The sequence below is a fragment of the Ceratosolen solmsi genome, unplaced genomic scaffold, assembly GCF_000503995.2.
Source record: "Ceratosolen solmsi marchali unplaced genomic scaffold, CerSol_1.0 scaffold6, whole genome shotgun sequence".
Classification (NCBI taxonomy): domain Eukaryota; kingdom Metazoa; phylum Arthropoda; class Insecta; order Hymenoptera; family Agaonidae; genus Ceratosolen; species Ceratosolen solmsi.
Genome location: NW_011948414.1, coordinates 11,624,944 through 11,697,032, shown reverse-complemented (window position 1 = coordinate 11,697,032; position 72,089 = coordinate 11,624,944). Strand labels below are relative to the sequence as shown.

The following is a 72,089-nucleotide window of genomic DNA, read 5'->3' as shown; positions in this document are numbered from 1 at the left end:
TATTTATTTTCTTAATTTGTATTAGTATTTTTGTAGATGAAATTGAAATAACGATAAATTGTTAAAATAATTTTTTTGTCGCTATTATAACTTTCATTTTTCATCTACAGAATTTATGTATAATATTAATAAATTTTAATTTAATTTTTGCACACTATTAGATAAAATAAGATTACCTTATTATTAATATATTAAATAAAATAAGATTATCTTATTATTAATATATTAGATAAAATAAGATAAAATTAGATAAAATAATTAGATAAAATATTACCAAGAAACTGAAAATTTTACAAATAGACAATTTAAAATTTTTTTTTAATTCACTAACAAAAATGTATATAGAATAGAAAGAAAACCTGATTTAAATACAATCGCTCAATTTATTATATTTTTAATTTGGTCTTCATTATTCATGTATTGCATTGATTAATATCGGTTATTTAGTTTAAAATAAATATATACAACAAAAATTTAATACAAATCAAACATTTAATAAGAATTTGCATTCTAATAAAAAATATACAGATAAATATAATGATTCCCATCTTTAGTAATAAAAAGAATTTCTATTTGGACTTTAAATAAATTAAAAAATTCCATTGCTCCTTAATATACAAATTAATTTAATATTATTAAAAATACATAATAAATAGAAGTATATATTTTTTTATATCTTGATTATTGTAAGACGAACAATAATATTTTATAAATATGTTTATAAAGAACTATATGCAAACATTAATATTAAATAAATAATTCGAATAATCTATACTACTAAAATGAAAAATTTAAAGAATTTGACAAATTTAATACAATATTAGTGGTTCTAGATTTATAAGTTATAAACAACATACGCATATTTTGAAGATTATGAATATAAGAGACAAGAAAAATAAATGTTAAGCACCAAAATTTTTTGAAATATTAGATTTATAATTTATATATATATATATATATTTAGAAGTCCTTATACAAAAATATATTAGGCAATTAAGTATATATACTATTGTGAATTAATTAACTATTACAATTACTACAAGAATTATATTATTTGTAATTGATTATATTTTAGATATGGGAACAGAATTACTAATAAATAAACCTATGTTGTTTTGTATAGATTAGAGAATAAGATTATACATAATATTATTAGTCTTAAATATATTTAATATATATTATAATGAAAGAAATTATAATTTCTTACTTGTTTAGTATTATTTGGCTTTACGTTCTTAAATAAAAGCATGCTATTAGTTTCATATACCAAATCATAATAAAGTAGTAACTGTTTAAATAATCAAAAGATAAAAGGTATTTTGAATCAAATCTTTAGTATATGATAGCTAAATATTATATACTATTGTATCTTTCAAGATTGTATTATATCTAAGCATTGCTATTTTACTTATTTATTTATTCAGAGAAAATACGTATGTATAATCCATACTTTATTTCATTTAAATATTATGGGCTTTATATTTTTAATGTAATAAAATGTTTTCTGCTATGATACCTATTACTAGATTTTAAAATATCCGAAACTCATTCTTTTAAAGCAGTAATAACAAACATTTGAAACTAACCCATAAATAGATGGTATGTATTCCTCTTGATCTTGTGCAAGAATTAATGTTGCACAACCAACCAAAATTATCACAAATTCTTTCATGGTTCTTGAATGCTGACACATAAGGCAAATAATTTTCTTATATAGTTTATCATCTATTTCTTATCATCCCAAATATATAACATATTAGTATTTTGGAAGAAACTTAAGTACACTTAATCATATGTCAATCTAGTTAAAGCGTAAAACAAGTTGCACTATTATACTACTTTATTCAAATTTTGTATACTGTTAAATTTAAGGTTATTATTTTAAATAAATCTTATTTAATTACGATTTTAACAATGTACTATATATTAGAGATAAGTAAACGTTATTTATTAAAGTAAACAATATTCTATTTATATTATGTTTAATTATAATTTAAATAATTTTACGTTTAAAGTTTAACCCATATTAAAGTTACGCTCTGTATGAAGTTGAGAAAATAAATAATTTCAATTATTATTACAACGTTAATTTTTACTTTAAGTTATTACTTAAAATAATAAATAATAGATAATAAGTCGAATATAACAAATAATGAGAAATATTTTAGCTTCAAAAATTGTTTAATATGTCTACTTCCATTACAACTATACTACTATAACTAGTTGTACTCTATTAGACATTATCTTATACAATATTTATAAAAGTTTTAAAACAAATTTTTATAAAATATTTCTAAAATTATTAGGAAAGTATGTTTTATATTATAATAAATTTTTTTATGTTTCTAGTTAATATTCTTGTGGATATTTATTATATTTTATTTACATTATGTTTAAAAATACTAATCATGTTAACATTTAGCTGTAATATATAATATATTAGACTGTTTTTTTTTTTTTTTTTTTTTAATAAACTCAGGTAATAATGACATGAAACTAATTTATATTTTCTAAAAATTATAGAATAAATTCATTTTAAATATTATATTAAAACATTTTTTTTAAATATTCTTATATAGAAGACAAAGTCAGTATATATTTATTTAAATATAAACCCAAATAAAAGAACTATATATGATCTTATTTGCTGTACCATTACATGAAGAGTGTAATTAGATACCGAAGAGTTAAATTGTATTACGTCATACGTAAAAATTTGTACGTTAAACATTTTTTAACTTTCTTATCATTATATACAGTTGTTTGGTTAACAAATTTTAATATCTAAGGTGCATATTCATTACATTAGTATCATTGTACATATATAACATTCTTTATATATGTAAATAATAAACATGATAACAATTTTATAATACTAATCTATAAAACAAAAAATTTATATTAATTGACAAGCATGCATAATAATACTTTTTTTTTTCTTAAATTACATGTAAAAAATTATAAAATATAATTATAAAAATAATAATTGACATATAAAATAAAAAATATAAAATATTTTGTTGACTTTAAGTACTTACAATATTTATGATTATTGTTTATTAAATTACTTATACATTTTTTTAATACATTTTATTACGTATAATATTTTGTTATAATATCTAGTTAATTTATAAAATAATATAATAGGAATATAGATCTTATCAAAGTAACTAATCCAAACTATTATTATAAAGCTATCATTATTATTAAAAATGTATATCAATTTGCACGAATAGAATGGTGGTCTTGATTGTAAATAATATAAAGTATATTACTAGGTAATCTATCTAATATTATTCTTACTGATATTAATATTATATAATTAATATTACGTCAAATTATATTATAAAATTGTATATAATTAATAATACGACAATTTATAAGAAAATTTATATATAGCAAATAATGTAAAAATGTAATAAAGGCTCCATATATCAAGTTATGAAATATTACAAAACATTTTGTGATTCATATTTTTTACATCAATTTCATATAAAAATTGAATCAATTTTGAAAAAAAGTAAATAATTGAAATAAATTAGTAATTATATTATATAATTATTATTATCAGAATAAATTACTTAAAAATTATTATTAAATATAACTACTGAAATAATGCATAATATAAATCCATTTTGAATTTTTTTAGTATTTTAGAACTAATTCATAAAATTGCTTTATTACTTTAAATATAAGTTAAATTACAAACTGCAATTATTACATAAAATTATTCCATAAAATAAGTATTGAATATAAATAAATATTAACTAAAATGTTAATAATGTGTTTCATAAAAAGCATTTAAAATATGGTAGTGTCTATGCTATACCATATATAAATTGAGTTTTATAATTATATTACTAATAAATATAAAATTTGAAAGTAAAAACTTTTTTTTAATAAGCATATAACTTTGTAAATTGTAAAAAATGAGAAGAATTTTATATTTACAAAATAGTAATATAGTAATGCTTAGTTTGCCTTAAAGTATAAACATTTATTGGTGATCTTTACTTCAGTGAAAGAAATATTTACCTACAAATAATAAAATGCTTATGAGATCATAAATTTGTATTTCAGTGAAACCATGATACCAGATATCTGAGTGACCCTTATTTTATGATGAATTTATACTATATATAAATAATAATATTGTTTATATATTACAGTTACTTATAATTGATATTTAAACAATTTTCAATTTCGTATTTTCGTTTGACACACCAAACTTCACATTAAAGATTTTCGAACTCAATATAGTTTATTATAATCCTACTATAGGAACACGCTTCAACTTCGTAAATTTGAAGATCAAATATTAATATACATTTATTACATATTCAATATTTTCTTAAAAGTACAAACATTTATATTTTAAATATAATGTAATATGTAAATAAATATTTGAATATACTTTTATCAATTCTCTCAACAATATATTAATAAAAAATTTGTCAGTGGAGAATTTTCAGCTGTATAAATGTAATTAAAATAAATGGGTCTAATTATCATTTTAATAAAATCTATCTTTTATATCACTACTGATCAGAAATACTAAAAAATAATTCAATTAATAAACTATTAAAATTAAACCAATCAAAAAAGAAAAAAAATTCTACTAGTTACATAAATTTATCAATTTCTATAATATTCATAACATTAACCATTAATAATACTAATAATTAAAAATTAAATCAACGATTACTTTTTTAAATCCATGTCATAACTAAAAATGAATACACAATTGTTTTTAATTAAATGAATTATACCGATAAAATTGTATACTAACTAATATTGTAAATAATTATAATTATATTAAAATTCGAATAAAAATTAAGAAAACATTAAATATCGACTAAACTCATTACCATTCTAATGCTTCTAAAGTTGTTCTTAATTTATTTAGTTCTTTCTATCTTCAAAAACTAATCTCAATATGAAAAAAAATGTTGTAATGAGTTTTTAGATATTTAAGAAATCTTTTCGGAATTGTTGTAATATATATACATTTCCTATAAAATAATATTATATTTCTAAATGTTTTTCATTACTGGTGAATTTCATTGTCCTAATAAGTGGAGACAATTTTTAAAATTAATTTTATATTAGTTAAGAAAAAACTTTGTTAAACAAATATGTTTTCAATTATCATTTTATCAGTACAACCTTTTTCGGTAAAAGTTCTTTAGGCATTAATTTATCCAACAAAATCTGACTTCTTCTTTACTTATTACTTATGACTTATGATAACAACCTATAACAAAGTTAAGTTCAAGTAGGTGTATACTATTTAATATACATTGTTCAATATTTGTAGTTAAAAAAGTAATATTTTAAATATATATTTATAAGGTAAAGAAATTCAAATAATTGGTAAAGGGCAATATAGATCTACTTTGAACTTAAATAACTAATATAAAATGGAAAAGGAAGCTATAAGCTAAAAATTACTATTTAAGTTTCTGTTTATATTCACACGTGTGTAAATTCAATAAACTTCTAGAAGTAATGTTTTTGTACAGATAAGTTAAGTAATTAAGAGTCAGTTATGAATCACAATGATATTTAATACAGACAATAGAATTGGAGATATAAATTTGAACTAATCTAAAATTTTTATTTTAAAGATAAAAACTGTCACTTATTTTAAAAATAGACAATAATTTTATTTATATGATCTAAAAACTAGTCAGAAATCGATTTTAGAAACAAAGTTTTTCTATTCAAAATTTTATTTACGCTTATCAACAGTATTATTGAGAATTAAAATATCTCTTTTACCCGAATTAATAAGCTATACATATATGAAAATTTAATAAATCATCTAAAGATTCATGTATGAATTATAGAATTAGTTTGAAACAGAATGCTTGTATATTTATAGATTCTGTTTTAACTCGAAAAAATTTGAACGATACTTGGATATTTGAAACAGCACCAACTGTTCTGAGATAACATTAAAATGTATTTTATACCTTATTACCAAATGATCTAACAACGATAATTAAACAACAATAAGATTAATAATAATACAATTATAGTTTTAATACATCTATATTTTATTAGAAATATATATATCATATATATATAATTATATTATATTATATTATATTATATTATATTATATATATATATATTATTAGTTATTGTACTCACTTAAAATCCAACTGGAATAGAATCAATTATTTACATGTTTCTTAATGTAAGATTCGACTACCTCTGTCATGAAAATAATTGTTTTTAGAAACAAAATTTATATCATTATTATTCGATTTTATACTTAAAAATTAACTTTACGAATGATAATATACCTTTCCTTTTGTACTTCGAGAAAAATAGAGGAAGAAATTTAATTTTTAATTCCTGCTAATGTAGATTTATTTTATTCTGACGAATAAAATAAATCGACTACATTCTTCTCATCTAATTCTTTTTTAATTGAAAATAAAAAAATTATATATTATATAAATTAAAAATTATAAATTATATATTAATATAAATTAATGAATATGAAGTTAATGTTGTGCAGTGCTGCTATTTGGTGCAATCACGGATGATTCCTACATTCACGAGTAATACATTGATAGCACAACTGAGTAAGTACTTCCAATTTGAAGGATATTATATGCATCACTATTATTTAAAATATAATTATATTTTATTAATTAGTAATAACAAATTGAAAAAATATATTTTATAAAGTTAAATCAATTTGATTTGAAAATATTATCTCACTTGTTATTCATGAAAACTAATAGAAAACATTATGTATCAAAGTTTATATCAATAATATTTTTTTCAAAATAAGAAATGATTTTAAATGATACTGCACTTCTAAAATAGTTTGTACAGTCTTATACGTAATACAAATATTTCTTTAAAAAGTATCATAAAGTAGCAAAAAAATGATGTAATAATAAGAAGCTTTATAAGTTGATTTCCAAATTTCTTAAAATAAATTTTTTTCACAATTTGAAACGAATTAATAAGTAATATAATATTTGCAATTGAAATAATATATATATATATATATATATATATATATTATTAATTTAAATTAATTAAAATTAAAGTATAAATATCAAATAATGTATAAATTGAAAAGTAGAATACATTTTTTTAAGAATAATAAAATATTTTTCAATTAATAATTAAATAAAACCAGCTACTTTCAACAAAGTATACTTTTTACTTCATATTTATTAATAATGTCATTTGGAGATATCATATCAATGCATTAGAAAAATACGAAAAGAAATGAAAACTACAATTTCTCTATAGAATTTTAACATGACTTGGTGATGCTATAGTTACCCTTCAATATTAAAAAAATTTAAACAAAAGATATTATAAAAATGTCTAAAAATACAAACATTAATCAGTCTGTGATATAAACATATATATAATTTCGATTTATACACATTACTCAAATAAAACTACCCATCCCCTCAATAAAATTGCTTATAACATATAAATTTAAAAATAAATAAAAGTAATGACAAATTTTTATTACACTTGAAAAACATTGCATATTAAGCAGTGCTCTATATTGTCAGAATTTTTATATGTAAAATTAATTGTAAGAAATGTAAATAAAAATTTATTTACTTCAATTTAAAACGTAAATACAAAATGGAATATTTCATGAACTATTTATATAGTATATACTTTATATATACTATTTATATATACTAAAACAATTAAATAAAATTCAAATAATTATATAACATTTTATTTAGTTTATATTATTTTTGTACAATATGAACTATATTCAAATATTATAAATAGGTATTATTATGAAAAATAAATTGACAATAATATATCTAAATAAAAAATTTAGATAAATAAAATTAAAACTGTTAATTAATGAAACATTGAAGAAATAAAATTAATTCATTTGAAAATGTTAAATCTGACATGTTTTTAAACAAACAATTATAATATTTTGACATATATAAAAAAAAAATAAATGCACAAATTTCGGAATTAAAAAATCAGAAACTAAACAAATATATATATTGTTAATTTTTCTAAATAAATAAATGTGAATATAATTAATAAATATTAAAGAGATAACACACAAAAAAGAAGTTGAAATTGAATATAAAAATATTAATTATGCACAATGAAAGTCGTAATAATTTTATCAAAATTGAATCAATTGCTACAAAAAAAAAACGCTTATAACGAAGTTTAATAAACAAATAAAATCAAGAATTAACTATATGTATGCTAAATGAAAAATTATCATACTATATATATAAAATATAATAAATTCACTTTGGAATAATATATTCTTTACAATTTATTAATACTCTAATTTAATTCGAATATATAAAAGGTATAATTTTAATAAATACAGAAACATGAAAAAACTAAAATATATAGAAAATAACGACATAGTCTTTGTATATATAGGTATTAAATCTTCATAATATATTCAACGATTATAGAAAATCAGTAAACTTAAAATCACTATATTCATTAAGATGACTAGATAGTCATCTTTAGTTATGAATAAATAAAATCTTGTGTCAGAACAATGTATAATGAGGTCACGAAAACCTAATTCATGTAAGAAATCTAATTATTTTAATCATATCTACATCATAAAACGAATTGCATGAGAAAATATAAAGAACAATAATTTTCTATATCGTATTGCTCAAGAAATATAAATATTGTTTCAACTGAAATAGATGTCAATAAAGCAATACACCCACCAATACAACTTATTTATTATGGTTCGTAAAGAAACAAGGAATATAAAAGTAAAGAAAGAAAAAATGAAAAAATTTGACTCTTAACATTACTTTACTATACATTAGTTACAAATTTGTAATAATAAATTAAGATAAAACAAAAGTTTAAAGGTGCAAATATTATTAAAAATATATTTGTATAACATAAAATACGATAATTATTTTTTTTATTTCATCATTATTATTATTATTATTATTATTATTATTATTATTACAAATTGATTAGTTTTATAAATTAATTTTATGAGACATGAATTTTATTAAATGGAAATAGATCTTGGAATAAATTTTAATAAGTAATAAAAAATAAAATCTTTTGAAAATATTTGATTGGATCAATATAGAATAATTTAAATCATAATTAAAATTGAAATTACATCTTACCAAAGTTGCATTATTCAAATCATAGAAGTTATACTATAATCAATTTGCTAATAAAAAATCATTTTTAAGCTTAAAATTAATTAACTAATAGCAATACATTTCATTACACCCATAATCTTAACAATGTTATTTTTTTAAAATAATATAGTAAAATCGAAGTGATATAAATATTTTTTAACTTTAAAAACAGTATATATATATATATATCAAAATCTATTAAAGGCAGACACAACCGAACTTATTCATTTAACGTTCTTTTATTGATAATAAAAAAATCGAATATTTTTTACATTTTAAAGAAATATACTAGTAAAAAAATATCTAATGTTTTTGTTATTTTTGGCAATAATCTAATATTAAAAATATTATATCATATTATTTGATTTTGTATAAAAATATTATTAAATTAAAATATATAAGTATTATGCCTATAAACTCCCTTTATTAGTTTATTCCTATAAATATAACCAATACATACATAATCAATTTTTAAATTGTTTTTCAATTTACAAAATATACGCTATTTTCTAATCGTTAGTAAATAGTATTTTACGCATTACAATGTATTGAGTTAATTTTATTATAGATAGACAAAAGTAGATGTTAGTGGAAGCACAACCAAATTAATGGAACTTTGGAAGCAACGTAATTCGTTATCCTTATAATATATTGTCAATAGAAATTAAGTTCATATTTTGAAAATATTGATATAAGTCTTATACAAGAGCAAAAAAATAAGATAATAAACATATACCGTGAATATATAGGCTGGAATTATATTTTTTTATCCGTTATAGCTTAGCTGTGATATTCTTGTTATTAAAAAAAAAAGAGGTGGGGCAACAGTACGAATGAAAGAATACAAAACCCTGCCCAGTGGGCTGTAATTTGTCCAAAAAGATAAATTGGAGTTCAAGGCGACAAATAATCACAATTTATGTATACAAGCTGTCTCCTCCGCAAAATTAGCCGTTTTAAAAAGGCCATACGAATTATTATCTCTAATTTTAAGCGTTATGAGTGGCCAACAATTGAATCATCAATCATTAAATTTGGCCTATTTGAAGACGCAAAATTATTTTTATGATTGGATGTTCCGAAAAAATTTTGCACATTTCAATATATAATAAAATTATTATAAAGCAATATAGATTATAAATATAATAATGAGTTAGGGTATTTTTTAAGTATTTAAAAAGACCTTATATTTTGACAATAAAAAGTTGCTATATTTAATTTGGTTTATCTATATTAATTTTGTAACTATTGAATATATTTTTTATTGATTTGTTACATGATTATTTTATTATAAATTTAAACTTTTAAAAAATTTAAAATAATTAAATAGCTAAAATGACAAAATTTTCCACTTTTAATTTATACAACTTAATTCTGATTTAAACAGAAAAAATGAGAAAATTGAGAAAATTCTAATTTTATTAATTTCATAATTAATTTTATCTGCACGTTATTAATTTTAGTAATTGAATTTGTTATATTACAGATTTACAGACACTGTCCGAAAATTTACAGAATTAATAGGTCTATACTGAATAATCACAACTGCAAATAAAAGTAAAAGTATTTTCTTTGATACTCAGAATCATAATTTATAAACTTGATATTTCATGTCTAATGTGAATAATGTAAAATGATAATTTACTTAATTTTATAGTTGTGATACGAAATAATAATTTCTGTATCTCGATTATTAATTCTCATATTTATTATGAAACAAGGACTTAGATTTTTTATCATTGAAATAGTTTTTACATCCTTTTGGATTTACAAAGCCAAATTTTTATATCAATTAAAAGGTTATATTGCCGGTACTATTATAATATCATCGAAATATGCTCATAGAATGAGTAATATACTCATGAATCATTTTATTGCAATAAAAAGCCGATGATACCTTATAAATAATAACTACATGTTAATAAACGATAAATTATAATTGCATTATGTAAAATAGGAAAATTAGCTAACAAAAAATTTCCATTATCAAAAACTACAAATTTAATCTCGTAACGTTTTGTATTTAATAGTTATTTATAAAATGCAATTATTAGACCCATTAATTTATTAAAAATAATTAAATTAAATTAAATTTAAATACTACGAGTTATTTAAATAAATACATTATATAATATAGAAAAATGCTTTTCGGAATTATTTGAAATTTTTTAAATATTGTAAATAATTATTATATAAATTGCATTTAATTTATATCAGATTCGGAAATTTAATAAAGAAACTGATAATATCTATGATTATGTTATCACTTAAAAATAAGGTATAAATCATAATATTTTTCATTAATGGAAATAAATAATTTATACTTAAAATAATAAATAATATTTAAAAAAAATGTATTTTAGCAATAAAATAATTAATAAAGCTATTAATAAGTATTAAACTTAGAATTGTATTTAATATATGTATTAGATTTAATAACATTGATTTATAATTATATATAATCCTAATTATTTAATTAATTTATATACATAGAATAGTTTTGATTTTTTTTCAATAATACATGCAAATATACTAACTATTAAATAACATACAAAATACATTATAATAAGATTTTTTAAATTATCAAGACTTCAGTCAAGATATAAAAAATGGATATTTGCATGCTCTCTATTAAACAACATTTTAATTGATATTGAAAGTCAACGGAAAATAAATTAAAAGTGCCAAATAAATAAAACAATGTCTGCGGTGTTATGATTAAATGTCAGTCGTAAAATTAGAATGTAAATAAATTACTTGCACAGCACTTCGATTACTAGTAGATGGTTTAGTCGTATACAAAATGTGGCTGCTAATTCAACTACTTTTTGTTACTTTTTTATCTAGTGATACAATCGGACAAGTACTTAAAGATTATGATGGGTAAATTGTCGTTCAAATTCCCAACTATGATCTAAATCATAATTTATGAATTATTTGTTAAAACATTTTATTATTAATTTTAACATTGAAATTGTGACATATAATAACAAAATTTTAAGCGTTTAAATGAGTTAAAAATATACAATTAAAATGCCACATTAACTTCAATAATCATATATTAATAATTTCCTCAAATTTATTACATTATATATATGTTTTATATATATATTATATTATATATTATATTATATATTATATATTATATTCAATTGAATTTATTTTAATTTATTAGTATAATATAAATTTATATGACGTTTAAACACACTCAATAACAGTAATTAATAAAATAATAAAGTGCTGAGATTTTTATAAGTTGAATAATATACGTATATAGATTAAATATATACTTATTTAATTCCAAATTATTGTTCAAGAAGATAATATAAAAAGCACATTAGTAATTTGTACGCAGTTGTACATTTGTAAACATTTGTAAACAGTTAATAAAATGTATTTATTATTACTTTTACTAGTATATAAAACATTGTACGAATTGTTATATTTGTAAATTTGATTTTTAATATTTAACTGTTAAATTAAAAAGATTCAAAAAATTATCATAAATAAATAATAATATATTTTATCATTTATTTTACATATCATGAAATGATAATAAGAAATAAAATGTAAAATTAAATCATAATAATTACATAGCATGGTTCATAAAATGATTTATATAGTGTATAAATTTATAACAAAATTGTTTTTAAAATAACATTTCATATTTAAAAATGTATTTATATACACAGATAGATATAATATTTTACTAATTTACCAAACAGTTGCACAAATTAATCCCAGTTAGGATACAATTAATAATATATACAAAACTATTAAAATATGTAATAAAATGTTTTTGAAAAATATTTTCCATTAAAATTAACAAAATTTTCAAAGTTATATCATATATTATTAATAAAAAATTATTAAATATCATTTACAATTTTTACAAAGAAGTGAAATGAAAATAAAATCTATTACAAAATAAAACCATTAAAAAATTTTAAAAAATTGAACAATTTAAATTGTAATTAATTTTAAAATAAAATATATAAATTCCATATGGAATTGTATTAATAATAAGATTCAGAAATTAATTATTCTAATTTCACATGTTGTCAAAAATTTTCATAACCAATTTTTGAAACTATAACTTTATAGTATATTTATCAAGAACTCTATTAAAGTAGCTATCAATGAGATCGATAATAAACAATGACAAAAATATTTAATATCAACAATTCGGTCATTTATAATCCGAATAAAATTTTTAAAATCACATCTTTTTAATTTATAGAAAATAATATATCTGAAAATGGAAATAATCAAAAATTTAACCAAACAATAAATTAACAAATAATAGTTGATGCTATTCATAATATACAATTTGCATCAATATTCACAAAATATAAAATTTCCATAATTGTAAAGTTCTACTATTGATTAATACATACTAATAATAGTGGATTTTCCTCTATTAATTTAACAAAATAATTATTTGTCCCACTATTCAATAATTATATGAATATGCCCCGCGCCCCTCTTTAGCTATCTAATTGAAATCCACTCTGTCCAGACTCCTATATTTCAAAGTTTCCTCTGCATTCGCACGTATTCAAATACTTATCAAATTGTTTATAAATAAATTAAGTAATATCAATTAATACACATAAAGATAATATATAGTATACTATTAAAAAAAATAATAGAAGATAATTATACTTACGCAATGTATTGGAAAAGTTGATGATAAATATAAATTTTAAAGCTTGATCTTAAAATAGAAAATTATAAAAAATTAGGAAACAATTTAGTTTGTACAGCAGCACACACAACAACCATATTCATAAAGTATATATTTAAAATAAAGAATAAGAAGAATTAGACATTTATTTATTTATTTTGGTCAGTAGAATACTCTTAATCATAATCATACTTTCAAATTTTTAAACAAGTAGGTATACGTTTGAGATTAAATGAATGAGTTTATTGACAATGAAGAAATTGGATAGTATGTCAAGAGTATAATTTTAGTAAATTGAAAAAGTACATTACTAGTGCAAAAACAATTGTCAGGATAATGTAGAAATACTCGCTAATCAAATAATTGTAATTTTATTCATTAAAATATCATTTCAAATGTCTTAAAATGATTATTCGAGAATAAATTATCAGTGTGAAAAAACGTTAAATCTTAAAATATATGAAGCCTGCTTTCCCATTATATTTTATATTTGATGGATTTATATCTTAAATTTTTGAAATTCGTTATTATCTAACAAAATACTTTGTACTTTAGTAAGAAGTACTATTTAGAATGTGAAGATATAGACTGCTATGAAAAATCAAAAATAGTTCTAAATCACAGAAAAAATCCAAATCCAAAAGAAATGGACCATTACTGCTTTTAATATTGTTCTAAAGCAAACCAATTACTATTAACAAATAACAGCAAATATTTTGACAACCACAAGACATTTTATTAAAACTAAGGCAGTAATAAATTATAGTAAAAATACATTAGTAGCTTGAACCAATAAAATAATTAAAGCTACAATTAATTATCTGAACCGAAATCAAGCACACTACAGTAATTCTTATAAAAATAATCATTTATAATATATTTGAGTATTTCCATATTTAGAGAAATTTGAAGAAAAATAAGAAAAACATTGCTTCTTTTTAAGCCTGTATATGAATTAACTGTGGTCCATTTAGTTACAAAAATTTTCCATGGACATAACAATATATAAAATGTTACCTAAATCAGATTATTTTATAAGCTCATTTAAAATGTAATTTGAGCATAAAAAATAATTGGTTGATTGACAACAGCTGATATTTTATATACCAAGATGTACTGAATAACCATATGTAAGTTAAATATTTAATTTATTCATAAAAAGAACTTAAAAATTCAACAGCATTTTTCTTAAAACGGCATTACTAATGTCAAAAAAAAATTCAAAAAATCATTAATTAATTATTCGGAAAATTTATATAATAATTAATTTTTAATGTAAAAAAATCTGAATTTGATCAAGTTTTTTATGTTGATATACACTTTTTTTATTTTATGTGGCAAAACGGAGTGTTTTAAAAATTTTATTATTTGAATTATGACAATTACTATTTGGATCTGTATTAATTTTTTTAATAATCTATTACGTATGAAATCATTTTATATAGAAGGTAAAATTTGCTTTCATCTGTTTAGATTATCCGTCTTCAAATGATAAATTGCACGACCAAATGCCTTTTTTAGAGATTGGCTACATTATTATCGATACTTAAAATGTTAATAGTAATTATTATAATCTATACTAAATATTCAAATGTAATATAATATAGTAGATATTAATTTTTAAGAATATAAGAATATATATAAAATATATATAAAATATAAGAATAAATATAAAAAAAAAAATATATAAGAAAATAAGAACAAAATTAATAAAAAGTAGATATATTACATTCAAATGTAATATAATATAATAGATATAATATAAATAATAAAATTATATTTTAAAAGAAAATATAATTTTGTAACTCGTAAAACTAATTTTAAAAATTTGATTTTCCTAACTTCCTCGAATTCCTAAAAATAATTTCGAATGTTATATTACTTTACACATTTTTTATTTAATATATTACATAATATATTATATTTAATATTTAATATATCACCTATAATCATCAATATAAAATCAAAAATCTAAGTAAGGCATTTCCATAATAATTAATAAATATTATTTTATAAAATATCCCAATGAACCATCAGGCATTTTGTTTAAAATGTAAGAAATGTTAGTCAAATAAAAATTGATATTATTACCATGGTATCTGCATATTTAAAATATTGCTGTCAATTAATTATATTGTTATGCAGGATTTACATATAAATCGATTTATAAAAAAAAAAACTATAATACTATCTATTTTTTCACTTAGAAGTACATTTAAAATATCAAAATGTCTGTAGAAAACATGTTAAAGATATTTAGCACACTTTATTGGCAGATTAAAAGTTAGCATAGAAAAGTTTAGATGGTGGTAAAAAATAACGATATATTGCAAGTATTTTTGTACAAAAAGTAACTAGATAATATCTTAGACAGAAGTTATATAAAAATTTTGTCCCTGTAACGTATGTGATCCCTTAAATTGTAAAAACTTTCGTTTTAGAATCTAAAAAAGATATGTAAAGAACAATTGGATGTACCGAAATACAGCGTTTCTCCAGCGTTCTTCCTACCAATAATAGTTGTAGGCAAACAATATAAAAAAATAAAAGAACTATATAAAAACAATAAAAGATTAAAATTTTAAAAATTAGTTTAAACTACTTTGTTAACATTTTTTCATTTATCTAGAATTTTTATTAGATTATTAATTAATAATACACGTGATTAGAATCAACTTTTGTTGAGTACAATTATTATAAATTGTAAATTTGTGTTATAAATTATAAATAATATCAATAATATATACATACAGAATTTTTATATACAATCTTGAATTTCTTCAATTTAGGTGAATTAAAAATTGAATTTGATCGAGGCATCGTATTTATTATAATTGGTTTTATTGATAAAAGTTAAATTCTGTATTGAAAAAATAATATTATTGCTTTCACAATTTGAATCTATCGGAAAAGAATTAAATGAAATATTTAATTGTATAACAATTTTTTTTATTTATCTGTATAAATCGGTTCAACGTATTTTAATTGACAAAACATCTTACTTTTAGGTTTCAACAAAGCTTGTTATTAATTCTGTTATCGTTTGTATTTCTGTTACAGTTATCTTTATAGTAGAAAATTAATTTTACATTAACAGAATTGATAATTTAGTACTTCTTTTTGTCTTAAGTTTTTTATAATAATGTAATAATATACCAACCAAATAATATACGAAATGAAATAACTCTTTTATTTTTAAATACATTTGTTTTTATAAAATTCTAATAATTTAATTTTTAAATTTTATATAATTATTTTAATTATACTGTTATGCTAAAATACTTTTTCACTTTTATTCGATCTAAGCTTCACCTTTTGGCATCATGGAAAAATTAATAAAAGTCAGATATCGCACAAAGAATAATTTATTTTGTCACAATGACAATTACTTAATGTAACTACACAATCAATCAATCGATTTATGTATATGCAAAAAAAAAAAAAAACTAATATAATGGCGTACTTTTAGAGTGCAAAAATTTATAATATACATTATACTACATATAATTACCACGCTGTACTGCATAAATCCTGATTTTGGCACCATATAGCTAAATGGAGTCATCGAAATACAGGAGAAGAGATTTTTTGTAGAACTTTGCTCAACAATATATTTGCTGCTATCACTTACTTCTAAATTATTTTAAATAAATATTTGAAATTATTATAAAAACCATCCGTTATTATTATAAAAAAATATTTATAATTGTTTTTTTTTCTTCAGAATATTATATGTATATTAAGATATTTAATAAACATAAAAGAATTTGAAAATGGATTAATACCTTAATTTTTTTAAGAGTAAAATTGAAAATACCTTAATTTTTTATTCATAAATTTTTATTAGTATTCTCATTAAAAGAATCATTAGATCTTAAATACATTATGAACATAGTTTATTTTTTCATTTCAATTATATTATAAATTAAATTTTATTATTCTTTATTACTTAAATTTTTCATTAAATGTATTATTTATTACCTTTTCATTATTCCTTTTCAATTCATAAATATTTAACAATTAAAATATTATTGAAATATTAAAATAATCAAAAATTTAAGCAAGTATTAAGTTATAATAAATTATTATTTGTTTAAATGTTAGTTGTATACTTAGCATTACTTAAAAACTAGTAAGTTTTATTTAAAAATAATATAGGCTTATTATATCTAATAATATAAGCTCGTTTGAGTTTCTTTGAATAAAACTATTTTATAAAATATCATACATAGTTTTGAAGGTAATCAAAAAAATATAATATATTAAGTAAATACACTTTGTTTACTTTTTCTTTAAAAATTAAATGACGATTTTGTTAGATGGATACATAAGTTTGGAGATATGCAAACTAAGGGTGCAGAATGTTTGTTAATTGACCGATTTCAATAGTTTTCCATTTGACATACATATCACAAATAAATTTAAATAATACTATTAGTTAATATATGTTAATAATTAATTAACGAATGGTAATTGTGTTTGAAAGCTTGCATTCTATGAATAAGTAGAATTATGTAATCATAAATCAGGTAAGTTAAATGTAATTGTACTTCTATCTTCCATATGGAATATTTTTTTATAATACAAATGGTGTTTTTTTATTCATCTATAGTACATTTATCTATAGAGTCTATCTCCTCTCCTCCCCCAAATACATATATAAAATATGTATACGTAAGTGCATACATAAGACAATGCATTTACCAACATTAATGCAATACTTAATTGTATACAATATATTTAAGTATATATTGTCAATATTCTTTTATAGACAACAGTTATAATAAATTATAGGAGTATAAAAACTTTTTTACTTTTTTTTAGGTATAAATTGTATAAAGCAGATCTAAAGTCAAGCGATAAACGCGAAATTTTAAAAAAATTTGAAGGAGCCGAAGATTTTGCTGCTTTAATATCATCTGACCACAATGACTCGCATTTTTTGGTATCTCCTCGACTCCAGAAAGAATTTGGCAAGATATTGCTGAAAAATAAAATCAATTCTACAGTAAAATTTTTTAATCAAATCATTATTCAACTAGTTACTAATAAAACACATAAAATACAGAATTATATAATAATATTAAATTACCAACAAAAAAAAAGTTATATATGCATTATAAAATGTGATAATATACTACAATATTTTTATGAAAGTAATAATTGTTATTCATACACATTTCATAAGTTTAAATTTTAAAAGAATTAAACTATTATAATTTTTTTTTAATCGTAAGAAAAAAATCAATTTTTTTTTGTTTGTAATTCTATGCAATTAATAATTTTAAAAAGCATTACTTTCTGTATTAAATACGATCTTATTATACTGAACATTTACAAAGAATGAAATCACATACATTAATCAAATTCATGATATAGACTACAAAATATCTAGTATAAAAGAATTCTTTCATATAGAAAGAAATGTGTTTTTTATTTCAAGATTATCAATGAAAATGTTGGCGAATCAGTATTGCAAGAATATGAACAAAGAATGAAAGCTGTTACAAGATCATTTGAGCTTACTAAATACGATTTCGGTCATTTCCCCCGATATTATGAAATAATCGAATATATGAAGATTCTGGTACAGAACCGAAGATATAGTCAAATTATAGAAATTGGCACTAGTTCAAAAAACAAAGTAATTTATGCTATGAAAATAGAAAAATCTTCGAAAAATCCGGTAAGCTAATCCTATATATCTTATAAATTGTATTAAGATAATCTTATATATTAAACAAATTTAAATAATTATTATAGTAATTTTAATTACATTAGTTAAAGTAATTATGTTTTACTTATTATTTTAAGTAATATTAAAAACTAATCAAATATATAAATATTTTATAATTCAATTATTTATTTAAAAAATTTAATTTTAAAGTAATTATAAAATGATCTGAATTAAAATGTCTTAAATAATGTTAATAATTTTTTTTAATTAAGGAAATCAAAGAAAAATTTATTGATGTAGTTAGTTAAATTACATTACACACAGTAGTACACATAGAAAAATGAAAGTATTGAACAAAGACATAGGTATTATTATAAAATTAGTATTATTAAAAAAAAAACATAATAATAATGTTATAAAAATAAAAAGACGAAGGATAAATAGAGCCAAGAATCAGGAAAAAATATGTGGAAAATTATGAAAAAGAAAAATGTCAAAAGAAATTGAATAGGAAGGTTAACAGGGTACCATATAGAGATAAAAGATGTAAAGTTTGCTATAGCTATATATCAAAATAGTATCTCAGTAATAATAACACAGATGAATTGAAATAAAAAAGAAATTTTAACGATTTTAAGGTAAAGCGTATAGAGCGCAGATTAGATAGAAGAATATTATAATACAATAAGACTAATAACATAGTAAAGAAAAAAATTATTCAAAAAAAATTAAAAAAAATTTTCCAAAAGGATAATAAAATAAGTGAATCGAATGAAATGCGAAATATGAAACAAATATAAAAATTAGAATTGGAACAGAAGAAAGAAAGAACAAAAAAAGAAATTTTAAACATCTAAAAAAGAAATAAAACAAAAATAAAGAATAATATGGAAATTAACTATCTGAAATTAATTACAAAAAGAAGGAAAATGCAAATATGAATTTTTGTCGAATTTTTTCAAGCAAAACTATTTTATCCAATTTCTTTTACGAGCTCAAAGCACTTAATAGAAGAATAAAAAAATTATTAAATTTGTCTAAACATGTAGAAGAAATTGAAATAAACTAAAAATACATAACGAACTCAAAGATTGATGTTAAATCAATATAAAAAAATTAAAAGAAGTAGGAAAATAAAAAATGTAAATAAAATTAAACGATTAAAGAATAAAATTAAATGAAATATAAAAGAGTTAAAAACAAGAAAAAAGTATGATGAAAAATAAAGTGAATTGAAAAAAATCAAATACAAACTTTATTAAGTCGATCCAATTTTTACTTACTAAGAGAAGATATCATATTTAAGATATAGAAGTATTAATATAAATAATGTTATAAATTACTTGAAATTATTATTATATAATTAATTTTATTATTTGTATAAAAGAGTTTATTATATTTGTATTTGAAATTAAAATTCATTTTATTTATTTAAAGATTAAGAATGGATAAATATAAACATTTATACGATTTACCTTCATTTAATATGCTTTCTTAATTTTTATAATAATCAGGTTAGAATTTAAGCATTAATTAATGAATTATAAAAAATAAAATTTCTTATGAAAATAGGTATTTATACTTGATGCTGGATTTCATGCACGAGAATGGGCTGCTCACGTTGCTGCTTTATATATTATAAAAAAATTAGTACATTATGAAGAAAAATACGCTGATATGATGACCTTTATCATTATTCCCTGTGTTAATCCTGATGGTTACGAATATTCACATACGACTGATCGATTCTGGCGAAAAACAAGATCTGATAATAAACGCTCATCATGCAAAGGCGTAGATCTCAATAGAAATTTTGATACACATTGGAAAGGTAATGGATACATTTTAAAAACTAAAATTTATAGATGATTGACTAGGGTAAATAAAATAATGATATAATATATATTTAAATTATTATACATAAGGCAGCTGACAATTATAAAATAAAATTTCCAAAATTTTTATACTATCTTAATACAGTGTATTTAAATTTAATATTTAATATTTATTGTATAAATATTTATGAATACAAGTATAACATTATTAATAAAACTCTAGTGGGAGATAAATTTATAAAATCAAAATAAAATTTCAACTTTTTTATAGTATTGGGTATAAGGCGTATTTATACAGAGACGGTACAGTTTTAAATGTTAAAATATCACAAATGAATGGTTTACAATAAAATAAAATAGATAAACATACTATTTACGACAAAAAAATATATAAAAATTTATTTTTTTGCATAAACTTTTAAGTTTAAATTCAATTACAATACTTTATATTTAAAATTCTTTTATATTATCAACGAAAACATATTCAACTAAACCAACTTAGAAATCAAAACAAGGTAATGGTATAGAGTATCTTTGCTTTTAAGGAATTAAATAGATATAATTCACTTTAATAAACTGATTACCAATATTTTTAATCAACTAAATTTAAACTATTTATTCTATGAAATAAATAGCTACAATGTAATAGATAAAGCTATAAATAATAATGTTTGGAAATTGTAGAAGGTTTTATAATATAATCGAAATACTATTATCAAATAGAAGTAAATTAAGAAGAAGTAATACAAAAGATTTAAAAATGACAACAAAAGTAATCATAAATTTAATAGATATGATAAAGTCAAATATTACTATAAATACAATATTTAAATATACAATATAAATAAACTAAATGAATAATTTATGTTTCTCTCTCTCTCTCTCCGTCACACACGCGCGCGCGCGCACACACAATTTATAGAAAATAATTAATAATTACTTTTTAATCCATAAACACCTCTAAATACTTCTAAACTGAAAAGTACACGTAAATATTGAAAGAATCGTAAATATTTTAAGTCTATCAATTATTATTTATATTTAATGCTACAATATTAAATATTTCATAGTTAAATTCTGTACAATTTTATAACTTATTTTATTTATTTCATTTAGATGATTTTTATTTTATCACTGTTTATTTGTAATTTATTTTATTTATAAAAATAATACTAAACATATGTTTAAAATATATAATAAATATAAAATAAATCACAATCCAAATGTTTTAAAAATTTTTAATTTTCTCTAAAGTTTGTCAATATAACTAAGAGTATATTGATTTTTGTAAAAAAAAATGTATTACTTCGGATGTTAATTTTTTCCAACTAGAATATTAATTACAATAAATAAAAATGTTTCTTTTAAGAAATTTCAAATGAGAACAGAGAATGTGCTGAGACTTACCCAGGACCCAAGCCATTCAGCGAGCCAGAAAGTATTGCACTTCGTGACACAATTTTAATGTATCAACCGTATGCGTATATAACACTTCACAGCTTTGGTTCGGTAAGTTCTTACAAATTGATATATAATTAAATATTCAACTTAATAATAAATTAGGCCAACTATTGATATACATAAAAAATCATAATAATTAATTTCAAGTCTTATTCTATCATTATTTATGAAAGTAATTTCATAATTTTACAAATGTATTTTGTAATGATGTAATTTTTTATAGATATAAAAACTTGTAATTATAAATTTAAAACACTTTCATGGTATAATTGTTTTCAATTATTAGTGGAGCAATTCTTATAATGTTATAAAATAATACTTTCATTTACATTCGCGCACGCACTTCGAACACATAGATACTACGTTTAGTATAAGTATATTATTTATTATTAAATGTAAAATATAACAGAATTTTGCAATACATACTAATACAAACTTTATTTCATAAGCTTATAATGTATCCTTGGGGCTTTACAAAAGATCTTCCTAAGAACTGGCAAGTCTTAGTATGTAGCTTATTTTTATATACAATCAAATACACTTTATTAACATTTTTTTACTAAAATAAATAATGTTTTAAGCATCAAATAGCTCTAAAAGCTGCTCAAAGTGCTAACAACGGAACCAATTATACCGTGGGTAGTTCTGCAAGAGTTTTATGTAAGTTAATAATATTTTTATTTCTAAAAATTAATATAATTAAATATTAAAGTATATAAACTTCAGAATAAATATTTTATTACGTTATTTTTATAATTATTAAATATATACACAGATGAGATACGCTACATATTATTATATAATTTTAATCGGAAAAATCGTCAACTGTATAGTGTAGTATTTAAAATTAAGTAAGCAACTATCAATGTATTGGTTTGTTTGACGTGTTTTCTCATTTCTTACTTTTTTCATTATGTGTTATTTTTAGAACAAAGTTATGTTATTTGTATGTAAGACATTAAAAAACAAAAACTTACCCAGTACAATATGTCATTATTCCTTAAAGAATATGTAATCGTGATAGAGTTCATTTACTAAGTTCTTCAACCTTCCAAAAATATTGCTATCGTTATCTTACTTTAGAGGTAGGCACAGAGTTATAACAGATTATATTTAGATGATGACTAATACACTACCTGCCGTTAATATAATATCGCATGCAATAGGCACTATACAATACAACCTATCATACTATTAGATATCACATACAATAATACCACATTTATTATTCTATTAAACAACTCAAATAATCATATAATTTTATCTATTAGGAGAATAATAATGATAAATTAATTGAATGAGTCTTCGTTATAAGACTTGTTTTAATATATAGGGCAGTGATAAAAAAATATAATAATAAAAAGACCCAATTCTTATTTACAATTATATTTCGGCTGCAAGAGGCCATCTGTATTCTTTAATAAATGACTAATTTAGTAGAACTAAATAATTATTAATATATTGTAAATGAAAATGTCAACTGATTTTGACGGCAAAAGAAATAATATGCACCTACAATACAACACAATATGAATTCACGTGTAATTAATAAACTTATCGAAACACCCATTTTTAAGTGCAAGATACTGAAACATAACTTTCACCATCTTCATAAAGATATGAATATTACGCAGTAGATTCGCAAATAATTTTATTTACTTATGTTTTCATTAACATTAATACCGTTACAGTAATACTATTACGTCAAATATATATTTTCTGGTATCTAAAACTAAAAACATTAATAGAAAAACTAATAATGATCAATAAATATACTAACATAACTTATCATAAGCAGTTATGATATCTTATCATAACATAACTTATCACTTCATCGTACTGTATGATTATACTTAAATAATTTGTACATTATAAAAGATAACCAAAAATTTATAAAAAAAAAATCATTTTTTAAATTACAAACTGGTTAATATGAACATGAGATTCAAATAATAAATTAGACGCTGTATAACTATAATAGATAACAATTCGATCACCAATTACAGAATTACTGAAAATCTGAAAATATCAATATGGTAAATAAAATATGATTATCAAGAGAACTAACTAGTCTGCGAGTTAACTGAATTAATAGTCTGAAAATAAATCACAGAATAAATTAACAAATCAAGTTAGCTAAGAACTATAATTAATTGCAATAAACAAGAATAATATTCTAAATCAATCATATTGTGTCGTAACATTTTCCTCTTTATACCATTCTACTTGTTTATTTATATTATTCTGTACTTGTATCTTTACTGACACTTTTATATCAATATGGAAAATTAAATTTTCAAACATACGAAAACCAATTAGATTAAAAAACAAAATTAATAATTAATATAAGAATATAATACATAATATAAGAAACACGATATATTACAGTCTTACTCTTTTAGAATTGTAACATTTTTTAAAATCAAAATTATTACGGCTGTTTTATTATAAATACAACGATATGTAGTTCATATGTTATTAAAATACGGCATTTTTAATATAATCAATGAAAATGCTTTACTCTCAACTATGAATACGCATGACAGAAGGTAAGATAACACCAATCAAAAAATAACTACTGATAATAATACATACTTGTGATCCGCATCTTTTTACGCATTGAAAAAAAAACTATACGAATTTTACGCACGATTTAAAAAATGAATAAAAACTTGATCGTTATATACACATTGATAAACTGTATTATAATTCTCTTCATAACATACATTTTATAGAAGTATTAAGCTTTTTTTAAAATTATTAATTAACGACTATACATTACGATTCTTTTATCCCAAATGAACTTGATTTAAAAAAGATGTTAAACAATAAAAACACGAAAAAATATATATAAAAACATAAAAATATACTGTCTCATAAATTAATAAAAACAATACGATTTGTAGTATGTAACAATACAATGTCTAGTTTTTTTGTTTAATTTTTCTTCGAACATAGTTCGTTAATTATATTTCTACTGTTCCAAAAAGATAGAATTATTGCATATTTTCAATAGTTTTAATTGATTTTCATACGTATGTATTTGATTACAGTTGCATAAAAATATAATTTCAGGTTTTTACATTCAATTTTTCTCCAAAACTACTTTTTGAAATAAAATATTTACTTGGCATTATCCGTAATCAAATTATTGTTCTTTATGTTCATTTTATTTTTATCTTGTAATTTTAAATATCTAATTATAATTAAAGATATATGAAATTTATTTTCAACTATAATATAAAATGATTATTTAATTTAAATATAAGATAAAATATTTCAAACCATTTTTATTCTATAATTTAATTTGTCATCTTATAGGTATCATATCAAATTAATTATTTAAAAATGTATCATTTAGATTATTATTTAAAATTACTTATTTTAAACACATATTACATATTATATTACTAAATTAAAGACACAAATATATTTCCATGCCGTTTAAAATATAAAACTGGAAAGACATTTTTTTTATTCAAATTACCTACATTTACTATAAGAAGCGTCAAAATAAACTTATTTTAAGTTAAAATTATCATTAATTTATATATTAATATTATATTCATTATTTTTTTAATTAATTTGAAAATCTATGATATTTTGTATTAATACATTTTATTCTTGTAATACTAGATATAGCTTTTGGAGGAAGTGATGATTGGGCAATGGAAAAAGCAGGTGTGCCAATAGTATACACTGTAGAACTACCAGAATTTAATGGAAAATTATTCGTTATGCCACAGGAAGAGATCAGACCGATGGTTCGCGAAACTTATAAAATACTTAAACATATGATATTTAATATTTACGATGAATATATGCAATAATAAATATCAATTACAAATCAATTTGCTTTTTAAAGTTTTTATTTTATTTCAATCTATTTTCATATGAAAAATGTTGACATCATATCAATAATCATCAAAACAAAACAAAGATAACATAATTAGATACAATTTATGTCTACATGTATTTTTAATATGCAAATTATTTCATTAAAAAAATACTTTTATTTAGTAGAGCTAATTACTGATCCATCAATGATTAAATAGAAAATAAAAGAAGGTTGTATTTTTTTGTTATATATATATATATATATATATATATATATATATATATATATATATATACATACATCTTTATAAACTTCAATGAAATAGTGTAAAATTCAGGTCTCCATTGCCTCCATTGTGATATCTATTGACGGTTCTAAGGTCATTGGTACATCTATATTATGACACTTCTTTATAGAATAAAGTTTTTGTAGCTTTTCATAATGTTTGATGTCCTAGAAATAAACCAGATAACTTATTTTGATTAATTTATAATAAACGAAGTCTTTATTAATGAACTGTGCTCACTAGCACTTCTTCATTTTTCTAAACATAATAATTAATAATTAAATAAGAGTTTCAGCTTTAATATTGAATATAAAATTTGATAATATATTCAATTAAATAAAAATGTCGATAAATTCAATTAATTCAAAAAAATATCATGAAATAAAAATAAAAAATATAATTTTTAAGTGGAAAAGAATCCTGAAGTAATTACAAAAAAAAATTATTTTAACATTTATAAGTTATGTAAACAAAATATTTTACCTTTTCTTGCACGGAAGGTCGGATTTTATCGAATGCTGCATTCAAATGTCGTGTGCAAATTTCTGCAGAATCGGAAATACCACTCATAATCTCTCGCAAAGCCTCGACACCAGCTTCTCTTATTAAAGCGGCGAGATCGGCTCCAGTGTAGCCATCACATCTGTCACTACCACCTATAGCCTGAAGATTCACATCTTCCGCTAACTTTGGCTTGGTACCGTTCTAAGTATTTTAAAAAAATGTAATAATAACGTTAATTTATTATTTTACGCTTTTTCTACTTTGATATTAGTATATTTATGTTTACGTTTCGAAATAGAAGCATAAAATTATTTTTAATATTTGCAATTTAATTATTGAATACTGAATAATCAACTTAAATAAAAATATAAATATATATAAACAATATTAAAATATATATTTCTATATTGCACATTTTTCAAATGAATTCAAGTATACTTTTAAAATCTTTTTAATAATATTTAAAAACTTAAAATTATACATAATAAGAATTTATATAATTTATTTTAACTTATTAAAATTTATAATTGAATTATATTATTAACATTTATTAACATTTGCAAAATAATCTTAAAATTGCTTTTTTAAAAATTAAAGCATTCAAAACATTTTTAATTATTTACTACTTCTTCGTAAAAATATAATATTAATGGAAATATCTAAAAGACATAAATAAAATACTTTTTCATACAATATAAATTAAATCTGCATTACGTATACTAATCCTAAATTATTACGTTTAATTCAGTAATATACAGCTAAATTATCTTTTTTATATATATATATATATATATATATATATATATATATATATATATATATATATATATATTAAATATTCTTATATACTCGGTATATATATATTTATTTTCTAGTATTTATACTTTTATATTTATTTATAAATTTACCTTTGTAAGTGCTTGTAAGATATCCACTCTATCAGATGTATTTGGCAAGCCTACGTACAAAATTTTATCTAGTCTACCCGGCCTCAATACTGCTGGGTCAATAATATCAGGACGATTACTTGCTGCCATTAGAAAAACTTCTTTCCTACTCTCAACTCCATCCATCTCGGTAAGCATTTGATTAACAACGCGTGACGTTGCCGTGCTATCGCCTTCAGAACGTTTTGGACAAAGTGAATCTAGCTCATCGAAAAAGATGACACAAGGAGCTGAATTTCGAGCCCGCATAAAGCACATTCGCACAGCTTTTTCACTTTCACCAACATACTATAAACAATGTTTACAATATATTTTTAATTGTATTAAATTCTTAACTATTAATATATTGAAAATGAACTTTTCTATTTATTTAATTAATCATTAATTAAGAAAAGTATTTATACAAGTACAAGGAACTAATTTTGAAAGAAAAACATAATTGCATTATAAATTTAAATAAAATTACATGATTCTGTGTACAAAGTTTTCTTTAAAAATATTTAAATATACATAATAAGCATATTATTTTATTATTTATTATATTAGATTTATCATATTAGAATAAATGGAAATGCATAAATTTAATTTCCAAATTTATTTATTTAAATTTATAAACTACTATTAATTTGATTTGATATATTGAAAAATATATGTATATATATAAATATCAATGTAATTATTAATGTATATTAATTTAGTGTTTTTAAATTCATTTAACATATTTTAAAAAATGATTGTTTAAACGATTAAGAAATTTAATAAATTTACCATGTTTAGTAATTCTGGCCCTTTCACAGAGATAAAATTAATACCAGCTTCATTAGCAATTGCTTTAGCCAATAAAGTTTTTCCACAACCCGGTGGTCCACATAATAATACACCAGTTGGAGTAGTTAATCCAAGTTTAACAAAATGCTCAGAATGTCTAATAGGTGCCTGAAAATTATTTTAATATATAGAAGTATATAAATTGTAAAATATAATAATTAAATTTCTTACTCATTACGTTTTTTGAAAATATAATTCTTTTTAAGTATGTAATCATTTATATTTTGCAAATTTTATGTTTATTATTTTCATTTTTATATTTTTCAAGTGACCATTTGTAAATATATTCATTAGCTGATAAAATTGTTTTGTTAATTTTAATTAACATATAATTAAAATGTTTTTCATTCTACAGCAAAAATTATCCTTTCATTTTAGTATTTTATTTGTTTTGTAAATAAATACGTTTTACTTATTATTCTTTAGTAATTTTTACTATATTAATATAGTACATTCTTTATTTATTTATGAACATACTTCGTTTTTTTTTTTAGGAAAAGTTCTTAAAGAGAATTTTCTTTTTAAAATTCTGTTTTTAAAAAATAAAAAAAGGATTTATTAAAAAATATTAAAATTAAATGAAAAATATTTATACATAAATATTGCAATTTCCTTTGCAAGTATTTTTATTCAATACTATATGTACTTTAGGCAAATGAAATCAATTTTTTATTTGCCATAATATGTTTCAAAATCATCTACTAAATTATTGGAAAAGATTGTATTTAAATTTTAAAAACTTCAAAATTTTGAGAAATTTTATGATATATAGAAAAAAATTTCGTCAGAATAACATAATATTTTTTACCAATTTTATTTATATATGTTCTTAAATATACCCGAAATTTCCAAATATTTTAATGTTTTAAATAAAATTTCAAAATACCTTTATAGAATTCTACACTATTTAAATGATTCATAAAGGAAAAAAGATAAACTATACAACATTTATAAGTAGTATAATACATAAGTGAAAAAAATAGATCTAAACAGAAATAAAATTGCGTAATAAAATACAATCTTCGTTTAAGTCAATTTTTTAAAAATCTTTTTTGTTCAAAGTACCAAAATAGACATTTGCAATTCTTGTCGAATATCTTGCAGTGACCCGATATCATCCCACGTTACGTCTGGTACAGTAGCAAAACCCTCTCTTTTAGCTGATGGTTGAACATTTTTAAGGGCTATCTCGAAATCCCTCTCTTCAATACATAGTTTTGCCAACTGCTCAGAAGTTAAAGGTGGTTCATTGTGCAGCCAAGTTAACATATTTGATAGTTTTTTACTACTTTGTATTTTTTGCACATCAATAACAGTAGGTTCTAATTCCTGACTATTCGTTGAAAGAATGATTTGATCAGACGAAGGAACATCATTGATTGAACACAATGGCTTATCAGTTGTATTAGCTTCAATTACTATATCAAGTTGCTCTTCTTTTAATGATGCTAATGGAACTTGTGTTTGTGTTGAAGAAGGTGGCACAGATAAATCTGATAGCTCGAGTCTTTCAGACTGATTTTCAGATATTTTTTGTTCATTGTGCTTATTTTGTTGATCATCCTTACTTACATTTGATGCATCTGTACATGCAAATTTATTAATTATATATGTTATACATTATTGAAAAAGTGAATTTAGAAAATATCGACAAAGTTTCAAACATGAAACATATATTTTCACTTTCTATCTTTTAACCATTAAGAAATACAATATGAAATGAATACAATATGAAAATAACTAATCAGTTTAATAAATTTTATATAATTTACCTTTCATAATTATACAATAGAACAAAATGTTTAAATTTATAAAAAACTAAAACATGAATATATGAGTCATTTTTAATTTATGTTTGTTTTATTTTATAATTCCAAAATAAAATTGAAGTTATTTTGCAATACAATTTAAAAAAACATAGAGTGTATTAAAATTCGATATCATTAAATTAAAAGAATCATATCCCATATAATTAATTATGCAAAATAACTGAATTATAATTAATATATAAATCAAATTATTAAAGTTTCAAATTATATATTAAAAAATAAAATTTACAAAACATTATATATTATATTTATAAAAGTAGTATAATTTTATTTAAGTAAAATGCATAATAAAAAATATTTTTATGAAAAACTAAATCACATTTTATTACAATTCATTTTGTACCATTATGTATATATAAAAAAATATATATGCTTATTAATAATTTGGAAATAAATGAAAGATTGAAATAATAATGTCTATATACATAGTTTTTTAATATATTACTATTTTCGATTATGAATTTAAATGAATATTTAAAACAAAGTTTACAGAAAGCTTTGTTGTACAAAATATTTACAAAATAAAAAATTAATTAGAATTCTCTTACCTTCTGTTTTACTTTCTACTGTTGATTTGTTAGGTTTGATAGATGATTTTTCAATAATTAGATCTGTAATTTCTGTCACAGGAACTGGTAATTTTTCTTTGACATCTTCAGTACTAGTTTCGTTTAAAAGTGATTCTTTTTCAATACTATCAAGAGTAACATTCTTTTTTAAACTTTCAAATGTTCTAAAATTAAAGAAAAAAAAATCTTATCTAATGTATATATTAATTTCCTTAATATATCGATATTAATGAAAAAAAGATTTAAGAATTTGAAAATATATTTAAAAGAAAAAAACAATTTACGGTGCATTACCTATTCACAGCTGCAATTGCAGCTTCTCTAATAAGAGCAACCAAATCAGCCCCAACAAAACCAGGAGTGAGTGAAGCAATGTTTAACAAATTAATTTCAGGAGATAAAATGACATTTATTGTATGAATTTTTAGTATGGCTGCTCTTGCTTCTTTATCCGGAATTCCCAAGGAAATTTCCCGATCAAAACGACCAGCTCTACGTAAAGCAGGATCCAAAGAATCAGGCCTATTTGTTGCACCTAATACTAAAATCTTATTTCCGTTGCTCTTCATTCCTAATTCTAAATATAAATATAAAAAAATTAAAATATAAATTTTAAATTTAATTATTTATTGTCACGTTTATAATAATAAAAATAAAATAATATAATAATAAACATAAGATGTTACGATAAAGTTTAATCTAAAGAATATTGATTTTTATTTGATTTTCGATTCAATTATATAATTAATATTTGAAAAGAAAATTAATTAATCAAGTGGATATAAACAATGTTTAAATGTAAATTAACAAAAAACAAACTTTAATAAAATATCATTAATATTTTGATTTGTAATGAATTTCAATATTTAAAAAATTCTGTATATTAATTTATATAAAATAAATTCTACAAATACACTGATTTTGATTTTTAATGATTTACTTTCAACATAATAACATTAATTACTAAGATTTGAAAAAAGATTTTTCCATTAAGTTAATTATATTTCATTTAATGTAATATTATTTTATTTCAAGATTTATAAAATCCATACTAAATCATGTATTAGAAATAATATATTAGAGCATCACCATCTAAACATAAAAGCAATTGTGACACTATTCTTCTTTCCATTTCTTTTTGAGCAGTTGCTCTTTGTGGAGCCACAGCATCAATTTCATCAAGAAATAGAATACAAGGTGCTATAGTAATAGCTTGTTCAAATAACTCTCTTATTCTCTGCTCACTTTCTCCAGAAATACCTGCAATAAGCTCAGGAGCTGCTACTTTCAATAGTGGCATTTTTAATTCCTTACAAAACAAAAGAAAACAATGAAATTAATTTTATGATAAATGAATTATAATGAAAGTCCTTGATTTTATAAAAAAAAATATGTATATATATAATACTTTAGTAATCCTATTATTATATTTATACTTTTTTAATAATATAAATAGATTGAACTTTCTAAATTTAATTTTTAAAGTATGTTATTTTATATTCCATTTTCAAATTAATTTAAATTAGAATTGTTTTCAAAATTCTTTATCTGAAAATATATAGAAATTTCATTATAATTTTAAAGAAACAGAGTGATGCGTTGTAAATATTAAGAAATTAAGAAAAATAGATATATTTGATAATAATAATGTGTACTCCTGCAATTGCATGAGCGAGTAGTGTTTTTCCACATCCAGGTGGACCATGGAGAAGAAATCCTCTAGGTGGTGATATTCCAAGCTTCGTATATATCTCTGGATGCTTCATATGAAGTAACAAATTAGCAACAGTCTCCAAAACTATAGTATTGCCTCCAATATCAGAAAATTTCACTGTTGGATTAATAACCGGTAAATCTCTTGATTTTTTTTTTATTACATCGAAAAAATTATCATTTTCCACTTCGCGAGGTCTTTTCCTTGATTTTTCTGTACGACTGTTTTTCGAAGGTAAATCCATTGTTATGCCTTGAGTCTGAAATAATAGTGTCTCATTAAAAATTATAACTATTTATAAGTTAATATAATAGATATATTTAAAATAAATACAATTATTAACTCTATTTTCCAAATTAATGAAAAATTTGTACAATTAATAAGAAAATTAAAACGTATAACTGTATTATAATATACAAATATTTGGAAATTATACCTCGTGGATGACTACCTTGGAAGACTCAATACTACTAGAACCTAAATGTGGCTTTTTGTTCACATGTGTAGTATCCATATCCATATTCTCCTTTTCAGGTTTATTGGATGCTGTAGAAGTCTTAGTTTGTTCATCATCGCTACTTATGTCAATCAGTTCCTTGTCACTCGAATTACCATTTTGTCTTCCTGAATTTTGCCGTTTATAAGTTTGTAGATACTCGGTGGGTAGTGCATCGACCTGTGAATCAGACTAAAATGAAATAACATTAAGCAGATATTAATTTTTATCTATTACTTTGATTATTTGAGTCCTATTCGTTCAGACCAATATATCTATATTAACTTTACAAAAAAAAAAAATTTTTACTTAAACAATATTAAAAACTTAACGTAATAAAATAATAAAACATTTATTTCATAATTTTTATTTAATAATTTGAGTATTTCTCACAATTAGTTAAAAAATATTAATACGATAAAGTTGGAATTTCCATTATAAAGGTACATACAGTAACCGGGATCTACAATTTAGAAATTAATTAGGTTCTTTAAACAATGGCAATCATTCAAAAAATATTTATCATATTACTTTCCAACATAAAATAATTTTTTATGAGTACACTAATAAAAATAGTACTTATTTTGTCTTAAATTTTATTAAGATACCATTATTAATAATTATTTTATATTTATAAATTATTATATTTATTATTTTGTAATTAACTTTTATATTTATAAATTAACTAATATAATAAAATAACACTTCACTTTCCAATCACATTAATAGATAATTTTATTCATTATTCATCATATAATTGTTTTAATTCGTAATTGAATTTTAACTCGTTAAAGAATTTAATTTAGTATTTTCAATCACAAAAAAATTATTTATAATATACATTATAAATACTTAAAGAAATATTTTTCTTTACTTAACTACATTAACAAACAAGAGAAAAATTAATGTTACCTATATATATATAAAGGCCGTATAATTAAACTTTGTATTAATAAATTTTGAAACTGAAAAAAGACCATTAACATAATTAAAATTTTACGATACACCAAAATTATCATATACATATTTCAATTTATTATGAATGATTATATATTTATTCGAAATGTCTTACCCGCTATCTAAAAATATATGAAAGTGAGTATATTTAAAAAAATAATGTTTTAATAAATTCTTCTTGCAGAATTATAATTTAAAAAAAAAACAGCTAAAAATACATTATATATAATATTTAAAATAGTAAGAGTAAAATATATTTAAAATTAATAAAAATTAACTAGAAATTTTGTTTATATGATATATATATATATATATATACATTTAAAATGAAATAGAAAGTTTTCGATACAAGCAAAATTTTTATTTAATTTTTATTACTTTTAAATGTATTTTACTCTTTTATTTACTGTACATATATGTGAATGTAAAGGAAATACATCAATAACTATTTCATGTGATCTCATAACCAGCTCATAACTTTACTTTCAAATAATAATATTAATATTTAATTTTATATATTTGTATTATTATGATTATTATAAGTAATGCTCACGTGTCTAAAAATTCAAATTTTTCACATATTTTATAAGATACATTTATTGTGTTACCGTCGTTAAATAATTAAAAATATTATTAATATTATATATGAAAGATATATTTTAAGAAATTTGAAAATATAAAGGAAATATTTGTTGCAGTATGATTTTAAATTAAAATATAAACATTAAAATAATGATCGTGTAATTTATGTACCTTTTATTAATACAAAATATATTAATCTCTTGCTAATTTTTTATCTAATTTACTTAGTATTTATCATTTAATAGTTTTAAAAATTTCCAAGTGATCCGAACCAGTATTAAGAATTTTAGATATCTACTATTACTCCAATATAACTCTATTTTATATTCCAAATAATTTATGGTAAATCAATACAAATATATAATTTAACATAGTACAGCCGAATGGTGATTTTGCTAAATCAGAATATAATACATGAGAAAACTAAAAGTAAAAGCGCACTATCGAAAGTTTTTGTAATTATATTTTGTAATAGTATTTAAAAATATTTAAAAGTAGATATTAAAAATATTCTTTATTGATTAATAAGACTTTCAAGGCTGATTTAAGATAATTATTTCTGAAACAAATTGTTTCCTTATATTAATACTTAATTTGTCAATAAATGTTAGTTTTCTTATTTTTCTTTTCCCATTTTTTTTATTTTATAAATATATAATTAAAATTAGCATAATCTACTTAATAATAAACTTAAATTTTATTTCTATTCTAAAATAAATAAATACCATATTATGAATAAAATATTCTTCATTTGATGTTTAGAAAAAAATGATAAGATTATTTAAGTGGTATTCATTATTTTGAATTATACTATTTGGAAAATAAGACCAATCTAAAATTTACAAAAATCAATTGCTCAGGCTTTAAATCTACCTATAGAACATATAGAAAAATTATTTTAATAATGTGCTTTGTATTGCATTGTGATACTTTGTTATGTGTTCTAAGAATTATCAAAATATTAATAGTATATTTCATAAAATATAAGTTTCTTAAGTGTATAGATGCATTACATTGAATAAATTTGAGGCGATTTAAGTTAAATATCATGTAAAATGTTATTATTTAGCGAAATTCGTAAGTTCTTTTTTTGTACAATTTGATCATTTTTTTTTTTTGGTTACAAACGTGGCTTCATATTTCCAAACACATTTTTTTTTTCATTGACCTTATAAAATTGTTCCATGTGATTTAGGATCTAATTGTACATACTATTCTCATCTAGATTTTAACATTTCTTATTTTTAATTGTATGACTTATAAACGTGTCGAGCCATTGCCCCTTTTCGAAATAGCTGAGTGCTGATATACTGCTCAATTAAAAATGAATTATACATTAATGATCATAGTGAAGACAAAACATTCGCTTCCTAATTTTCGAGAAAAAAAATGTATTCTGCTTTTTACTGTTACTTTCAATTGTAACTAATAATAAATTTCTTAATTACTTTAAAATATTCATATTTATGGATAACAATTATTTGATCAGTATGGGTAAATATAGATAAAAATATCCTTTAATATTTATGTCAAAACTAATTTTTTTTTTATATTTAAAAATTGATTTATAACGCCAATCAATGTAAAATTTATGCAGATTTATTTTAAACAGATTGATTTTAGAAACTTTTGAAGAATTGAATAAACGAGTGAAATTATTAAAATTGTCTCAAAAAGCAAAGGCTACCTCAATGTCTATTTCATCTTCATCATCCCAGTGGGTATCAGCCTGTCTAGTAAGATTCTCTGTTATATCGTCGTATGCCCGGCGTACCATCGCCCTGAATGGGCCACGTTTCTTGCCCCGATAGTCACGATACTTCCTTTGAAGGTAGTCTGCCATCTCCGTAACATCAATGTATACCTTGTCTTCATTCTCATATAAATACTACAATATAAAAAAATTATGCTGTTGATTTTTCTCTTTATAAATTTAATTATGATATTGTAATTAAGAATACTATAGTTCTTGTATACATTAATAATATAGATATATTTACATCTGTCTGTCTGTCTGTCTGTCTGTCTGTCTGTCTGTCTGTCTAGCTGTCTGTCTCTCTCTCTCTCTCTCTCTCTCTCTCTCTCTCTCTCTCTCTCTCTCTCTGTATGTTGGTGGGTGTGAGTGCGTGTATACGCGCGTAGGTAAATTTTATACATTATATTTTTATTAAATTTTATTCAAAGACGATTATATTAATTTCATTTGCAATTTTTTGTATATTATAGATGCACTTACGTACGCGATGAAACCTTTCCCACGTATTTTTTATTTCGAATAACTTTTAAACATCAAACGTATATTTAATAAAAATAAAAATATTATATTTCATTCCTAAATAGAAAGTTCACATCCTTATAATTCAATGATTGAATCTATTATTCTAATGTTAACAATACACGACTTAATAATAATTTATAGTATTTATAAATAGTATTTATAGTAATGATACAATATATGAAATTAGCCGTATATTAATAAACACGCACAATCAAAGAAATATTTTGTATTTTAAGAAATTATTTACCTTTTTGTTCCAAGTAGAAACCATACCTCCACAAGCTTTCATAATTTTGAAAATAAAAAATATATTTTTATTCTAACGAATAATTTATAATAATTTTATAATTGATTTTCTAATTGGTGCAATAGGTATTAAATTGGTTTCGTATTAATTTTTAAAGGGTATTTTAATCATTTGATTAAATAAAGATTTGCCATACCGTATAAGTATGTATTAACTAAGTAACGGTGCCGAAATTAATATTTAATATTTTAAATGAATATTATGTGAATTTTAATTTTATTTTGGAACTAAAATTTGCGATAATATTACTTTTTAAAATAAAATTTTGAAAACAAGCTAAGTGTTTAATGGTAAATTTTTTTAGATCATTTTTACAATTTTAAGTAATTTTAATGTCATGTAAGTTATTGTATGTATGTTCTTTGGAGCACTGATCATGCTTTCAAACATTAACATAAAAAATTAAATAACTTATTGAACATTATTGAAATTACATCGATACCGATGTGTAAATTTCATTACGGCTACAATTTGAAATAAAATTTAATGTGTTTAACATCAAACGTATAAGTTCCCATAGTTGCTTTTTTATAATTCAAATATATCACAAAAAATTCAAAATTTAAAAATAAAATATTTTTAATGGTATGAAGCGCAGTAGTAATATCTTGAAATAATGCATTTGAAAAATATTATGAATGGGACTATCCTAATATATTATCTTCATTAGTTAGACTGATCTTGAATTTTATCTTAAATAGTAAAATCAATGTCGTCTTCGCTAGTTGAATCATGCAATTTTGTCTTCTCTTGTAAGACCATCCTCGGATTTTACCTTTATTCACTGAATCATTCTTCAGTCTTGTCTGTACGGCCTGTATTGTTGTGTCGTCTCCTCATAATTGACTTAATTATACTATAATTATTTCAGCATTCTCCGATCTTCTTTTCATCGTGTATTCATTAGATGGATCATTTCATTCCCCGCCAATCTAATATGTAACGGTATACCGTTTAGTTCATTTGTAAAAGTTTCGTTTCCCCCTACCTTTGGATATATTATTCTATTTATTTTATCATTTAATTTATAATTTAATTTGTACATATTAACACAATGAGTATATTCTACTTAATTATTTATATTAAACATTTGTTTTACTATCGATTGAACATTGTTCACAAAGAGATCCTTTTTAACTACTATTTTACCTTAAAATTTACTTCAAAATATCAATTATTTATTACAAATGAACGTTCAATCATTTAAAATAATTATTTGTTCATTCATTTTTATAAAATAATTAATTCCTCATCTATCAATCATTTAAACATCTACAATTTAACTTAACTTTATACTAGTATATAAATTGTCTTCAATTTCCAATATATATATATATATATATGTATATGTATATATATATATATTCGAATTATTATTTTTTCTTTTATTGTATAATTATTTCGTTTGCTTGGAAAACTTAATCTTTCTTAAATAAATTCTTGTAAATATTCAATGATTAGCCATTTACTTAGATATAAAAATAATGTTAGTAAGCACAATGCAATAAATTATTATACTGTTTACTGTAATCCGGAAGAGAATAACACACTTACGCATGCTATCCTATAAATCAATGACAAATTGTCCGTCAAAAAACGTAAATAAAAATTTTTAATCTATAAAAGTATATTGATAAACACTTATAAATATTTACGAAATCAACCTTAATTTTATATGTTTACTGTGTATGCAAACACATGTGTGCACATACGTACGTGGGCATTATCACGTTCAAACCAAAGTACTTATCAGTTTAGCAACGAATAAGTAGACTAAGTAATTAAAACTTAAAAATCATTTTTCAATACATTGAAATAGAAAACAATTTACAAAAAATCATAAATTTCAATCTATATTTCTATAATTTTTAAATTTTTTCAATGAAATATTTTACAATATTAATATTCGAAAATTGGTTTGTAATAATAAAATTAAAAATGAAAAGCAATTTTTCATTTTTATTAAAATAAGAAATACAAAATAATTTTCTTTTAATGTAAACATAAAAAGAGAAAGTACAGAAGACTTCAAATAATTATTAGCCATAATCATAAACAATGTATGACATACATATATTTATTCATTGTAAATCAATAGTTTCCTTATATAACAATTTTATTGAGAACTTTTCAGCTTTAAACGTTTAATTACATTAATAATTATAAATGATTATATAAGTACATATTAATTTAATATATCTGGATATTTCAAATATTTTTGAAAATAAATTCATGTTATACGAAATCCTATAAAATAAATATATTATATTTTTAATAATAATAATCAACCTAATAAATTTGGTTTAGCTTTCTGCAATATTGTTTATTAAAAAATTGATAACTTACAGTACATTAAAACAAAAGTTCTCCTTTTCAATTATTACTTGTTATTCAATAACCATAGAAGGTATTTTCATTACCTTCACTTAAAATAATAACTATTTTAAAATAATAATTGATTGCTCAATATTTTGTATTGGAACGCCCTCGTAAAATTAAATATTTTCAATTGAATGAATTATTAAATTTTTATAATAAGAAAAAGGTAAAAATGATATAGAAAAATTAGAGTAAATATATCAAAATTATAAGACATATTAAACTATGCATATATATATCGATATATAGAGAGAATCACTTCAAATGCACGCAAATACTTTATAATAATTGTTTTCTTAGATTTGTTCATGTTTAAACTATTTATAATAAAGAATATTAATTAACAAAATTGTTATAACAAAAAATTAACATATTGAGAATTGTAAATTTCTAGATAACTTCGAATAAAACGTGAAATCCAGTTACAATACATCATGAAAAAGAAAATATAATTTATATTGCAAAAATTTTATTTTATTAAATTATAATTGTAACATTTTTTATAAAAAAAAAATTATTCAATACGCATAATAAACAGTTTCTGAAAATTTATTATGTGATAGTGCTGTAGATTTATATTTAAGTAACTTAGTTCTTTTTCAGATCTATTTCATAAGTATAATTGGTTCTAATATATATAAAATAAAAATTAAATTAAATTATTAAAATTTAATAAAAACTATATTTTTATATATTATATATTTTATATATTATACCAATATTGATACAATTACAGTGCCTTTTATTTCATTTGATTAAAATAAATAATTGATTATTTCTTTATTGATATTTCTTATGCAATTTGAATTCAATTCTAAATTATAATGAAAACTTAAAACTATTCTTTCTTTTATATTTAAAACATAAATATTTATCAATTTTGCTAATAAAAGTATACAAAGTTACATACAAATTATATAAATAGAAAAAAAGTAATAGACAATTTCTAGTAATCATCATAAAATAAAACACGTATTTGTTTATATTTACATTATATGTTTATATAAACAATGAAAATGTAATTAAATATATTGATATATTAAAACTTCATAATCAACCAATAATATATCTAATAATTTTTAGAAAACAATACTAAATTAATATAAGTAAAGAAAAATTAATTTATCTTTATATGATCGATATAATGATTGTTTTGAGAAACATATACAAACATATATAACTCATTCTCGCGCATACACACACGCACAGAGGGATACACACGCGATGTAGGTAAATAGATGTGTGCATGTCACGTTACAATTTCTTAATGATTTTATTTTAAAAGTTTAATAAAGTGTTCAAATAAAATGAATCTAAAGCTTTCAAAGGCAATTTTATATATTTATAGTTTTTGAATACCTTGTATAATATAACTCAATTATTCATGTAATTTATAAGTATTTAATATTTTTATGTTATTATATCTATAAAATAATATTTTAATTTAAATGGTTCAAATCAAATAATTATAAATATATGAACAATATCTTGTAGATATACTCTTTCATTTTTGCATAGATTAATAAAGAAATACTAATTTTTTTTTATGTAATTTTGAATAATTACAATTGAGAATTCTAAATTGTATTGCATTAAATATATTGAAATTCGACACTAAATTTTTTTTTATAAGTTTTTAAAATTAAATAGATAAAATATTTAATAACAGGATTTTAGATAATGAGAAAATATATTAGTACTATTAATTTTAGAAAATTAATAACTGCTAAGTAAAATGTTCTGATACTTCATATTATATTTGAATATGTGAATGTTTAAACAATTTTAAGTTTTAATGAAATTCTTATATAAAAATTTAATGATTAAAATGATTAAATAAGTAGAATTTGTAAACGCTATTTCATAATTTGCTATTGTTATTGTTTAAATTTTTAATGCAACAAAGAAATTACAAAAAAAGTATTGTACCGTTTTAACTCTTGAAATAATCATATGATCTCGAAGGATTCGTCCAGTCACTTCATCCATACGAAGTTTTTCCGTTGGCTTCACTACACGTCTCACTGCGGCATTATTGCTATTATCCATGCTGGAGCTCTGAAGAGGTATTATGTCGATTGAAGAGTTGAGCTTTTCTAATTTGTGCATTCTCTTCCTTGTATCAGTTAATTGTTTTGTTTTTCTTAAACGATTCGCTTTTGTCTATAAAATTTCTGACGTATTGTAGGCACTACGTCTAAACGATTTTTTTCTATTGTTTACAGCACTCTTCCAAAGAAATACGTTTTCTATTTTACTTCTTCTGTCTTTCTAACCTCAAAACCGCGCAAAATTTGTACGCGCTGTTACCGTAATTTATAACTTGACAAAATAAGCGACACGTAAACTCAATCAAAGTAACGAACAACATTAGATTAAATAAATAAATATATATATATATATATATATATATATATATACGTATATATACATGCATATATATGCATATATACATATATATATATATATATATTTAAAAACACATTAGCATGTACACAGAAATACGCTTGGTTGTAAAGCGTATTATGTCCATCTACATAAACTTAGATTGGCGGTTAGGCACCCGCCTCATTGCCAATTTATATTTCTCAGTGTTGCCACTACTATTTTGAATCTGCATAGAAATACTTTTATATTCTATGTCCAGTTAAAAATAATTGAAATGGTATCTAACTCACAATGATTAGTATTAGCTACGATTCAGCATGGCGTTGATTAGTAATAGCCATCACCAAAAAATGTAATTAATGCTCCTTCTAAGTCATGCGCAATGGAGAACTAAGATTACTAACTCTTGAAGAATTTCAATATGGTATTCTAGAAGGTCTTGAAATAAATATTTATGCGACATTACTAAAAAAAAAATTTTTTTCATAAATAATCCATAAAAATAATTATTTCATTTTATAAAAATAGCAAATTCAAAACAGTTTACTTATTATTTTCGGTAAATATATTCATCTATTTGTATACTTGTATCAATATAATTGATTTTTTTTGTTTATGATTGATTAATCAATTAAAAAAAAATAGAAACAAATTTGCTTTGGATAGCTATCACTTAAAATTTGCTCCTACTTTTTTAAATACCATATATAATTAGGAACATTATCACTATATACAAATATGCGCACGCATGCACAAATGCTACACAGCCATTATAAATATAAAGTGCCTTGGAGCATTTGCATATATATATATATACACAATTCCAATTTCATACAAAGCAGGTCATGCCTTTGGAAACCAATAAATTTGGTGTAAATTGCAATTGCTTTTGATAATATTACTACTTTAGGCATATGTGTCGGAGACCTAAGATTATTCATTAATAATATACCTGATACGAACACCCTATATATAAATATGCTAGCAATATTGCTCATTAAGATAACTTAAAAAAAAAAAGAATATTACTATTATTCTCTAAAAAATTGATTTTTTTGTTGTTGTTAATTTCTTATTTCAATAATATTTCTAATAACAATAATTTGTATTATATACAATGACAAGACTGATTAATGTATATGTAATCAGAAATAAGATATTGATTATTTTAATACTTAAATAAATAGGAAAAACTTGTAATATATTATAATTTCTTACGAATGAAAACATTTTTTAATTTATCTTAAAGTAATATTCAATATTGATATTTATTTAAACACTGTGTAGAATAATATTGCGCGTATTTGAAAGAGCCAATCAGTTTCAGCAATTCATTTAGTATATGAACTTCTTAATTAAATTAAAACAAATATAATAATACTCATATAAAATAATAATGAATTTTTGTATTATTAAAATAATATTAAAATATTAACATTATTGATTATTTGTAATTCCGATAAATATTATTGTTATAAAAAATATTGCATATATAAATATTACTTTTTAATAATAAAGTACACGACATACAATTTTTTTTAATTTAAATATAAATGAACTTAAATAATCATTTCAAAACTTCATTTATATAAAACATATAAATACATTAATAAAAAATATAATGTATTTTGAAGATAAAAAACATGGTTGAGATACTTTTAATAATATAAGGGAATACAAGGGAATGAAAAATATCAGACACAAAGCTTGGGATCCTTAGCATATGAATAGAGAAAATCGGAAGAATGACCTGTCAAATTAAACGTCCTGTCAACAGTAACGACATCGTATCGGAATAATTTTTTAAATAAAGTTATGCATATAGATATACATAAGAAATGAATACGTAAGCTAACCGACTTTTTGAAAGCACGAAGAATAAGATAGAAAGCAAGCAATATAGCTAAGCAATATACAAAGAGATGCAACCGCATTATCTCAACCAGCCACAGTAGAAACGTGCATTCGCATATTTTATAAAGGTGAGTGGTATACCTATGTGAAGTGAACATACAGAATTTTTATAAATTACAAACATAAATTATTTTAAAGAAAATATTGTTTTATTTTTATCTATTAAAATGAACGAATATGATTAAAAGAAACAATGCTATTCGACCCAATATATAACCCAATGATTGTTTTCCTTTGCTTTTTTCTTCTTTCTATTTTTGTGTTCCTGGCATATTTTCTTTATTATTTTCATTAAATTAACTGAAAAAATGATTTGATCATGTATCAAATGCAAAATTTCATTAATTTTTAAGCATTGATATAATTTGTGTACATTTTGCATAAAATTAATTAATCATTTAGATTAAGAAATAAATTGATTCAATAAAAACTAGAAAAATTGCGCTTAATGAATGAGTGAAAAATTGAAATGAATGAAAGCAGAATGATATATCGAGCTATGAGTTATTATTGATTATCTATTTCTTAAAGTGTCAACAATACATATGCAAAATACTGAAAGACAAAATAAAATATTTAAGAATAAAATAAGTAGAATATTTAAAAATAAAATAAATATAAGATTTTATTCATAATTGGATTTAGTCTCGAAATAAATATCAATTATTGAATTATCCACATCAAATATTATTAAAATAAAATTTATAATACGAGTTTATATCTATAATTGAGAAATTGATAAAACTTTCATCTTACATCTTCGTTTAGAAGTAACGCATTAATGTTTTGACTACGAACTGTTTACAATTCTACAAATATAAAATAATATAAAATTTTTAATTAAATACAATTTTTCAACTAAAATAGAATAATAATTATTAATATTATAATGGGGAAAGGAATCAGAAGAAATGATAAACAAGATACTTAAAATGTAGTAAAGATAATTATAATTAATAATTTTAAAAATTTGACGACTTAATATTTATGAAAATAATAAAGAAGATACGGTAAATAAAACACCAAGACAATTGTTTATAATAAAAATGCTTTACATGACACTGGATGATACAATTGTAAAACATTCTTTAAAAAAAAAAATAATAATAATAAATACATTTTTGATAAATCCAAAATAAACTATACCAACTAAATCTGGAAATGAAAAGTCTCAAATTTGTTGCATCAATTTATTATTGGTGTGAATAGTTAATAATTTATTAGTAAGCAATTTATGCCTTATTTAACACCAACAATAAAAATCAAAGATCATTATCGCATTATTTTCAGTTATTAAATTTGCCCCGATTTATGCAAACTTTCATAATAAATTGATTTTCTCTAGATATTACTTTTTTCCAGATCACTCCGATAAAATCTTTAATTAGACTGCATTCACATATGTTTTCAGCATAAGAAAACATATTTCTGAAAAAAATAAATTAATAAAATAAATAATTAATCATTTAATACAATTAAAAACATGATCTTACTTAGAATACAAATTATGAAAGCTCATTTATTTTTGTAAATTATTTTTTCATAATTATTATATATATTATAATATATATATATATATATTAAATAATTTTCTAAGAAAGGGGTAATAATAAAAAAGAAGTATAAAAGAATATAAAATTCAGCGTACTCATAAACACACCCTTCTTGAGGAAAACCCCATAGCATTTGTCAATTCAATTATTCTGAATATTCACCTTATATTTAAATATTTTAATTTAAACGCTTTAAAATAAACAAAACTAAACAATAATTAGCTTTTAATGTAAATTGTCAAAATAAAACGTAGGGAGAAAATAAATTCTTATATTCTACAAAACATTCTACTTGTGAACTAATATAATAAACAATATACATTGAATATCATTACTTAGAGCTCATGTCAATGTACATAGATCTCGCGTTAAATGACATTAATTGATGTGTTGAATTTTTTAGTAAGAGTGAAGCACTATATTTTGAATTAATTTCTTTTAAAGTCGGTAAGCAATTGTTGACAATGCATAATTTGCACATGAGTTTTCATACTTTCCTCTTGTACTAAAGCAATTTTTTATTAGTCTCAGATATTAAAGGTATTGAATATTTAATTACTACGCTGTGTATGAGTTACGTTCCATAGATGCATTTGGAGGATATTGTAATACGAAAACTATATTTTAAAGTTTGATATAATTTTAAATAAAAGTAACAAAGTATAGTACTTATCTATTTCTGTGTATCGATACTCAGTTCATCACGCAGATAATTGCATCGTGAATATGTTAAAATGATTGTTTATGAATTTTATGCATTATTATATTTTTATTACACAACTAAGTACATCGACTAGTTTATGTGTAAATATTTACAAATTATCAAAAAGTTATATTATAAATTTTAAATATAATTAGATTAATCTAAATCTGTAATAAAATAGTATTAGGATTTGTAAACAAAATTTAAGTATGGATTCAAGAAAAGTAGAATATAAAATATGAATGTTTACTTTGTGTAGTCTTATTTAATATAATCTACATCCTTATTTAAGTCTTAATATTGAATAATATACAAAATCTTTTACTTTACTTCATTGATGAAAATGAAAAACAACTTTTTACATATTCTGTATTTTTGGTTTTATATAAGAATGTTTAACATTATAGTATAATTCCCAGTAATATTGTAACCTGATTGAAATAAAGATGACATGTACAGAAAATATTATATTATTTTTGTCGGCATATATTATTTAAATTATATTCATAATGAACTAATATAGTTGAAGTACATATAGGTTATAATAAATAATAAGCAATGACATAACATTTTATTTTTATTTATACGGTCATATTTGAAAACTTATTACATCTGTGAATTATTAAACCGATGTTAATCGGTTGTTACATATTTATTATATTCGTGTGTATGTATTTAGAAATTCATAAATCTTTAATTGAAAAAAATTAATATATGTTACCATAATAGTCTTAATTAAATAAAGTTCCCACAACTAAATTGATCAGATTATTTGTATTGATGCATCATTTAAATTAATACGTTAAAATAATTATATAATTATTTACCTATAAAAAATTTTTAACATATAGGCATATGAAAAATTAACCTAATTGCTTATGATCTAATATTTACAACAAGCAGTAACTCAAACTGTTTTATCAAATAAGACAGGAATTAAGTATATATTAGTGAATAATACATAAACATTCGTGAGAAATATATAAGATTTTCTAAACTTAATTTTGAGAATTTTTAATATACCTTGTTACTCTAAATTACATTCAGACATTCATTATTGCTTCATTTAATGATTCTAACTAAAATACTGCCTTATTGAACTAAATAAAAAAATATTATGATGTTATTCGTCATAAATAGTATAAATGAAATTTAATTCAATAAAAATAAGTAGACAATTAGAATTAAGTGATGCAATAATTAATTCTGTATGAATAGATTAGACAAATGCCTTGAAAATGAAAATTAAATAATGCAGATTATATAAAGTTTATCAGACGTAATGAAAATAAAAAACCTTGCAAAAAAAAAATAGAAATTGGCTAAGAATTACAACGGTAAGCGGATATAAAAACGTTAAACAAGGTCGTTATGACAAGTTGAATAGAAACTATTATATAATTGCTAATTAATTTCATTAATATGAATAATTGAATGATGAAGAATGGAATAAATATTTAAATAATTTAAAATATATGATTTTTATCAATTTTTCTTAATCATTAAGGAGCGACATTGTGTCATTATTGCCGAGTTCAGGTGAGAGAGTTGCATCCAGTTTTCCATTTTTTAGAGTTACTCAATTTTCTTGGACCTTTTTTATTCCATCAAACTCGTAACGTTGAATGTTTATAACATGTTTTATAAATGTTTTGCTTTTCTACGTTGAAATATATTGATTTCAATACCCTTGTTAGTTCAAAGTCTGATAATTTTAAGTATTAATTAGAAATATTCGTTGGATATGTATTAATTAAATTTATGTATTAATAACTATTGCATTGTTTTATTTCAATTTTATATAAACTATTATGTACTACATAATTTACCTGTTAGTGCATCCTACTATATTTCTTATATTTTACATGTAAGCTTTCTTTATAAGGTTGTTTATGTAGTAAGCCACTAATTCAATATTTAGCTTTTAAAGCTTGAAATTTTTTTAAAGAGTTTATTAATATTTAATATCCCATAAAAGATTCTGAATCTGTCGTCCGATTATAAATTAAAGTACGTTTCAAAATGAGTCATACTCATTTCGATAAATACAATGAAATCTTATACTTCTCATACGAGACAATACAATAAGAGTTTGCATCCTAAAAAAGTAATGAATGATTTACTTAGGTCTGTTTTTCAAAAATATAAAATAAATTTAGCAATATTCGAATCTTAAAAAAGAGTTTTTAAACAATCAAAATTTTCAAGAGACTTTCAGAAATTTCTAAAACACAAAATATAGATATGTAGAGAAATAGGATATGAAGTAATTGAATAAATAAATGCGAATGAGGATAAGGCAATAATTTCATGGATTTCAAAAATATTTAATGTAGTTATAAATATTAAAAATACTTTCGAAGATAAGTTGATATACATATAACCACGACATTGTAAAAAATGTATTCAACAAAATGAAGAACTAAGTTAGGATATAAAAAATATATATGCATAAGTTAAGTGATTGAAAAATATAAGAAATTGACTCTGTATACATATTTAAAGTTTTATAAAACTATTTCTTTGAAAGAAAAATAAATTATCAAAAGCTTATTTTCGTATTGTCTTGTATATGAGGAAAACAAATCATTTAAAAGTATAATACACTTATAAAATTGATTTTGAACATATCAAATATTTAGATTGTATAAAGAATTTAAGAAGCTCAATGGTCAAATCAAGGTCGATCGTAAAGGCCTCGAATAAGAGACTCGCAGATCGGAACTAATCTGTAAAAAAAAATGCAAGAGCTTGGTTGGATACTAAATGCCAGATGATAACATTCTGATAACCTATAAATATGAATGTATCAAAAATTATAAATAAATTTATTACTATTTATAATTTTGCAACTATTTTATAATTAAGCTTGTAATTAAGAAAATTATACACATTTTTATAAAATATCACGTAAATTTATCAGAATCTTGAAGGATCTAATTACTTATTGAAATTTCTTATTTAAATATTATACTATAAATTTTGTATAATACAATAGTTTTCTAATGTAAAATCCAATACAATTATGAAGTGCAAGAATTTTTTTAACTATATAAAAGATAGATAAATATTAAAAAGTTAAGAAGGCTGACTAGAATTTTATTTAGTTATAAATTAAATTCAATATAAAAAATTAAAATTTTAACAAATAATTTTTATTACACTAAATAATTAGTATCTTTTAATTTAACATATTTATTATAATATGAAATGTGTATGTATATTTTTTTAATATACATGTGCGAATGTGTTTGTAATTATTTTTGTTATAAAAGAAATTATTATATCAGCAGTGCATATTAATATTAGTAGTATATAGATTATTACAGAATTATTAAATTTCGAAGGTTAAAAATTGTAAGTACAAATTATAATAAATCTTAACATTTTTTAATATTTGAAAGACTAGATAACACAGAAAAATATTAATTTTAATTTTTAATTTAATTTACTAAAAGTAATATAAAAAATTTTAATATTTTCGTTGGTGTATCAAGCTTAACGATATAATAACTACTCGAGTCTAGTGATACGAACCGTAAATGAATAACGCGACTCGTTCATACTAAAATAAAAAAATTAATCAAAATATTATTTTGTAATAAAATTTAACAAAATTTATATAACATTATTTGTACACTGTAAAAAATAAAAGCAGCAGATTTTTACGATAAAAAATACGCAAGTTATTTATTACTCATACGAATAAAAGTTGATTATTATGTACAATAATTTTAAATTTTTGTTATTTGTTTTTATATTTATTTAATGATTACTGTAATATGTTCTACATACGTATAAGATAATTATAACTTATAATTTAACAACAATCATTAAAAATTTGATAATCGTTATAAATTAATAGAGCTGTATATACAAAATATATATCAATATATATCAATATATATATATATATATATATATATATATATGCGTGTGCGTTTATGTACTTAAAAATTAGATATGTTAATTTTATATGCATAACTCAATATTCATTTCTATTTAAAAATATATATATATATATATATAAGGAATGATAGTAGTTTCTAACCATATATATAAGTAAATAGTTTATGATTTTTTATTCAACATATTTCGAAATATTGTAAAATTGTAATCTTCAAATAACTAAAATTTAATTTTGAAATCTGTTTTCTATAAAGGTAAATTAATTAATTATAAATACATATTTATCGTTAATCGATAAGATTATTTCTTTTCGTAATAAAACTATGATTTCAGTATAATATCCAATATTAGAATCATAATATATTTTATGCTCTAAATTGTATTATTTGCTTGTGAAAAATGTGTATACAGACAAATTACCGTTTAACAAAAATAGTTTTTTTTTAAATTATTTACATAGACGCGGTTATCAAAGTTACTTCTAGCGTTTCAAAAAATTCGATTTTTATTCACAGAAACAATTTTTGTCTTTTTTCCTTATTTCTAATTTTTCTCTCTATCGTTCTTAAGGTTATATTATATTCTTTTTAAAATGGTAAATATTTAAAATTAATTAGAAATATGTATCATGAAAGTATTAGTTAGATATATTTTTTAGTAATATTAATTATAATATTCAATTGATTTATTTTTAAGAATAAGTTTATAAATATATTCAACCTTTAATAATAAATTTGAGGTTATGTTGTATAAGAATGAATTTTACTTCAAAATAGTATGAATTTCGGCATGAAAATATTTTTTATTTCTTGATTTAATTTGTTTTATGCTTTTATTACAAAATATAACTAATAATTTGTTATATATTCTTGATATTATTTGATGAAAATATTTAATCGATTTTATTTACAATTCTTTATATTTATAATACTTTTATATTATAATATAAAAATTTTAACAAATATTTTATTTTTAACTAATAATTATAAAAGAACATGTGTTTAATATATATTTATTTTATGTATTTTTAACAAAACAATTAATTTAAAGAAGAAAACTAAACTTTATATAACATATAAAATCAATTATTTAATAGTATAAATAAAACTTATATTAACTTATATTATGTAACATTTCTACATTAAATCAAAAACTTTTAATTTATCATGAAATAAAATTTAATTTGATGTATTATAATATAAAAAATTATCTGTTTCAGAAGTTATCAGTATGCAGAACATTTCTATTCAAAATAGCCAGACCTCCTAATATTGAAACAAAATTTATTTTTTATAAACAAAATATATTATTAAAGGATTTGTTACCATACATAGTTTACAATCAAATATGTATGCGAGATCAAATGTGTCGCTTTTATTCGAACGAACGAAATTCTGGTTTTATTTCAAAACTTGTAGAAAACATCAAGGAAGACATGCAGAAAAACAAAGAAATGAAGGAATCATTAAAAAAATTCAGACAAGAAGCTGAAAAGCTGGAACAATCAGATGCATTAAAATCAGCAAGGCAAAAGTTTCAATCCGTTGAATTGGAAGCAAATAAAAGTTCAGAAGTACTAAAAGAAAAAATGGAAGATTTAAAAGAAAAAGTATGTAAATATAATTTTATAAATTACTCATTAAAATAGGAGATAGTTTCAGTAATTTTTGGTGTGTGAATGTTGTAAATAGAAGTTGAATTTTCATAAAGACACGATATAATTTTTATTTCAATTTTAGGTTAAAGAAGTTTTTGATGAAGCAAGTAAAACTGAAATAGGAAAAAGAGCTGGTCAATTAGGTGAAGAAATAAGTAAATCTGCAAAAGAAGCTGCTGAATCTATTTCAGAGAAAAGTCAAGCTATCAGTAGGACAGGAGCCTTTCGAACTATTTCACAAACTGCTGAGGCTGTTCGAGAAGAGCTAGATCAGCATGGAATACGAGGTTTTTAAAATAAATTTAAATTCTTAAACATAGTAACTAATGTAATATATTTAGTCAATTTGTTATTTAAGGTAGAGTTTATAGTGCTCCAAAAGTATTAAGAAAAAGGAAAGAAATTGTTGGTATAAATTATAACAAATCAGTGGAAGCTAACTTTGATGAAACAGGAGTAGAATTACATAAAGATTCAAAATTTTATCAATCGTGGCAAAATTTCAAAGTACGTATGTTCAACAAAATATTAATTTATTGACAATGTTCTTTTAAAACTCGAATTAATTATCTTACTAATAGCATATTTTTATTGTATTCTTTTTAAATATTTATTATTCTGAATTAATCTTTCAATTTAATTTGTTATTTTTAATGTAATATAGATATATTTGCATACTAATTGTTTGTTTTTAAATGAAGGATAAAAATCCATATATTAATAAAGTACTTGATTGGAAAATTAAATACGAAGCATCAGAAAATCCTGTAGTTCGAGCTTCAAGATTACTTACAGACAAAGTAACTGATATTTTAGGTGGTCTGTTTCAAAAAACAGAATTATCACAGACCCTTACAGAAATTTGTAAAATTGATCCTAGTTTCGACAAAGTTAAATTTCTTAGGCATTGTGAAATTGACATTATTCCTAATGTACTTGAGGCAATTATTCGAGGTGATTTAGAAATTTTAAAAGATTGGTGTCATGAAGCTCCTTATAATGTTATTGCTCAACCCTTAACTCAAGCACTGAAGCTTGGTTATCGATTGGACAGCAAAGTTTTAGGTAATAATTTTTTTATAAAGTAAGTTTTATATTTATTCATATATTACAACATAAATACATAAACATAAATATAAGTAGATATGTAAATACTTAAAAATAATTCTAAATTATTTATGAAATTCTTGCATTTTAAAATATTTTTTAATTTTAATGAAATAAAAATTTAATAATTTAAATCGATGTTTTTATAATTTGAAGAAAACTAAATATAAACAAAATTTCCTGCATTTAAAAAAAAATCTTAATTTACATTTATTATATATTTAAATATTTAAATGAAAATGAATATAATTTTCATGATTTTGATATCATTTATATAAATTTATGATTTTTGTAAGCACGAAATTTTATTTTAATAATTACATGTTTAAAAATATGGTATTTATGCATAAATTTTTTAAGTATTTGTAAATATTTATATAAATAAAACTTAATTGTATTTATATAATTTAAATTGAATTATATAAATGCATGTACAATAAAAAAATGTCAATTTTATCTTTAAATTTTTATTGAGCTCAGACATGTGAGACTAGGAAATTAAATTTAATATTAAATTAAATATAATATTTATAAAGAAATCTTTTTTTGTAGATATAGATAACATCGATCTATTAATGGGCAAAGTCATGGATGAAGGACCAGTGTTAGCCATTAGCTTCATGACGCAACAAATAATGTGTGTTCGAGATTCCAAAGGCAATGTAATTGAAGGTGATCCAGAGAAAGTTATGCGAGTAAATTATGTGTGGGTCTTGTGTCGAGACCCAATGGAATTAAATCCAAAATCTGCATGGCGACTTTTGGAAATTGGTGCCAATAGTACTGAACAACTTGTTTAATAAATAATTAAAGATTATAGTTTTTAAAATTCATAAAAAAAATATCTTCCAAATTTTTCTTACCAATATCTATAAAGTTTGAGTTTATATTATTTTATATGAATATTAAAGCACAATGAAAAAAGAAATAAAATAAAATATAGCATACTTTTTGTATACAACTATGTATAAATTTTTGAATATTTTAGATATTTTATTTTTTAAGTTTTTAATATTCTATAGAATAATAGATTTTTGTACACACATGTGAAACCCATGCTTTAATGAATAATTACATTCATTTTGTTTAACATAATTTGTGTGAAATTAATCAATTTTTTATAACATAACCAATTTGTTAATAAAATGCTTTATAATTTTAAATTTATGTATAAAATATATAATTATTTATTAAAATGTTTCTAAAAAATTTTTTAATTTTATTTATACCATTTATAAAATTAAATAAGTTTAGTTAATACATCGATTTACAAAGTAAAGATAAAAGATATCAAATAATATAATAGACTTAGTATTTTTCTAATAATTATTGATATCTTACAATAAATAATTTAAGTCTGAAGAAAATGTAAAGTATTCATTAAATTTTTACAAATTGCTTTGTATTTTATATTAAAAAATTCTTTAATTCTTAAATTATGTATTATAATCTATAAATTAAAATATCCATTTTTTTGTAAATACTTTGCAAATGTAGGTGACTATATTATTAATTCTTGAATGAAACAAATTAATACATTAAAATAATTAATTAACAATAAGTGTTATTGGAAATTTACATATTTTGTACATTTGATTACAATGTAAAATTTGATTTTTTATATCTACATACAATGTCATTTTTACTATGAAAATAAAACAGTTAATGGGAGAATAGTAATATAATATACAAATTCAAAGAATACTTTTTAAATATTTGTTAAAAATAATTTGTTTAATGAAAGATTCTTTGCTATATTAGTATTATAATTATATTTTTTTAATGTAAGTTTTCACATTTACGTTTATATTTTCTTTTTAGCAAATATATATACAAAACTAATAAGATAGAATACTACAAAGTAATACTGGACAAATTATTTTATTATATTTAATTCATCATACTATTTTCAGTATTTATTATTTAACTTCATAAAATTACTGGAAATCTATAAAATAATATATTAAATAAAAAGGGAATATAAGTAAAAATAATATTAGGATTTGTCATAATTTTAATAAGTGGATAAGCATGGAAAGAAACAAAAAAATCCATTTTCAGTTTCAAAAATTTAAATACATCATAAAAGAAAATATAAAATATTTAGGAAAATAATTTTTTATTAGAAAAAGACTAAAGATATAATCAAAATAATAAATAAATACTCAGAAAAAGAAAATGAATTTCATGATATAATAATTGGGTTAAGAGTAAAAATACAATCTATTGATATACTTAATTTTAAAATATAATTTAATTTATTTTTATAATACTCATAATTTCAGTATTTATTTTAATATCTTAAGTAAATAACTAAAATGACCATTTTTTAAAAACATTTTGATGAAAACAATGTCTATAGTACATTCAACAAGTATTTTTACTTACAACATTAGAGACCAAGTCTTACATTTTATAGAAGAAAACTATTGATGAGCACACTTGACTATTAAAAGATATTGGCAACTATCCTTATATGTATACCATAAATGAATTAATATTTTTTGTAATACAACTTTTTATTGGCCGAAATCTTATGATAAATCATATCTTATAAGTCATTCATGATTTTTACTTATTATTAGATCATAATATTCAGCTTCTTGATTTTTTTTTACAAACTTTATTTATTTATTTATTTTGTCTATATGTTTTAAACTTCATTTAAGATTTTGGAGCCTAGTTTTCAAATATATTTAAATATTATCATGGCACTCTTATTGTTTTAATATTATTATAAAATACCTGATACATATTTTGTTGTAGTCATCAACATAATTAAAAAAATTTTTAATTCTAAAAATTCTAAAAATATTACAAAATCCTTCCTATTTTAATTTAGTCTAATTTAAATTATAGTGATAATTAATTTGTTGATAATACCAATTTGTAGAAAAAAATCCTATCTTTTATCAAAATTCATTTTAAACCATAATTTTAATGTTAATGTATAAATTTGACTTTCCACTGCACTACTATATTCGTATTACAATTTCACATCCCCCATTTATTATATAAAACTAAAAATTTGTAGATGATTTACTAGAAGTTGCCTATAAATGAAAATTGTTGAATAGATAAATCTATTGCAAAATTAATTGAGATTGATCTAGTCTCTGTACAGTTAAAAGAAATAACTATTCATTGGATTGTTTTATATACAATATACCGAAATAGTCACGGTCCTATTTATTTAGCACATACATCAATAAATAAATAATTACATTACCATGTAAGTTAGAAATAAATTATGTTTACATATTCAAAGTAAATGGAAGACTTACCTTAGACATTAAATTTGTAGCACTCGAGCCACATTTGCGCGTTGCAGAAAATCACACACAGTTTAATAAAACCAAACGGCAGCACCGGCGCAAGCAATACCTCGTCCCGCGCTTTATTATAAAATTAATGTGGGCTGATTTTTTAAAAATTTATTATAAAATCTACAAACATATGTTCACATTTGTACGCTTTTGATACATATCTAATTTTATATGCCATTATCAAAAATCGACTGCAATTATGTCGATAAACACTTTATAAAAATTAAGTGAAATATTAAATTGAAAGTCAAATTCAGCATTTATTGTGCCGTGTGTTAATTTTAACTTATGTAAAATTATCAGCGCGTGCTTTCAGATATTGATGTAACTATTGATTTGTTGTTGCTTGTTCATTTCATACTTAAATTTTTCTTCATCTGCCAAACGAATGCTTGAAAACGACAATAAGACAATGGTAATCAATAGAAATTAAAAAAATGTGTAACAAAATGAAATAACATTAACAAAATGATTTCAACGTATAAGCTGTGGTTATTTTTATAAGAGAAACCGCCAAATAAAAAATTGTCATTTGGCATTCCATAAATGCATATGCCCGCGCGCGAATGCACATACACACGCACACGATTCATCAAAGGAAATATTCATCTTTAAAGATTCATCTTTTCTTAAAAAAAAAAGTTTTTTTATCAATTTTTAGACATACTTTTTACACAGAAATACCAATGGTATAGAATAATATTTGTAAGACCAAAATTTCTATTTCCTTAGAATAATTTAAACTCTTGCATATGCCAATAAGTCCACAGAATTCTTTAAAAACCTTTTAATATTTCATTGACATTTTTTGATCTATTAACTTTTTATGAGATAATACCTTACTATTTTTAATTATAATAGAATGAAACTAATCTGCTTCTTTTTTAGAAAGTTATACAAATTTATTACATCTACAATATTCTTAATATAATAGAATTAAGAAACTATTTTCAGAGGGTTTTCGAGATTCACTGTGAAAATATATTATAAATATATGTTATACAATATTTCATAATGTTAAAAAAACATGGAAGGCAAGTTTAATATGACAAATGATTTATTTTAAAGTTTTTTTGTGATAAAAAAGTTAAATGCTTCAATTGTATGATAACATCAATACCTAAACGTACATCTTTTATACCTATAAGATCATTACTTAATCTACATAACTTGACATTAAAGTAATAATACATGGCACTAAATTCTTGAGGAATTCAGAAAATATATTTCCAACATTTCATAAAAACTTATACTCAAATGCTAGATCTAGTATAATCTAGTTAATACAAAAATCCATCAAATTTATAATCAAGAAAGATGTCTATCAGAAGACTTAATTCTCAGGATGCCTGTAAATCAAAGTTTATCAGTATAAATGCCCAATGATTGTTACATTAATTTTAATGTTTCAGTTTACAATTAAATTAAATTAAACAGTTCCCTCTAAACAATATTAGAAGATAGAATACAGCTAGAAATCAGTTGCAATCTCAATTACACATTGGATTGTTAGCGATTAAAATACTACTTGTCAAAATTAAATATAAAAGAACTCAACTGTAATTGTACTGTTCATCAATTTAAAGAATACTCAAATATTCACTGATATTATTAATTTATTAAGTAATTTCATCGAAATCATAAACTTACTTTGATACATGAACCAAAGATCGATTGATTTGTTAAAATAATAAAAAAAATCTTATTTCTCGCATTAAGAAATTCTTGGTTTATTTAACTATCCATTATTACAATTGAAAGCTGGAAAGTTTTTTCCATGGAGATATTGTATGGCCTCTTTAAAGAGATATTTTCAAAAAACAGATCCAACAAGTTTAATTGTTTTCATGATAAATATGTCCATTTGAACAGTCCATAATATATCAATGAGATAATTGATTTAAAAAATAATTAAATACTTTCAAACTACTCAAGTCAGCATACATAATTTCTTATCAGATATTAATATGCATCGAAGAAAGTCTGAAAGTGATTAAATTTTGATGGAATACATCTGTACCAAGCTAGTACCAACAAACACATAAATCACATAAAGCTGTGAGTCAACGTCTTATATCAAGTTTCATTTTTTTATAAATATTTTTTTATTGGATATATCTGCAGATTCTTTTCCGATTTATCCAAAACTTTATGTCTGAGCAGACAACAGTCATGCACTCATATTTGCATGCTTTTGAAGGATTAAGTGTCTATGATTTAATAAAGTTTTAAGAGATAAGCAACTACATTTACATGCAATTGTTAAAAATCAAATAATCATTTATATACATAATAATGAAACCATAAAAAATTGAACTTAATGTGTGTTATTTCACATATGTTATATTTATTTTTAGATAATTTAAACTTTTGCATTTAAAGTTTCAAAATTTGAATTTGCATTAAAGATATTTAATAATTGCCATTAGACTTATTCACAAAATGTATCCATAATAAATGTAGAATCTAAAATCTGGATGTTGTTTCAATGTTCTTTCAATATTTTATTTAACAACTTCAAATAAAAATACTTAATATTTTCAATATTCAACTAGAAGGTAATTATTATAAGTAGAATATAAATTAATATTAGAGTAACAAAAGATTATTATTAATTATTATTATTAATTGAATTATATTTATTAGTATAAGTTAAGCAAGTATAAATGATTGTCACGTTTAATTTTTGTTAAATGAAAATAAACATATAAAGACAAAAAATAATAAAGGAAAATAGGCTATGATTACATATCTTTAATACATTTCATGAATTTCATAAGACAACAAATATTTTTGCAAAATTTCACTTAAAAAATGTTTAAATTAAAAAGAAGTTTTTAAATTAAAATTATAAAGTACAGTTTTCAATAGCTCTATTATTATTCATGTAAAATTGATTAAAAATAACTAAAAAAGTAATTATTTTTAAAAATTATATTTTTTATTTTCATTTTTTAGTTTTATTAAGTGATTATATTACGAAATCCTTTTTGTGAAAAGCATTGTACTATTCTAAAACTAAAACATTAAAAAATTTTCTTATTAATTCTACTTAAATGTTTAAATATTTTAATTTATGGAATAAAAATGAAAAAAAAAGATTTTATTGATATCTGCTGTCCCATTCATTAAATAAAACTGAAGTTCATTAATAAAAAAGAAACGATTCTGTACTAATAGAATCATTACTAGTTTTTACTTAAAAAGAATGTTCAATTTATTCATAATGGAAAAAGAAAATTGGTCTAGTGTTGGTTAATTATTATGAATCAAGCAATCAATTTTAATATTAAAATCCATTCATTAATATTGATTTGTACAAAATTCTAATATTTGACTTTGATAATTAAATGATTAATATACATGGTTTATCTTATTAAACAAAATTGAAGCTTATAAATAATAAACGTGTTATAAATTATAAAAAATGTGATTATCTACTATTTTTAATTGGAAGTAGTGAAATTATTATTATTACTGGTATGTTGTAACTTTAATATTAACTATTTTTTTAAAAGAATTAATGGAATGACAATAATTAATGGAGCTGAATGAACATAGTTCATATTCTTATAAATTGTTACTCACATGCAGATGATATTTAATTTACTCTTACACAATTCATTCATTTTGAAATGATTATTATCAACTAGGTAATCAATTTGATATTCAAGCAATCCGATGTATAATATGAACTCCACTATCAGTATCAATAGGTTGAGAAATTTCCCCTAATTTAAGGGCAAAGGCAGCTTCTTCAAATGGTTTTTGCATTGTACCACGATTAAATGAACCTAAATCACCATTACGTTTAGCCGAGCTGCAATCACTGTATTTTGAGGCTAGAGATCCAAATGTTGCTTCTCCAGAAACAATTTGTTCTCTGTAAGCTGATTAAGAGTAGAAAAATATCGATAATTATTTAATGAAACAGAAATCATCATTATTGCTATATTATAAATTAAAAAGATATTAAAAATATAAAGTAATTTATTTATTTAAATATCAAACAAAAAATTTTGACTTCGCTTAGGTTATGAATTATTTAGAGAACTATATAAAAGTTAATTTTAATTAATTAACATTTTTATAATATAGGTATTAATAAAAATAATCTTACATTTAATTAATTCTAAAGCTTCTACTTTAGATCTGGTAACATTTTGTTCACGCCAAGATGACGGACGACGAGAACCAGAATGTTTAACAAGTATGTGAGAACATTGTACTTCATCTGGTCCTGGTCCTTCATCTTTACCATTACCAGTTGATGTTGGATCAGCTGGTTTATCTGGTCTATCCCACTGGCTTTCCTTAGTATAAACATTTAAGTAATAGTGTTGACCTAAAGAAAACATTACAATTGTATAAAATTATTAAACTGATCTTATATTCAAATACATACCCGTTGAGCGGCTTAAACGCTTTTCCCAACCAGAAGGTAATTCTTCATCACTCATGATTGGTATTAAATAATTAAGTTTTTTGTGAATATATCAAAGTAATTTTGTAACTTTGATATTTAATGATAGCTTTAAGTTGATTTTTATATATAAATACCTATAAGGAGTTAAATACATATTAAAATAGCATAAATAAATTATAATTTTTCTTCATAGCTATTGCCTAGTAAATAGCCATAGACAGCTATATAATTTTAATAAAACATAATACATTTGAATTTTCAGAAAAGAAAAATGTATGAATGACCCCGTAACATGAGGAGAACGCAACAAATACGCACACTAAAATTATATATTTATATTTTATACCTCGGATGAGAGAAATTTATTTTAAACAATAATGGTACTATAAATTAGATCCAAGGAAAGACATTTCCTTCTCTCGTAGTTAAAAATTACAAAAGTATCCTAAAGAAATAGTTAAATGTAAACGATTTAGATTATTTATTTCTAATTATAAATTTTTTTTTAAAGAAAGAACTCGTACTTTTCCAGTGAGCTGGTAGATCTATATTTTGGACCGGCGCGAACACCTCTCATCAGCAATAAGTCAGCATGCCGCGTTCCCATACACAATTTTGTATAGCAATATGTGTACGCGTGCGCAAGGTATATATATTTTATATGTACACCTTATTGTTGTAAAGTTATCGCTTCATAATTAAAATATAATGTTGAAAATCATGTTTACAGAGAAAAAAATTTTATTTTAACTTTGCTTATTTTACAAATTTATTATGCAACTGTCATATGGTCACTGAATAATAAGTCTAATGGTCAGGGAACTGCAGATAGTGCACTTTCAGGCATGCGCAATTGATATATAAATCTATTGGATATTTCAAGCGAGCCCAATTTCAATATGGAATCTGAACAATATTAAAACAAGTGCCCATAATATAAGTTTTATTTATATTTTAAAAATTTATAAATGTTCATAAATAGGTTACACTATCTATAATTCCTAAAGTGCACTGTTTCATTGTATCCGCAAAATTTAAAAAAGAATAGTTAAAATTAATTATTTAATGAAATAATGTATAAATATGCAATCACATAGGAATAATAAAAATAGAAAACTTATATTTCCAAAATAGTATATTCTTATACTTTATTTTATATGTACGGTTCAATAATATAATAATATTCAATTATATAATTTTAAGAAAGATTTAAATACAACAACAAAAGTTATTTATTCATAACATAAGAAAACCTTTTTATGCATTATTATTTTATGTATTATCATTTTTGTCTATAAAAAAAAATATATATATATATATAAACATGTATTATAATTATTATAATATTACACATTATTACAATATAATTGAATTATTATTATCTTATCAAATGTAATGTTTCTGTATATTAGTGGTCATTGAAAGTCTCTAAAATTTGATATTTACATATGCGTATCCTCCAAAACAAATAAGTGTAGATCTTCAGAGAAAATTATGTCTTGCTCTTTGTCTGAAAATATCATTATATTTTACAATGAATTTTCCTTTTATTTTAAATTAATATGATACTTTAATATAATCAATAGAACTTTACAAATAATTAAATCCTACAATGCAACAAATTTTTAATTTGCTAAGAATTGGAAAGATTTCATATGAATTGTATTACACTGTTCAATTCAATTTAATTAATTTTGAAATTGCTTTAATATTGCTTTGATAAGTATTATACATTATTATTAATTTAATGTATAAAATTATAAATATCACTAACTTTTTAAGTTTAAAATACAAATATTTAATTATAACCTAATAAAATGACTAATTTTATTTTATTATTTAATTAGAAAATTGAATAACAATAAAAAAAAAAAAAAAATTTTTAAACTCACATTATTTCAATGTGAATCAATTGAATAGTATTTTTATTATTCATTTATAAAACAAAAATAGAAATAGGTTATTTTATTTAGTTATAAATTTAGATTAATTACTTTTTAATAAAGGAGCTCTTATTAATTATAAAATGAATAATATATTGCTTTATGAAGCTGTTTAAATTTAGTGGATAGGAATGGTAAAATTATTATTCATTCATTTATTAAAAAAAAATATAGTTGCATGAGCAGAAATTAAAAGGATTTTTAAAAATAATTATTCATAAAACAGCTGATATTTATGAATGTGAGCATCTAATTATTATACTTAATTTTTGTTTACCGTTATTGCAAAAAACTTAGATTATTAGAATTAAATTCAAGATTAAATACAATTGCAATGTCAGTTCTTTGAATTTTATAATTAATATCAATAAAATATGATAATTCAAATTAATATTTATAAAGAGAAAAAAAATTATTATGGAAAATCATAAAAAAATGTTGTACATTTATACATTTTTAGAAAATACTAAAGAAATTCGGAAAAAATAAAAATTGTATTTAAACAAATATGTTTACAATACGTAAATTTTTATTAGATTAGTTATAAATACTTTAAAATTTCTTATTTTATTTTGCATATAATTAACCATTTAATTTAATAATTTGTTAATTATTATTGTTAATACTTAATTCACACATGAATTATGATAATAATCATGATATTAAAAAGCATGATTATATTTGCAACAAAGTAATTTTTAAGTGGTGTTAGTCTTACTAATAAGGTAATCATTTCTTTTGTCCATGGTAATTTTACGCGGTTTAACTCAGCTTGTTTATCCTTTTCATTTCGTAGAGTAATTATGATTGTAGAAAAATGACTTTTTACATAAATACTTGATAAATTTCAATACAAATTTATATACATTTTATTTTTTATGTAAGTTATAATAATACATATTTAAACATTTTTATTTTTAATTATAATTGGAAACAAAATAAATAAAATTTAAGTAGAAGGTTAGGTAACGAGTTCAAATAAGTTTTAGGTTATTTTTTTGATCATTTTAAATTCTATGCACAAACAAATTTTATAAATTTATATTTTAAATTTGTAAAATTGTCCAAAATAATTTATGAAAAACATGTTTTTTGCATAGATATAAGTATGTACTTATTGAAGAAGGTATTACATATTTCACGATCAGATTCTTGTAACTATAAGCAAAGATGAGTGATATGGAACCTATGTATGGGACAACATTGTCTACAGAATCAATGAAAGTTATTGCTGAGAGTATTGGTGTAGGAAATTTGCCTGATGAAGCTGCAAAAGATTTAGCCGAGGACGTTAGTTATCGATTAAAGGAAATAATCCAAGTAATATAATATAAATAAAATAAACAAATTTTTAATCAAAATTTTTAATTACTTTCTTTTATTTTGATCAACTACTTTACAATTATAGGATGCAACAAAATTTATGAGACAAGGCAGACGACAAAAACTTAGCACACACGATATTGACCATGCCTTAAAAACTAAAAATATCGAACCTACATATGGTTTTTTTGCCAAAGATCACATTCCATTTCGTTTTGCATCTGGTGGTGGTAGAGAATTACATTTCATAGAAGAGAAAGAAATTGATTTAAATGAAATTATTTCAATGGCTGGTGGTCCAAATTGGCCAAAACTACCTTTAGAAACCAATTTACGTGCTCATTGGTTATGTATTGATGGTATTCAGCCAACTATTCCAGAAAATCCACCACCAGTTTCCAAAGGTAATCATGTAATTTTTAATTTAGTTACATTTAGTTATGGATTATTAGATTTAACTAAACATTAAAAATAAACTTATTTTAAACTTATATATTATTAAATCTCATATTTCTAAATTCTTAAATATCTTTTTCTGACATTGAAATAATTATTTCGCAGAGGTTCAAAAATTGGAAAGTGTAGATCCAATAAGTAATAGAAATAGTAATGCAAATATTGGAAAACCAGGTGGTAAAAGTCACAAACTTCGTAATGTTGAAACTGTACATGTGAAGCAATTAGCAACTCATGAATTAAGCGTTGAACAACAATTATATTATAAGGAGATCACAGAAGCGTGTGTAGGATCTGATGAAGCACGTAGAGTGGAAGCTTTTCAGTCACTTTCAGCTGATCCAGGTCTTCATGAAATGCTAGCTCGTATGTGTACATTTATAGCTGAGGGTGTCAGGATCAACGTTGTTCAAAATAATCTTGCAATTCTTATTTATCTAATGAGAATGGTTAAGGCTTTACTAGACAACCCAAGTCTTTACTTAGAAAAATATGTAAGTTACGTATTTAGTATTCCTAAATTGAACAAAACTAGTAGAAAACAGTATAAAATCTAATTCTATTATCAATATTTGTAATTTCATGTAATAAATATTTTTATTCAATTATTTTTTTTGATTAAACATTAATTATGAACTTATTTTCACTCTTAATTATTGCAAATTTTTAAATAGTTTTGAAATTAACTATTAAATTATAAATTTTAATTTTAAATCTAAAATGAAAAATGATATTTTTATATTGTAAATTATATTTTAGCTTCATGAACTCATACCATCAGTTGTAACTTGTATTGTATCGAAGCAATTATGTACCCGACCTGAGATGGATAATCATTGGGCATTGCGAGATTTTGCGTCACGTCTTATGGCACAAATTTGTAAAAATTTCAATACATCTACAAATAATATTCAAACTCGAGTTACAAGAATCTTTAGTCAAGCATTAGCCAAAAACAATCAAGTATTTACATTAAAAAATGTATAGGCATTAAGTAATTATTTTAATATAAATGTTTTTGTATTTATTTTTAGACTCCACTAGCTTCTTTATATGGTGCAATTCATGGCCTTTGTGAACTAGGGTCAGAAGTAATAAAAGCATTGGTTATACCTAAAATTAAATCGATTTCAGAACGTATTGAGACATGCTTTGAGGGTTCAAATTCTTCTAATGTAGATAAAAATGCTGCCGGGCATATAAAAACCTTATTAATAGTTAGTAATTTCTCAATTTTATTTATATTATTAATCAATTCGATTATATCGATATATAAAATAACTAAATAAAATTAAATTTTACGTTTGTTTTAATTTCAGAAATCTGTTGCGCCAGTCTTAAAAACTCTTAGATCACCTCCAGATTATATAGAAGAATACAAACAAGAATATGGTTATATAGGTCCTCCATTGTGTACAGCAGTTGCAAAAGCTCGCACTCAACCGACGACGATAGCTCCAACTACCACCATATCTATTACTAATAATACGAGTCAACAACAGACTTCAGTCAACACTAATAAGACTATATCGCAAGCAGGTATAACATTCCTTTAATTGTTAAAAAAAATTTATTTTATAATGAAAACCTAACTTCTCCTTATAAGTTATTTAATTAATAAAATTAATTTTTTAGATGTCACATACTTTAAATATATATTTTTGTAATATTTGTATATAAGGAATCATACGAAATTACATTTATTCTAAAACAATACAAGAACAATTATAAATTCTCAATAAATTGTTTGAATATTTTACAGTTGTATTGGGAGCGAGCAGAGGTACGGCAGGTACAGCGACCAGCGGTGGACAAAAATTTGTGATACTGCAGTCAAGATCACAAACTCCTACGACCCAACAACAAGTGCAACAGAAACCAACTCAAGCAACAAAACTCGTTGTTGTCTGCATGCCAAATGCTAATCATGCACAATCAACTGTTACACAAGTATGCAATAATTTTTTTATAAAATTAATTTATATATATTAAAGTATAAATGAAATATAGTACTGTAATGAATACTTGCTTGGTAAATACAGTTTATACAATACTCAAAATGTATGTTACGTTATAAATTATTCTATAAGAAAATTGCATGTATACTTTTGCAAATGTATTATATTTACCAAGTAAAAACATTTAATGAAAAATACTTTAGTAATTTATTATCTTATGCAAGTACTTTATAAAATAAATAGTTACAAGATTAAGTTTTTGTTTTCATTTTGTAAAATTCATAAGTAATTTTGAGCACATCTTTTAAAAATAAAATTCAAGAAATTATATACTATTAAATACAAAATATGTTAAATTAATATGGTAACACACTTTTCAAGTTGATATTTTATTTTTATTATTTATCTACATTAATTTTTCTAGCTTTATACAAATGAACAACTTGTATAATTTTATAAAATTTGTTTTATACTATAAAAAATTAATGACAATTTATTTCTACAAATTTATAATTTAATTTAATTATGCAATGTAATTAATTAAAATTTTATTATAATAATTTATCACAATATTTTTTTGTTTTTTATAGTCAAGTTTATCATCCAAACCTCAAGTGTTTGTAACCCAGAGCAATGTTGAACAATTTTCAAATCCATTGGAAGAATGATACCAAAAAATAATTTTTGTACAGTAAATTATTCTGTTATTGTACAACATACTTTCAATGTAAATGGTAATCACAATTTATATAATAACTGAATATAAGAATTTTACACTTAAAATTATATACTTGTATTATACATAGCCTTTATATATATATATATATTTAAATTATTATTCAAACATAATTTCTTTTTTAATTAATACAAATATGTGCTTATATAAGCAACATGAACTTTATATTTTTATAATCGAATATCGTAGTTTTCTTCTGATTGTATTGCCTCTTGAACATTGTTCACTCTACCTTCAGAAATATGAGAATTCTGTTGTATGTTTTGTAAATAAGCTTCTTTAGCAAGTGTTTCTAATTTTTTGGACAGTATCTTCCCAGTCTGATTGACCATTTGGAAGAAATAACTGTTCATATTATTGGTTAAGAGCTCATACGGACAACCAAATTCCTAATTTCAGAATTAAAATAATTAGTAAACATACATAATTTATAGTTATACATAAATTATAATTTTAAAAATATTTTTAAAAATAATACTTTAATGTTTTAAATATTTTAAAATAACTTAGTTGAAAAAAAAAAATACGGTTTAGATTATTTTCGTGAATTATAAATTAAATAAGCATACAAATATAAATACGAAAATGTATATTTAGTTTAAGTAGTTAATATAAGGAAGTTTCTTTCTTTATATAAATCATTCTTAATATAAAAAAATTTCTAAATATTACTTATTATATAAGGCTCTTAAAGATAGTTGTATTATTAGAATTTACTTTTAATTATAGTATAATAATATATTTGATATTTCAAATCAATTATTGAAAATCAAGATTTTTTAATTAAAAATTGAAAATAAATAAATTACAAACTAAAAATAGAAATAACTTTTTATTGGTATTATTCAATAAATTGTAATGTTAAAAAAAATTATTTTAATTTTTATTGTAATAATAATATTGGAATGTCTAATTTTTTAAATAGAGAATCAATAAAATAAATGTGAAGCAATAGACTTTAAAATTGTCAAACTACATTACAGTTTTTATTAATTTTTAATTATTTATAATAATTGATCAAATTAGTTAAAATTTATACATACAACTACAGAACCATTATCCATAACAATGACTCGATCACTATCAATAATGGTATTCAGCCGATGTGCTACTGTTAATACTGTACATCCAGTAAATTTTTTTCTGATTGTATTTTGTATTATGCTATCTGTACTGTAAATAAAATTTATAAATATATAAATTAAAAATTTAATTATTTAATTATTTAATTATTATTGTATAGCAGTACTTTTATCTTTCATAAATTAAATGTTCGTCTTAATAAAAATATGTTCTATTTGTGGTTTGATTATAAATAAATATAAAAATATTTTAAAACCAATTAGGAAAGAAATTATCAATGATTATAGATGATTATAGATGTTTTGCACATTTGTTTCTACATACTATTACCCATAAAAAATATTAAGTAATATTTAATTTTTAATTTTTTTATTAATTTAATTGGTATATTTTTAATGTGTTTCATTAATATATGATTAAATTCTTTACATAAGAGTACTTAATTCGGATAATCATAATTTAAATGTTTAATAATACTTGATGACAATATAAAAATATTAATAGTAATAAATTACTATATATTTATGCAATAGTATTTTTGTAACTCTGATTAAATAGTCGTATATCAGGAAATGCAGAGATAGTATACTTATTTGAGGCATGTATAGTAGAGGTGTAGGCTACTGATTTTTTTTCAATTATTTTCAATTTCAATTCAATATGGAATTTTATATAGTATCTAAACAACTACCAGTTATATTTAATAAAAATCTGCTATATAATAGTAAAAAATATAAAAAAAATTTAATTTGTGAAAATTATAAATGATACACTTAGAAACAAAATTATTCTCATCGAAATATTTACAATTGGTAAGATCGTGATTACACGAAGAACATACATTACACTTATGATTTGATATCGAATGAATCATAAAGTTAAATACATAATTTTAATCATTATAGAGTTCATTTAAATATGTAAATAATATATCATAATTTTCATGAATGAATGTTTTATGTACAGTGCACTTCATTAATTTGTTTATTTATTTTATTATAAACTAAAATATTTTATATGAAAATAAAGTAACAATTTTTATTTATTTTGACTTGTTACTTAGGTTAATTATTCTTCGATAAGTTTTTTTATAGTCTTTTACATTTTAATTATTATTTATTATAGTTTTATTATATATATATATATATCATTTATCGATGTAATCATTATTAGGTTTAAAAATTTTAATTTAATATTAAATTTCAAACGTGTAACAAGTGTAACTTTTAAAAGTAATAGCACATACATTTATCAGTTAAAAACTTTCAAGGTAAAATTATTTGTAAAACAATATGTATAGACACTAATTCAAATAATATTTGTCTGTTTACATCTATAAATAAATTAAAATATGACTTTATTACAAATATTCTTGATTCAAAGAAAATGTTTTTCCAATCGAAAATTAACTTATGTTAAAAGTGCTATTATATTATTATATTATTATACTATTATATCATATATTATTATATGATTTAATGTAAACTGCCGAGTTATTTTCTTTACTTACTGTGCATCGATGTTGGCAGTGGCTTCATCAAGCACTAGAATCAGATTCTGTCGTATAATTGCTCTAGCAAGACAAATCAATTGTCTCTGACCCACACTTAAATTACTACCTTTCTCTGCAATCTGTTGATCTAGTGATAGATCGTTGAGTTCGACTTCACAAAGTGCCTCCCATAGTACTGAGTCCTCATGTTGCTCCATCGGATCGAGATTATAACGGAGACTTTGTGAAAAAAGAACTGGTTCCTAAAAAGTTGTTAACTATTCATCAAGTAGCTAATCTCCAAATATTATCTTATTGTCAATAAAAGAGATTTTATATCATTATTTGCTTCTAATTCTGATTTTGGAAGAATCAATAATTATTGAAATCTTATTAAATTCTAATACGCTAAATTAAATTATATATAAATTAAAACTTTCAGAAAGATAACTAGTGAAAAACTATTTTGAATCTATGTTTTAGAATCTTATTTTTAGAATAAGAACAGTTATTTTATAATTTATGTATGAAAATTTAAATAACAAACAATAAACGTTAGCCATTAAAAAACAATATATATATATATATATATATATATATATAATGTATATAAAATGTATAATAAATTATATGTTAATGAATATTGATTCTCGCATAAAAAAAAAAAGATAATAAAATGACGGCTATCTTAAAAATTTTTTAATAATAAGTCCATTCACATGCATAAAGAAATATATTTATTTGAAATTAATAAATAAAATATTATATATTATCGAAACATTTTAGTGGCTAAATTTTATATTCTAATCTTATTGTTATATTTTTATTATATTATTATACCTGAGGAATTATTGAAATGTGAGCTCGTAATTCTTGTAGACCAATTTGACTCGTGTCAATTCCGTCTATTATAATTTCACCTTTTAAATTCTCGCCTGTTAGACGGAATAAAGCTGCTATTATCGATGACTTGCCAGCACCTGTTCGACCAATTATGCCTACTTTCCAGCCTGGTTCAATTTCTACATTAAGTTCCTAGTAATTGTTTTTAATCACAAAGAAATATAAGAAAGGTTCGAATATACTTTCGAATGAACTACTATTGAATATAGGATATAAAGCGAAAGTGGTAATATTTAAATGGTATATATATTTTTTAATTTTAACATTACCAATGATATAATAAAAAAAAAATTTTAAGCATAGGTAATTAAATATAGATATTGATATTTGTCAATTTATATGTGAGTATTTAAAACCCTATTTGCATACATAGCAAATGTATTTTATTTTTAGTCTTATATTATGCCCAATGGAATTTGCTATTCTTCAACATATGTTGATAAATAACTATGTGAAAAATTGAAACTAATATCATTGTAAAAGTAATCATAAATATAATTATTCCCAAAGAAAAATGAATTAAATTCATTGATTAAATTATTAATCAAGTATTTTCAATTTCATTTAATAGTACATGTATATTAAAATTTCAGAAAAATAACTTTATTATTATTATTATCAATCGATTATTTCAATCGTTCATTTTATTATTCTTCTTTTTACTACCTTTTTCAATAATATTTAATACATAGTAATAGATTTCTTTTAAAAAGAATAATTTATATATATGTATGTATATGTATGGATATGTATCATTAAAAAATAGAACATTTTGATGAAATATTTAAAAATGAATTAATCACTTCTTTACGTTTTCTTCATTTTTCTCTGTAAGCTTTTATTAAATTTTAAATTCGTAAAAACTAAATTTTAA

General features: G+C 21.3%; 8 protein-coding genes and 1 long non-coding RNA gene across 9 annotated transcripts in view; 3 read left to right on the top strand and 6 right to left on the bottom strand.

Annotated features, from left to right (window-relative positions):
* LOC105368441 (carboxypeptidase B-like) overlaps positions 1-1,655 on the bottom strand; it is a 13,476-nt gene extending 11,821 nt beyond the window's left edge. The window contains exon 1 of the mRNA XM_011507451.1: positions 1,587-1,655. The gene's annotated coding sequence lies outside the window, so the exon portion shown is untranslated. The remainder of the gene's footprint in view (positions 1-1,586) is intronic.
* A 10,302-nt stretch (positions 1,656-11,957) lies between these two features.
* LOC105368086 (carboxypeptidase B-like) lies at positions 11,958-26,658 on the top strand. The gene is made up of 8 exons (XM_011506992.1): positions 11,958-12,047; positions 18,676-18,859; positions 19,295-19,537; positions 21,101-21,359; positions 22,733-22,872; positions 23,274-23,330; positions 23,406-23,484; positions 26,461-26,658. Exons 1-8 carry the CDS (start codon positions 11,968-11,970, stop codon positions 26,652-26,654), a joined length of 1,236 nt encoding a protein of 411 aa, XP_011505294.1. The 5' UTR covers positions 11,958-11,967; the 3' UTR covers positions 26,655-26,658.
* A 259-nt stretch (positions 26,659-26,917) lies between these two features.
* Positions 26,918-33,594, bottom strand: LOC105368084 (nuclear valosin-containing protein-like smid). Its single transcript, XM_011506990.1, has 9 exons — positions 33,281-33,594; positions 32,715-32,934; positions 31,920-32,202; positions 31,605-31,789; positions 30,293-30,810; positions 29,168-29,335; positions 28,361-28,687; positions 27,432-27,653; positions 26,918-27,115 (listed from the first exon to the last, which is right to left on the bottom strand). The coding sequence occupies exons 1-9, from the start codon at positions 33,581-33,583 to the stop codon at positions 26,996-26,998; spliced, it is 2,346 nt and encodes a 781-aa protein (XP_011505292.1). The 5' UTR covers positions 33,584-33,594; the 3' UTR covers positions 26,918-26,995.
* Positions 33,595-33,769: 175 nt separating this feature from the next.
* LOC105368440 (uncharacterized) lies at positions 33,770-56,923 on the bottom strand. The gene is made up of 3 exons (XM_011507450.1): positions 56,854-56,923; positions 37,062-37,262; positions 33,770-34,027 (listed from the first exon to the last, which is right to left on the bottom strand). Exons 1-3 carry the CDS (start codon positions 56,860-56,862, stop codon positions 33,770-33,772), a joined length of 468 nt encoding a protein of 155 aa, XP_011505752.1. The 5' UTR covers positions 56,863-56,923.
* Positions 51,372-54,507, top strand: LOC105368085 (mitochondrial import inner membrane translocase subunit TIM44). The gene is made up of 6 exons (XM_011506991.1): positions 51,372-51,400; positions 52,025-52,414; positions 52,545-52,749; positions 52,821-52,969; positions 53,164-53,527; positions 54,122-54,507. Exons 1-6 carry the CDS (start codon positions 51,398-51,400, stop codon positions 54,367-54,369), a joined length of 1,359 nt encoding a protein of 452 aa, XP_011505293.1. The 5' UTR covers positions 51,372-51,397; the 3' UTR covers positions 54,370-54,507.
* Positions 56,924-57,140: 217 nt separating the features above from the next.
* LOC105368082 (peptidyl-prolyl cis-trans isomerase NIMA-interacting 1) lies at positions 57,141-61,426 on the bottom strand. Its single transcript, XM_011506989.1, has 4 exons — positions 61,301-61,426; positions 61,016-61,240; positions 60,484-60,785; positions 57,141-57,286 (listed from the first exon to the last, which is right to left on the bottom strand). The coding sequence occupies exons 1-3, from the start codon at positions 61,353-61,355 to the stop codon at positions 60,565-60,567; spliced, it is 501 nt and encodes a 166-aa protein (XP_011505291.1). The 5' UTR covers positions 61,356-61,426; the 3' UTR covers positions 57,141-57,286; positions 60,484-60,564.
* LOC105368083 (uncharacterized) lies at positions 61,421-62,103 on the bottom strand. Its single transcript, XR_913090.1, has 3 exons — positions 61,846-62,103; positions 61,668-61,766; positions 61,421-61,455 (listed from the first exon to the last, which is right to left on the bottom strand). It is a non-coding gene; the product is annotated as an uncharacterized LOC105368083 (long non-coding RNA).
* A 2,264-nt stretch (positions 62,104-64,367) lies between these two features.
* On the top strand, positions 64,368-67,789 carry LOC105368081 (TBP-associated factor 6). Its single transcript, XM_011506988.1, has 8 exons — positions 64,368-64,584; positions 64,673-64,991; positions 65,149-65,537; positions 65,803-66,006; positions 66,078-66,260; positions 66,363-66,582; positions 66,806-66,993; positions 67,592-67,789. The coding sequence occupies exons 1-8, from the start codon at positions 64,435-64,437 to the stop codon at positions 67,667-67,669; spliced, it is 1,731 nt and encodes a 576-aa protein (XP_011505290.1). The 5' UTR covers positions 64,368-64,434; the 3' UTR covers positions 67,670-67,789.
* A 68-nt stretch (positions 67,790-67,857) lies between these two features.
* The window catches only part of LOC105368439 (probable multidrug resistance-associated protein lethal(2)03659), a 23,450-nt gene continuing 19,218 nt past the window's right edge, over positions 67,858-72,089 (bottom strand). The window contains exons 17-20 of the mRNA XM_011507449.1: positions 71,153-71,347; positions 70,331-70,575; positions 68,781-68,910; positions 67,858-68,126 (exon numbers count right to left, since the gene is read on the bottom strand). Of these exons, the coding sequence (XP_011505751.1) occupies positions 67,908-68,126; positions 68,781-68,910; positions 70,331-70,575; positions 71,153-71,347 (789 nt within the window). The 3' untranslated portion in view covers positions 67,858-67,907. The remainder of the gene's footprint in view (positions 68,127-68,780; positions 68,911-70,330; positions 70,576-71,152; positions 71,348-72,089) is intronic.

Excerpts from the sequence above, each read along its gene's own strand:
- LOC105368086 (XM_011506992.1), top strand. The coding sequence starts at position 11,968 with ATGTGGCTGCTAATTCAACTACTTTTTGTTACTTTTTTATCTAGTGAT. Across the intron at positions 12,048-18,675 it reads GTACTTAAAGATTATGATGG|GTATAAATTGTATAAAGCAG; the intron begins GTAAATTGTCGT and ends ACTTTTTTTTAG. Across the intron at positions 22,873-23,273 it reads CACTTCACAGCTTTGGTTCG|CTTATAATGTATCCTTGGGG; the intron begins GTAAGTTCTTAC and ends TTATTTCATAAG.
- LOC105368084 (XM_011506990.1), bottom strand. The coding sequence starts at position 33,583 with ATGGATTTACCTTCGAAAAACAGTCGTACAGAAAAATCAAGGAAAAGA. Across the intron at positions 32,203-32,714 it reads ATTGCTTTTATGTTTAGATG|AATTAGGAATGAAGAGCAAC; the intron begins GTGATGCTCTAA and ends ATTTATATTTAG. Across the intron at positions 30,811-31,604 it reads AGTAGAAAGTAAAACAGAAG|ATGCATCAAATGTAAGTAAG; the intron begins GTAAGAGAATTC and ends TTGCATGTACAG.
- LOC105368085 (XM_011506991.1), top strand. Across the intron at positions 52,415-52,544 it reads TGGAAGATTTAAAAGAAAAA|GTTAAAGAAGTTTTTGATGA; the intron begins GTATGTAAATAT and ends TTTCAATTTTAG. Across the intron at positions 53,528-54,121 it reads ATTGGACAGCAAAGTTTTAG|ATATAGATAACATCGATCTA; the intron begins GTAATAATTTTT and ends CTTTTTTTGTAG.
- LOC105368440 (XM_011507450.1), bottom strand. Across the intron at positions 34,028-37,061 it reads AAGATGAAATAGACATTGAG|TCTGATTCACAGGTCGATGC; the intron begins GTAGCCTTTGCT and ends ATTTCATTTTAG.
- LOC105368082 (XM_011506989.1), bottom strand. The coding sequence starts at position 61,355 with ATGAGTGATGAAGAATTACCTTCTGGTTGGGAAAAGCGTTTAAGCCGC. Across the intron at positions 61,241-61,300 it reads GCGTTTAAGCCGCTCAACGG|GTCAACACTATTACTTAAAT; the intron begins GTATGTATTTGA and ends TGTTTTCTTTAG. Across the intron at positions 60,786-61,015 it reads AGCTTTAGAATTAATTAAAT|CTTACAGAGAACAAATTGTT; the intron begins GTAAGATTATTT and ends ACTCTTAATCAG.
- LOC105368081 (XM_011506988.1), top strand. The coding sequence starts at position 64,435 with ATGAGTGATATGGAACCTATGTATGGGACAACATTGTCTACAGAATCA. Across the intron at positions 65,538-65,802 it reads GTCTTTACTTAGAAAAATAT|CTTCATGAACTCATACCATC; the intron begins GTAAGTTACGTA and ends ATTATATTTTAG. Across the intron at positions 66,994-67,591 it reads CACAATCAACTGTTACACAA|TCAAGTTTATCATCCAAACC; the intron begins GTATGCAATAAT and ends TGTTTTTTATAG.